The 69,980-nt window shown below is 37.4% G+C and overlaps 7 protein-coding genes, 1 non-coding gene and 1 pseudogene across 13 annotated transcripts in view; 6 read left to right on the forward strand and 3 right to left on the reverse strand.

Annotated features, from left to right (window-relative positions):
• LOC122090603 (probable sesquiterpene synthase) overlaps positions 1-4,050 on the forward strand; it is a 14,240-nt gene extending 10,190 nt beyond the window's left edge. Inside the window, exon 4 of the mRNA XM_042660241.1 lies at positions 3,419-4,050. Coding sequence (XP_042516175.1) covers positions 3,419-3,763 — 345 coding nt within the window. The 3' untranslated portion in view covers positions 3,764-4,050. The remainder of the gene's footprint in view (positions 1-3,418) is intronic.
• Positions 4,051-11,036: 6,986 nt separating this feature from the next.
• On the forward strand, positions 11,037-11,882 carry LOC122091741 (histone H2AX). The gene is made up of 2 exons (XM_042661857.1): positions 11,037-11,335; positions 11,425-11,882. The coding sequence occupies exons 1-2, from the start codon at positions 11,138-11,140 to the stop codon at positions 11,644-11,646; spliced, it is 420 nt and encodes a 139-aa protein (XP_042517791.1). The 5' UTR covers positions 11,037-11,137; the 3' UTR covers positions 11,647-11,882.
• A 133-nt stretch (positions 11,883-12,015) lies between these two features.
• Positions 12,016-19,658, forward strand: LOC122091740. The gene is made up of 9 exons (XM_042661856.1): positions 12,016-12,152; positions 12,271-12,617; positions 12,796-13,014; positions 16,581-16,667; positions 17,003-17,149; positions 17,826-17,852; positions 18,485-18,580; positions 18,976-19,245; positions 19,361-19,658. The coding sequence occupies exons 2-8, from the start codon at positions 12,399-12,401 to the stop codon at positions 19,174-19,176; spliced, it is 996 nt and encodes a 331-aa protein (XP_042517790.1). The 5' UTR covers positions 12,016-12,152; positions 12,271-12,398; the 3' UTR covers positions 19,177-19,245; positions 19,361-19,658.
• A 1,756-nt stretch (positions 19,659-21,414) lies between these two features.
• On the forward strand, positions 21,415-29,145 carry LOC122091932 (serine/arginine-rich SC35-like splicing factor SCL28). 5 transcript variants are annotated; one of them, XR_006144068.1, is made up of 8 exons: positions 21,415-21,775; positions 24,278-24,355; positions 25,439-25,603; positions 25,706-25,770; positions 25,919-25,958; positions 27,238-27,463; positions 27,558-27,838; positions 28,229-28,374. XR_006144068.1 is itself a non-coding variant. In XM_042662186.1 (7 exons), the coding sequence occupies exons 1-7, from the start codon at positions 21,600-21,602 to the stop codon at positions 28,864-28,866; spliced, it is 798 nt and encodes a 265-aa protein (XP_042518120.1). In that variant the 5' UTR covers positions 21,418-21,599; the 3' UTR covers positions 28,867-29,145. The 5 variants fall into 5 exon arrangements, 2 of the variants coding, with proteins under 2 accessions (XP_042518120.1, XP_042518121.1); XR_006144066.1 differs by having other exon boundaries at positions 27,238-27,838; XR_006144067.1 differs by having other exon boundaries at positions 27,238-27,838; positions 28,226-28,369.
• A 1,782-nt stretch (positions 29,146-30,927) lies between these two features.
• On the forward strand, positions 30,928-31,000 carry TRNAA-UGC. The gene has a single exon. It is a non-coding gene; the product is annotated as a tRNA-Ala (tRNA).
• A 1,065-nt stretch (positions 31,001-32,065) lies between these two features.
• LOC122091508 (serine/threonine-protein phosphatase BSL1-like) lies at positions 32,066-47,320 on the forward strand. The gene is made up of 21 exons (XM_042661494.1): positions 32,066-33,175; positions 33,268-33,328; positions 33,443-33,521; positions 33,630-33,709; positions 33,808-33,902; positions 37,092-37,191; positions 37,787-37,856; positions 38,496-38,597; positions 38,839-38,920; positions 39,013-39,183; positions 40,980-41,160; positions 41,253-41,454; positions 41,537-41,707; positions 41,807-42,045; positions 45,130-45,214; positions 45,301-45,399; positions 45,487-45,686; positions 45,764-45,839; positions 46,353-46,488; positions 46,570-46,709; positions 46,794-47,320. The coding sequence occupies exons 1-21, from the start codon at positions 32,971-32,973 to the stop codon at positions 46,875-46,877; spliced, it is 2,658 nt and encodes an 885-aa protein (XP_042517428.1). The 5' UTR covers positions 32,066-32,970; the 3' UTR covers positions 46,878-47,320.
• A 1,664-nt stretch (positions 47,321-48,984) lies between these two features.
• On the reverse strand, positions 48,985-52,994 carry LOC122090915 (lipase-like). The gene is made up of 8 exons (XM_042660680.1): positions 52,443-52,994; positions 52,227-52,321; positions 52,028-52,131; positions 51,799-51,899; positions 51,582-51,685; positions 51,045-51,482; positions 50,806-50,937; positions 48,985-49,368 (listed from the first exon to the last, which is right to left on the reverse strand). Exons 1-8 carry the CDS (start codon positions 52,722-52,724, stop codon positions 49,212-49,214), a joined length of 1,413 nt encoding a protein of 470 aa, XP_042516614.1. The 5' UTR covers positions 52,725-52,994; the 3' UTR covers positions 48,985-49,211.
• A 9,367-nt stretch (positions 52,995-62,361) lies between these two features.
• On the reverse strand, positions 62,362-66,925 carry LOC122090587 (SOSS complex subunit B homolog). Of its 2 annotated transcripts, XM_042660230.1 has the most exons (3): positions 65,952-66,925; positions 64,268-64,430; positions 62,362-62,932 (listed from the first exon to the last, which is right to left on the reverse strand). In XM_042660230.1, exon 3 carries the CDS (start codon positions 62,897-62,899, stop codon positions 62,450-62,452), a length of 450 nt encoding a protein of 149 aa, XP_042516164.1. In that variant the 5' UTR covers positions 62,900-62,932; positions 64,268-64,430; positions 65,952-66,925; the 3' UTR covers positions 62,362-62,449. The 2 variants fall into 2 exon arrangements, with proteins under 2 accessions (XP_042516164.1, XP_042516163.1); XM_042660229.1 differs by lacking the exon at positions 64,268-64,430 and having other exon boundaries at positions 65,952-66,923.
• A 2,673-nt stretch (positions 66,926-69,598) lies between these two features.
• Positions 69,599-69,980, reverse strand: part of LOC122092324 — a 10,864-nt pseudogene continuing 10,482 nt past the window's right edge.

Consider the following 69,980-nt stretch of genomic DNA (forward strand, 5'->3'; position numbering starts at 1 on the left):
GATCACTTCATCACACATGCTCCTAGTCAAGATATGGTAATTGGTTTATTTACTTTTTGTTTATTGGTTGGATACCTAATTCTGCGATATTATAAGATCAAATGTAAATTTTATCATTGAATCATTGAATACCTACTAAATGGTTTAAATATATCATGTATCAAATTCAAATCCCCTTGTATATTCATGCACCCATTTAGTCGTTTTTTATATTCATGTCAAATTTCAAGATTTTCAATGATTTGTAGTTGTCATATGGCCAACTCTGTTTGGAATAAAACTTGACATGAATAGAAGACCCCTTAGGATTGGTTTACGTACCCCCAAAATTTGAGACTAACCCGATTTACCATGTGGTCAAAGTAGGCACGTAACAATGTCTAGGATGATGTCCAACGCCAAAAAAAAAAAAAAACCTTCTCTTACTAATTTATTTCGAAATTGCAATTTTTAGTTGGAGTGAGAGAGAGAGAGATGAAGCCCTTACTTATTTGCTAATGAAAATCTGAGAGCTTCTTAGTGGTGGAGATCAATGGTTGGGGCCACTTGTGGATCTCTATTGTGGTTTCAAGTTTCTAAGGTATGATGGATGCATCCATCTCCTTTCTTTGTGAATCATGCCTTCTACCTGGCTAGGAAATCATACTTTTCCATTATGTAAATAGATCGATTGGTGGAGGCGTTTCTCATTTCTTCCTTTTTTTTGTGCTCTTGCTCGGATAGCTTTCACTATTGGCTGGTTACTGACTGGTCTAGATCATCCTGTTCACTCTTCCTTCTAGGATCAAGGGCTTTCCCCTTACTACACCCATCGTCCTTGGCTATTAGTTATTGAGCTCAATAAAGGAGTGAACCTGGCCTGGTGGTTCCATTCACTTGTTCACCCCCTTCTTAGCGTTGTTTAGTATCAAGTAGGATTGGGAAGCCCTATTTTCGCAAGTCAGTCACCGCACTTCTAAATAACCATCTAAAATAGACCCCTTGCTCCACGCCCAACTATGTCTGACATAGAAGGCGTAGGCGGGCAGCATTCCCTTGTCCATTAAATTCAATCCATTAAACATAAAATATTCTTATAAACGTAAATTCGATTTGGGGCTTTTACAATGAAGGATAGAATGGTAAGTTCACCCTATTTCAACGTTAGTTTGGTCATTTAGTAAACTATAACCCGTTGAACAGAGATCAACTAACGTTGTGGACCTATCAGTTATTCAGTTATGAAAGTGGGGGTAGTACGTGATATTTTTCAAAAAAGTTGGTGTCACGTGGAATTAGATTAGTTACAAGTGTATATTATTCATTCATCTAAAAAAAAAAAAATCCTTCTAATAAATATATATATGTTTGTTAGATAATTTATTGCTTGATGAATAGTGAATATGCTTGTATGTTTGCTCCCAAATTTTTAAGGACTCATATGAGCAACATATAAAGTGCAGGCCCTATTATTGTTGTGTATGTTTTCTTAATCTGAATTTTGAAACAATGCCTTCTAGAAGATGAATGAAGCTTGTTCCCTTGAACAAGTTGAAGAATTGAAAGAAGAAGTGAGGAGGATGTTGGTGGCTGATGCTAATGAGTCTTTAAAGAAACTGAGATTGATTGATTCATTGCAAAGGCTTGGTGTGGCATACCACTTTGAAGGAGAGATGGAGGAGGCACTGAAGCAAATACATGATGCCCCAAATCATGGTTTTGATGATAACAATGACAACCTTTATACCGTGGCTTTGCGGTTTCGTTTACTGAGACAACAAGGGTATTATGTCCCTAGTGGTAAGTCCTTAACTGGCTAGCTAACTCAATCTTGCATGGTCTGCCTTTGTTGGTGTCTGTGTTATGATCCCATATTATTCATATTGGGGATTGATCTCACATCTCTTTCAAAGGTGATTTGAAGTGGGTTGATATATATGGTCTTGGGTTCCCTCATTTTGCAAGCTAGTCTCACATCTCTTTCAAAGGTGATTTGAAGTGGGTTGATATATATGGTCTTGGGTTCCCTCATTTTGCAAGCTAGTTTTTAGAGTTGAGTTCTCCTGAAGTCCGTATCAACATTAACTTTCACCTTATTACATTTGAGGGTACATGGAGAGGATATTCTAGATGAAGCCTTGGAGTTCACAACCACTAGACTTAATTCCATAGTCACCAATGATCATCCTCTTGCAACACAAGTGATATATGCCTTGAAACAACCCATCCACAAGAGGGTACCAAGGATTGAAGCTAGGCACTACATCTCTATTTACCAACAAGACAAGACAAAGAATGAAACTCTTCTTAAACTTGCAAAACTAGATTTCAATCTACTACAGTTCATCCACCACCAAGAGCTAATCCAACTCTCAAAGTAAGCTAATTCTATCTCATCTCATTTATGTATCATATTGTAGCCCTATTAATTAAAGATACTCACACTTTGGAAGATCGTAGTGTGAGTTCGTTGTTACTCATGTATAAATATTGCAGATGGTGGAACGAATTAGGGTTTGTATCAAAGCTACCTTATGCCAGAGACCGACTTGTGGAGTCCTATTTTGTTGCAGTGGGGATGTATTTTGAGCCTCATTATGCTCTTGGCAGAAAGATAGTATCCAAAGTTACTCTTCACTGATGCGATTGAAAGGTTTGATAATACAGGCCCATATCTTCACTTGACTATATATGCTCCTTATCCTTTTTTTTTTTTTTCGAATGTTGTATGTTTAGCCTTCCCTGCACCCACACACATAACGCCATTTTTTGGCGGTGAGGGGTGTATTTTAATTTACTTATTTTTGTGAGATGCGTAATTTTCAGGTGGGACCTTAATGCCATGGATGGACTCCCTGAATACATGAAGGTGATATATTCTACAATTTTAGATTTTTACAATGAGCTTGAGGTGGAGCTGAGAAAGGATGGACAATCTTATCGTGTTAACTATGCAAAAGAAGTGGTGTGTGTCATCAATAACTCTAATACTGGTTCATCCTTTTGTTTATTTATTTCTCTTTTAAATGATGATCATTTTTATTTTTTTTAAAGGTACGAAGATGATCAGATTTTACAAACACATAAAACAAAAGTTTATTTTTGATTAATCTGTTAGACAAATTAAGTTCAAATTAGAATGTTAAAAAAAAGTTAGAACCTACTTTAAAGAGGCCAAATGGTTTAATGATGGATATTTTCCAACATTCGAAGAGTATATGCAAACTGCATCAATCAGCATTCCAAGTTTCAATCTAATAGTCAGTTCCTTGGTTGGCATGAGAGAAGATGTGACAAAGGAAACCTTTGATTGGGCAATGATGGAATCTAATAAGCTTGTTAAGGCTTCAAACTTAATTTCAATTAAATTAAGTTCAAATTAATTTTCTTTCTTTCTTTAGCTTTCCAATTCCTAATCAAAATTTCAATATTTTTGAAGTTTGAGCAAGAGAGAGGTCATATTTGTTCTGCCGTGGAGTGCTACATGAAGCAATATGATAATGTCTCAGAGGAAGACGTATATGATGAATTTAAGAGAAGAATGGTGGAGGCATGGAAAGATATGAATGAAGAATTCATGAAACTACGGATGACCACCGCCGCCAAAGCTGCCGCTGCCGCCGCGGCCAATGCGGTGGCTGTCCCATTGCCAGTTCTGTTACTTCCTGTCAACCTTGTTCGTATAGTTGAGCTGTTCTACTTGTATAAAGATGGTTTCACTCTTCCACATGAAGTGCTGAAGGAAAACATCACCTCGTTGTTTTTCAATCCCATACCCATGTAGTACCGATCAAGTACTTGCATGTATGGGAGTAGTAGTAATTATTAGTATTTAGAGATTTCGCAATGGATAACTGTATTAATAAGTGCAAAGAAAAGTTTATATATACTTTGGAGACACTGCAATGGATAACTGTATTATTAATGAGTGCAAAATAGATTCTACTTGGTAGGTAAGAATGGATTTGATAATATCATTTGCCATTCTACTTTGGTTGTGATTTTTATCTTTAGACCTTAGTCATCTTTGTAGAATCCCATCTCAAATTGAGTTTGAATCAGGTCCTCATACATGAACCATTTTCTTATAGTCTCTGATCCGCACATGGAATCCATAAGATCTAAGCTCTCTCAAATAAAGGTTATTCTGATAATCAAACTTCTATTTCTTTGGTGATGGTGATGGTGATGGCGGGGGGATGCTGCTTGCTAGGGGTGTCAATTCCTGGCCTACACTGGTAGGCCCGACCAAGCCCGACATGTTTATGGCCCAACCTAGACCAGCTCGATTAATAAAATTTATAACCAAGTAGTACACGGTGCAGTCGCCTAGCCCGACAGGCGCTTGACCCTTTTAATTGCTTGTATTTTTTTTTTTTAAACTTGCACTACGGACCAGGGAGAAGGTCGGAAATTTTTCAATAGGTCTCTACAAGATTTGAAGCCAAATACCTTCTTCAAAAGAGCAACCTAATGCACAAGCGTCCCACTACTGTAGGATCTAGAACTCACCATGACCATTATCATGGTGAAGACTCAGTGATATGAATTTTCATAAGGGAGTGAGTGAATTTAACTTAAAAAAAAAAAAGTATATCATATCTAATCTTTATATTTAGATCATATCCAATCTTTCCTCGGTTAATTCATGATCGTCGTTGATTTGTCAACTTCATTGAAATCTCCCGATGTGTCTCCAAATTCATCTGTCATGCTTGATACATTTTATGGATTTGAGTGACCTTTCAAAAAAATTATTATTGGCTGAGAGCATCCGAGCATGCACCCCGAGGTCCTTTTGGTCATTCAATGCTCACTGCATCACTGCATTCACTACAGAATATGTTTTTGCGAGGAAGGTAATAACTAAGAGACTCGAAGGGTAAACTTTTCGAAGTAAAGGCCTTTGTACCTTCATAAATTGTGGGCCAACCAATTATGAAGCCCATCGTTTAGTGACCCATTATCCAATACTCTGTTGCAAGCCTGCAACCAACAAGACCCAACCCGTGGCTGGATTTAGGACCCGACCTAGAAGCTTGACCTGTAGGCCCGATCCAGTTGGAGTAGTTGATCGATTAACATGTTTCTACAAACCAGTTCCTTATCTTTCTGTTGCTTTTATAAAGGAAGAAGAATACAAATGTAATCTATTCAAAAAACTAAAGTTACCAAACGATTTTTTTTATATTTATATTTATTTCGTATGAAAATGAAAACTTAAAATTAAGAAGAAATAAAATTGTTTACATCTCATCTTACTAGTCCCATATGTTGCATATTGTTTTTTAGTGATTCTACGTAAAAAATGTCATATGGTAACCACAAAATAAAATTGATTTTGTTACTTGGAAGAAACAGAAACCTGTATGGTTTGCATTTTTACATAAAATGCCATATTCACTATGGGTGTCAAAGTTGTGAATTTTAAATAAAATTTAAGGAAACCATTATTGCACAAATAGCTAAAATCGAAATAAGACATAAACAAGAATAATGATATGATCTAATATGATGGTCATATCCTTCTTGTGGATAATTCTTTAAATCATTATCATATTTGCGATCATCAATATCTTCATTGGGATGGTGGTTGTTTACCCACATGAAATGTTCTACATGGGTTTTATTTGCGGGACATTTGTAAAACCATAATGAGTCTTTTTTTTTTTGGCATGAGATACCTTCAACACCATCATGTGTCATTCACCTTGCATTTCTCTGTAAGAGAATTATATGCAACAGATCCACAAGTTATCTTAATTCGGAATTTTCTTCAGACTAATAGCATTGGTCAAAAAATTCTAGAAGTCGAGATTTTGTTTAAGATGTCGTACTAGAGACTCCAACAGTCCTCACATTAAATTAGTTGATAAGTTCATACTAGGTTGTTTAGATTTAGTGGCCTCAATTCATGAGACTGTTTTTTGGTGTCATCTTTAATGAAAATTATACCGTACAGAGGTTATTGCCTTCATTGGTTGGCCCTTGTATCCTTTTGTTGTCTAGACATTGATGCTTCTTTTAATATTTAGCTCAACAAATAAAAGGAGAAAAGGCATTCGAAGAGAAAAAATGATTTCCTCATTAGTCACAGGCATAGTTAGCAAATTCGGATTCGGGAATTATTCGGACGGAGAATTATTCGGAATAATTTGGACGATTAATTTAAGGATTCGGTCAAAAAAGCGGTCAAAAAATCTTATTGGGGTTTTTAAAAAAAAAAATTTGTTTTTTTATTTTTTTATTTTTTATTTTTGGTTTTTTTTTTTAAATAATGTTTAAATGGACCGAATAATTCGGTTTAATTCGGATTCGGTCCGAATTATTCGCGATTTATATTCATTTTGGAAAAAGTCGCGAATTTTAAAGAATTTTATTTTTAATTTGGATTCGGTCCGAATTTTTGATAAAATTCTTTAAAATTCGGTTCGGCCGAATAATTCGCGAATTATTCGGCCGAATTGATAACTATGGTCACAGGGGTTCGATCTAATCATATCCCTTTGACCTTGTATGCTCTGTGTTTTTTTGAATAAGTGATTGGGTTCCATATCATTGAATTCCAATATCTTCCTTTTGAATATAGAAATCCCCATGACACTAGACCTTTCCACTAAAAACATGTCTAGTTCTTCTACGAACTCCCCATCCTCTACATGACTAATTCAAATTTCAGTCTCCCCCCCCCCCCCACCCCCCAAAAAAAAGTTTTGATGTAAAAGCAGACCAACAATTCAAATCAAGAAAAAGAGAAAGGAAACAATGACCCTTAAGAGGATGTATTAGGCCTATTGATAATAGAATATGATGATAGATGAATTCAAGAGGAAAATAAGTACAGTGATACACTCAAGAAAATCCTAGGTCAAGGCAGCTTATTCATCCACAAATCCTTACTAGTTTATAAGAACGTCCAATAAAATCCAACAATAATGTTTGAGCATAGGAAAGTGAAAAAAAAAAAAAAAGAGCGATCGCATCCCATCTCGCCGACAGGCGACAGATCGAAGACGGTGACAGCTTCTACTCTTCGTTTCAGTGATCCCCTTCTCTTCTTTTGAGGGTAATTTCCCCATTTACCCCTCTTAGCTTAAGACACCTATATGTTTCAACGCTTTTGATGCCTTTTGCTCATAATCAATTATGAAAATGAAAAACAAGCTTTTTATGCTCCAAAAAAAGGAATCTAAAGCCTCATAAGTGCTCGGTTCATTTAAAAAAAAAAACGACTATTTCCTTGAACAAGACAGGCGTCAGCTTCTTGGCAGCAAATTGAGGGGTCGATCATCAAGGATGAATTTGGAGTTCAGATCATCAAGGATGTATGGCCGTGCTTGAGTATCTTGCAGCTGAGGTTTGTAGCTTTCGATTTTGTTTATTTCAGTGTTCTTGCATTCAATTGCTGCTTTTAAACTGGAAATCTGAGGATTGTTGGGTTTTTTTTTTTTTTCTGAAATATATCAGGTTTTAGAATTGGCTGGAAATGCTGCGAGAGATAACAAGAAGAATCGTATTGTTCCGAGGCACATTCAACTTGCTTGAATTGAATTGCACCGTATAACTTCATATGTCATCTTATATTTCAACTCCCATCTCCACACTTCCTATTTTATACTATGATTATTATAAATTTTTTTTTTTTGGTTGGGTAAATGGCAATTCTTCCATATAGAAGACATGAATTATATAAGGTTTAGTACATAGAATAAGAAACCAAAGAGTGAAATATAGCAAACTTGTATATGTCATTAATGGGACCATTCAAGGTAAGGATGGGTGAAACCAATAACTTACTTAGATATATAGTTGTAAGTACAACTTTCATTAACAAATGCAAATTTCTTTTACACAATAGAGAGGTAGAGTTGTAATGTGCTTAAGAGTGGCACATGCAAGACATAGAGTATTACAATATGCATATGTTCCAAAGCAAGCCATACATGGGGTGTTATAGTATGCATGTGGTCCAATGAATGATCAACTACCAATGAGGGATGAAGTGTTACTAACAAAACCAAATAAAACCCTATACTTTCTAACCATGGTGGCCAACATCATGGTTGGTCCCCATTCACTACGTTCCACATCAACTTTGATGATGATGGTAAAAGAAGAAAATCATTAGCTCCGAAGTTGCCATTGTCAAAATGGCTTGACATCACACCAAGTTGTACATCATCAATGAAAGTCCCAACGGAAAGGCACGTGTGATATGGGGAACATTCAATTGTTTGCCATCTTTTGAAGCTGAGATAGTCAAGAATGGCATCATGATGAAGGGTGGCATCATGATGAAGGGAAGATCGTGCACACCAATGGTCCATTTATTAAACTCAATCAGCATTGCCTTTCTTGTGCTTTGACTATGATCAACATCGGAGAGTATCCTGATGAGTATAAACCCGATGACCAAACCAATGACCATGCCGGCCACTCTACCATTGGGCTCTTGTTGGAGGTAGACAACAAGAATAACATTGGAGAATCGGGGGCACAACTTGTTGGAGAGCCACAGATTTGGTCTGCAGTTCAGTTTAACTCTAAGCGAAGGGGGTGGTCGTAGGAAGGGTGCTTGGGGTTGGGCCTACAGCAGAGGGGGGGAACCAGTCAATCCACAGAGAAGCCAAACTGGGACACTTGAGAAAGGAAGGTTGCCCAACTTTCCCTAAGCAAACCTCCTTTGTGGTTGCTTTATCCAACAAATCACTTGCATGGGTATCCAACGGTTCTGTGGCATTGCACAGGGGAGAGGAGAGCGCGAGGGGGTGAGTCAGCTGTAGAAAATTGAGTATCAATAGGTCGTCGTCTTTGATGTTGTCACCCTTGCCATTGCAAATATGGGCAAGACGGTGGTGGAGGAAGATGCAGAGAACATATCTAAAGATTTGTTCCTCAACCTATACATGTTCACGATCAGCAACATCATCATTGGTGGTTTCGTCACCTTTGCTGACCGGACCACAGGTCATGGCAATGACCAATTTGGAAGGGCAATGATCAATGTAGCAAGAAGAGGGAGGAGAAACCACGCACAAAGGCGGACGTAAAATTGTACAACGATGGAAGAAAAACTAAGCATGGCGACGGGAAGCTAAGAAATAGTGGGAAACCTAACCCATTTCGCTAAAACCTAGGGTTTCTCCAACCAAATGTAATACATTACAAAATGAATTTAACTGTTTTTAAAATTGACACTATAAATTGCATATAAACTGATTGTGTGAATCGAATAATAAAAATCGATAAATTCAAAACCGAATTAAAGTGATTCTGATTTCAATTTATTTTTATTGTGCTCAGTTTTAATTTCACCTTATCAAAATGTAGACTGAACTGAAATCGAATAATCAAAATCGCACCATTTGACACCCCTACTTTCATTATACGCCTTTGGGCGGACCAGGCCCAAGCCAGATTCGCTCCCATGGAATATGAGAATCCAAAGTCAATCTCATTTTTTATATCAAAGTTGTATGCAACGAAGGTTCTTGAAACCATAAACCATTTCTCTCCGACTGGCTCAATTGAAGCCATGATATCTACCAGATCTTTCGTACTAGAACCATCATCCCATAAAAAATTCATGACCACCTTTCAATGGTAAGGTTAGTGTGATGCAGATACTTTAAAATGTGAAGCAACATAATTAGCGAGTGAAAAAGCCACTGGCTTCATCAATGTTTCCTTGTCTACACATGATAACAAACGATGCTTCCACCCACTAAATCATTACCCTACCTTATTTGTGAGATCATGGAACAATTGAGTCATAGAAATTCCAAAATTGTTGGTAATCCGAGATATTTACTTGGTTGGATCGGTTGCTAATACAAATACCCTTCAGTAGATAAGGATGTGAATTTGAAATCGAAACCGTTTACTGAAATCAAATCGAGCTGTTTACATCGAAACTACAAATCCAATTAGTAAATGGTTCGATTTGGTTCGATTCTGGTTCCAAGTTTTAGGCCGATTAGTTAAACGAGTCGGATCAGTTTTAACCGTTGGTTTCAAACCGAATTAAAACCGTGAAAATCGACTTTTGGAGGTAATATTTTATCTTTTAACCTTGTATGAAATTCTTTTGACATTAGTTTCATATTTTAAGTAATTGTTTTCTTCCTTTATATAGCTGAGACGGATGAAGAGGAATTATTTGAAGTCTTGGAATATGCATTTTTAGAGCCTTCTACTCCTACTTTAGCATCATTTACCATTACTATCGGTGTTCATTCGTAGTTTTGTTTGCATTTTACTTTCTCAATGTAATATTTTTTTTTGCTTAGTTGTTTGGTTGTTTTAATAAAACATAATGGTTTGCATTTTACATTCTCAAGATTGAATCATTTATCACTAAGAGCAAATTTTAGTAAACATGCGAATAAACTAGCAAATCGATTGCTAACCGTTTAGAACCATATGAAATAAACCGAAATCGAAACCGTTTAAAACCGTGAAATTGAAACCGTTTAAAAACCGTAGAACCGAAACTGTGGAACCAAAACCGTTTACCAAATGATTACGGTTTCAAAAAGTGCAACCGTTTAGTAAATGGTGTAGTTTTGGTCTCAGCCTAATAAATATAAACTAAATCAAACTGCACCATTTAAATCGATACTAAATCAATTAACACTCTTATGAAGTTACGAGTAGATCAACATCTTCAGATTGTGAAATGGCGCTAATCAGCGTCCGAGAGAAAACTATGAATAATGCTGGAGATAGTGGGTTTCCTTGTCGTATATCCTTTGAAGGAATTACACTCCTTCATATTACACCATAATCATCTGTACATGCAAGTGAACGTACATACAGAATAACTGAACTCTGCCTTTATAGGGCAAATGCATGCAATAACCATATGGTCCAGGCCCCTACCCATGGGCCAGTTCTTTCCCAGCCCGGGCTTTTGCTCCCTATCCCCTATCAATACAAAAAAAGAAAAAGAAAGTATTTTCCATTCTGGCGATCCGTGTGCTCCTTGACGGACCAATAGAAGTAAAGCACCCATTTCCACAACTCTCTTATGCGTTGCCTCTGTATATAAATCATATTCTCTTTCCACTTCCATTGTAATCGTGTAGAGCGATCAAACAAGAACGAGGAAGGGATCTGTGTTGTGGTTTCTGTAATTAATTTTCGATATACAGCTACGATGAGTTCATCAGCGTCAACGAAAGGTGGGAGAGGGAAGCCGAAGGCCACCAAATCGGTATCTAGATCGCATAAGGCAGGTCTGCAATTCCCCGTCGGAAGGATCGCCAGATTCCTTAAAGCTGGAAAGTATGCCGAGCGAGTTGGTGCCGGTGCTCCGGTCTATCTATCTGCAGTTCTTGAATACCTTGCAGCTGAGGTATGTGAGCAATTAGGTTTTATTTGTAATTTATTTTCTTTTTGAAATGATCGATCTGATGATAGATTGTTTTGTTTTAATTTTATCAGGTTCTTGAACTCGCTGGAAATGCAGCTAGAGATAACAAGAAGAATCGCATTGTTCCGAGGCATATACAGCTTGCAGTGAGAAATGATGAGGAGTTGAGCAAGCTTCTCGGTACCGTAACTATTGCTAACGGAGGTGTTTTGCCTAATATTCATCAGACTTTGTTGCCGAAGAAGGTTGGAAAAGGGAAAGGCGAGATTGGATCTGCATCCCAAGAATTCTAATTAATTTTTTTTTCTGGTGTTTCGCCTTCTTTTTCCTTTTCTTCGAAGGAGAAGTTTTGTTCTGTTACACAGTTGAGGATGGGATCTCTTCTGTACTGCTGTTGCATTTGAAATAGCTTCAATCCCATGGAAAATTCTGTCTTTTTACGAGAAAAAATAACAAATTTTACAATCTGTTGTGTATAATTGCTTCAACTGCAATATCAATATAAATGTTCCAATTTCGATTGTGCCAAGCTCTGGTTTTTATACGCCATAGAAAAGAAACCCTAGTTTTTACGATCTTGTGTATAGAGTGTTCGATGGGTCTAAATTTTGTAAACAGAACACTTGTAGGTCGCTATCAGTTCAGGGAGTTTGGAAAATGACAAAAAATGGGGAACACTTTATCTTTATGGGCAAAATTTTGTGGATTGTTAAATGATGCTTATCTTCATGGAGCTGGGTGAAGTGGAATTCTCCCCTCCCCACGCTCTTATGCTCAAGAAATGGTTGCAGTGAACTCGGTTGAAACGTTGCCCTCTGATGGAATTCTACTTTTCTATTTCATTTCCATCTTCTAAATCGTTAGCAATGAATCAATGGCTGAGATTACACTTTTTTTTTTTTTTTTTTCATTTCCAGTTTCTTGACAGTCGATACTAATTTGTGCGGTGGAGACTGTAGATTGGCGAAGAACTCCAGGAAGATCTTCATACGAAACCGTGAGAGATTTCCGATATTGTTGTCTGACCGCTTGGTTGGTTGTGGGTATGGGTTTAGCGGTTCACGGTGGTGGGTTGTTGGTCTACCCTCGAGTAAGAGTTCGTGTGCGTAGGACTGTAGGTTCTTCTCAATCTGTTTCGCCATTGCAAGTTTTGGAACAAGTTGATAAGCATCTAGAAAAGGGGGACGACAGGCTTGCGCTATCTCTCGTCAAAGATTTGCAGGGAAAGCCTGGTGGTCTCCTTGGCTTTGGTGCAGCGAGGCAGGTCGTTTGGTTTTCTGAAATCTGCCTCTGATTGATCAATTATTTTTTATTCTTGTTATTTTGTGAGAATTTTTTTTTTTAAATCATAATTATGGCGTGGTGATCTACACTCTGCAGTGTTGAATTAAAAGACCCTTCCCTGTCTAGCAAGAAATTTAGGAATATATGTTGTGCTGCAGATTCCCCAAAGACTTTATAGTTTGGATGAACTAAAATTGAATGGCATAGATACTCAGTCTCTTCTATCACCTGCGGATGCAACACTGGGTTCAATAGAAAGAGCTCTTCAGCTTGCTGCTGTTTCAGGAGCATTTTCTGCGTGGGCTGCTTTTGGGTTTACCCAACAACAAATTCTATTTTTGTCTCTGGGATTCTTGTTTCTATGGTCAGTTGATGCTGTAAGTTCCTTTTTTAATGTGTCAGTCACTTTTGCCATGTCTATTAATAAATCATTTCCTATTTGTCAATATTTTTTTTCATGGTCTTGGTTCTTGACATTGATCCTATGCTGAGGAAATCTTGATTCAATAATGTTGTCTTTCCCTCTAAATTTGTTCTTCCCCCCACCCCCCACAACCTCAAAAGGGGCATACTTGGTGCACTAGTCTCCCACAACTGCGGGGTTTGGGAGGGTCACTCATGATGCATGCAACCTTACCCCCTCTTTGCAGAGAGGCTGTTTCCTAACTCTAACCCACGACCATTAGGTCGCAGTGGAGCAACCTTACCATTGCGCCGAGGTCTGCAACGGTAGGTTGATCAACCCCACCCACACACCCCCTCCCCCACCCCACCCCCCCCCCCCACCCACGCCAAAAAAATAAAGAAATAAAAAAATACACCACCCTTATTATCCCCCTCTGGTCATATTCTGGGTAGAAATATGAGTCCCCTTCACTTCCGTTGTGAAGGGCTTTCTTGGTGTAAGTTTTTGTGTAGCCTATCATGAAGCAAATCAGAGAATAGATGCTAACTGGCCTTATCAGACATGCTTGGTGAATGCTTTATGCTCCTGACTTCTGAATTTGAGGCTAGGGTTGAGCATTTTGTTTCTCCAATGTGGTTACTTTTCCAATGTTCCTTCTAAATCTTTGGGGATGAGAATTGTATATCTCTATGAGATCAATAGCCTAATGTAATCGTGAAAGTTTTTCAAGTTGGATAGCTTCACTGTAGGATTCTTGAGAATGAATGCTGCTACAGCATGCAAGAGTGGTTGTCATTGGTGGGCAATGTTGTGCAAGATTGTCTGTGTGAAGCTGCAAGTTGTTAACATTCATCCATCTCAAAATCTAATTGTAAATCTATTCTTCCTTTATGTGGGCGCTGTTTCTTGATTGACCGACATTTTGATCCATTTATACCCTGGCCCCCACCCCTACCATAAATATAAAAATGGAACGAAAAAGCTACATAAGAGCATGGTTTGACTCAGAACTATCTTATATAACTTCCTTCCGATACCTACCTTCTCCATAACAAATCCTTCCAAAATTTAATGATTTTTGCTGGTATTGCAGCATTCTCAAATCTCTTCTATATCCTTATGGTTGACCAGAACCTTGACAAAGAAAATGGAGCTTCTTGGGTATCTCTTGGCTATGAATCTTAATTGCTCTCTAGTGTTTCACTCCAGAGTATTTACTAAAATAAACTCCATATGAGGATTAATCACAGTGCCAGAATTTTTTTTTTTTCGCCTAACTGAGGACTGGTGATTGTGCTTCTTTAATTGTATGAAAATTTTTCTGTACACAGGCAGAACTCAAGTGGTTTCTGAACGAAAAGCAATGCATAAACCTCATGGTTCTAACATGCCACAATATTAGAATGTTTGAGATTTACAAGAAGAAAAAGTGAAAATGTAGGATTTGTAAGCACAGAAGAGTTCTCTGCTTGCACTCCTTTTTCAGTAGCTTTTTAGTCCAGGTAATGTATTGGAGTCTGGGACATTCGAGTAGTTTGTTTAATTGTTTTTCCGCAGATGATTAGGATTAAGCATTTGAGACTGCAATGGCCTAGTTTGTATTAAGACCTCTTTTGATGTTAGCTGTGTCATTGGGGAAAATTGGTCTGTGGGTTTTCTTTTGGTTGTTGGACATGATCTTTCTCTCATTGGATGTTTGGTCTGACAATTATATCTTGCAAAACTATACTTAATATGTCTCTTTTCAAAAATTTCCTTGTGCTTCACGTTAGTCTTTGTGAAAATGGTGTCATAAAGGGATTTGTTGGCAAAATGTGAAAATTTAGAGTAATATTTGTGAAGTTGTGCATGGAATGAAGTATTAGAAACCACCTATAGGCTTCTGTAGCTAGATATAATTCATGAAGATCATATACTATATAAGAAATATTGGGGTCACCAAACCTTGCATGGTAAAGATAAACAACATTGGGCTGTGATTTGAAGGACTTATGGCACCTGATCAAGCTCTCACAAATTCTTATTCTTCATTATGGGTGGATCTTTCTACAAATAAAACATAATAAAATCATCTGATTTATAACTATGTACATTATATAATATGTGTATATATATATATATATATTAGAATTGGTGGCTGCCTGATTGAAATTATGATGCAGATGCTGCATTTATGTGCAATAAAGACCAAAGACCACACCAGATGAGTGATAAGATGTGAAGTGGAAGACCTCTAAAAGAAAAAGGGTATGGAAAAAGAGATGTGGTTGCCTGTGAGTATTAAACATGAGGGCTTGTCATTTATATTGCCTCCAGACCTCAAGATGTTGGGTTGAGGTTTTGTTTAGTGGAGTAGAGTTTGTAGAATTTGATTTTGTTATCGACCTCTTGAATTGGAGTTATGAGAAGACATTTATCAATATCTTCTGTGTGGAATCCTTATCATGGTTTGGTAATCTTTATGCTAGAGATACAGAAGGTCAAACCTACTTGGAAAAGCTAGTGAATGCTCGTATTTACTATTGCTACATTATGTTTAGTTATTATCAAGGACATGATGATAACACTCATTAAGTAGAAGAGAAAAATTTGGCCTTGTTGATAACTGTAGTTGCTTATGTTTTGGGAATGATGTGGCCTTGCCTTCTGCCACTCATGGGCGGTTTTGTCCTTCCCTTGGTCATGCCAAAGTAAGGTTGCCGGTTAATGTTGGTGTGGTAGACAAACTTTTTTCTGAAGACCTTATGATCTCCGCTTTGAGATGCATTTTATATGGCAGTAATATCTTAATTTTCTGAGCCTTAAATGAACTAATTGGTCAGGAAAACAACTATTTGTTTCATCATTCCTCTAATCCACTCTATTTAGGCCAATAGCTTCATGTGAAGCATGTTTGGCCAAAATTTCATTCACTAGCTTAATTTATTTCCCTAAGGCAGCTTCATTCATGGCATGTGTGGTCTCAATTTGCTTCCTTAGGGCTTTCCTTGCCCATTTAAGACCTCCAACATATGCCATGCCATTTGTTTTTGATGATCGTATTGCTGGCTTACTCTTACACTTAAACTTGGCTCATATCCAATCAGGCTTTTATGAAATTGCATATAAATAAATCTCGTCTATTTTTGTGTCTTCTCAAAGGGTGTAGCTCTATGTGTGTCTGTGTTTGTGGGTGGATGTGGAGTGGGCACATGGATGTGAACCAACTTGGGCAGAGCTTTTTTTTTTTTTTTTTTTTTTTTTGAAGAATCTATGCAATTTCTTTGGCATTTTGGGATGTAGGTTTGGGTTAGGGTGTGGACATTAATTATTGCGAACCATGCATATAATATTATAGTGGAATCTATGGTTGTTTTGTGGTTATGCTTCCACCATAAACCATTACTGGAGTCTGGACTCTGGATTGCTGCAAGGTTTCCAGATCCTTCTTTAGCATTTGTCCATTGATGATGGCCGCTTACTCAGATATTCCCAACAGGTGGTACAAACTTCGTTCTATTCATCAACGAGAGATGCTTACCAACTTCTTCTTTGTAGGTCTCTTTTAACGGAGGAATTGGAAGCTTGGTTCTTGATACAATTGGTCACACACTCAGTCCAAAGTATCATAATAGGGTCATTCAAGTAAGATATGTACTGTGTGCTTCTTTGTTTACTTATATTCTTATTGAACTAATTTCGAACTTAGCAAATTGTCCTTCCTGCTTCTATAAAATGAGAGAACATTATGTCTGAAATATACTCTATTTTGATTAGCCTGAACCTAAGTGAGAAGCAGCGAACTGATGGTGTAAACTGATTTGTCTTCTCTGTTGGTTTTCTGTAGTTTCCATACTTGAACTTGCTTTTGCATATTGACATATTATTTAAGAATGCGCAAAGCCTTGATCGTTGACATACTTTCATCTGTATTATATACTTTCTTGTGAAGTTACCTTATCATGAAATTTTTATGGAAGCATGAAGCTGGTCACTTCTTGATAGCCTACTTGCTTGGAGTACTTCCAAAGGGATATTCACTGTCAAGTTTAGAAGCTCTGAGGAAAGAAGGCTCCCTTAATGTTCAAGCAGGGACAACATTCGTGGATTTTGAGTTTCTTGACGAAGTAAGCTTATAATCTGCTGATTTTTTATGTTGCTTTTTATCTGGCTCAGGTGTTTGCATTATGTATGATACTTCATGATTCTCTCCCCAACCCTGCACCCCACCAACAACCCCCCCCCCCCCCCAAAAAAAAAAAAAAAGGAGAGCTGTTGTAAGTATTTTGTATTTGATGTAATGGGCATATCCAAGAGCTGCTTTTTGCCATCGCCCCCCCTCCCCCCCTCATGGACAAAGGGACGATAGATAACAACAAAAGCAGGAGAACGAACAAACTACCAGGGTGCATGTCCCTGGTTATCGTCCATGATATATCAGAAAACTCATTTTCCATATTTAATTGGGATAGACATGAACCTTATGAACTTCGCTATCTTGAAAAGTGATCTGCAGCTTGATTCTTTACCTTGGGTGCGAGAAACCTGGACCTCACCTCCTTGATCATCATTTGATGGATATCTGCCACAATATTCAGGATGTTCTGCTGGACTGCTGATATCTTGTCGATGCTATCAACTAAAGTCTTGGAATATCCTATCCAGATATATGTTGGAAAGTAAAAGGCTATTGGCATAACTTCTGTTTTCCATTTTGGATGGTAAATATTAGAACTGTGTTTTCTCAATTGTATCATTGTGATAGCTAACCTCTGCCTTTATGGTTTTTCCTATACCATGTAGGTTAATACGGGTAAAGTGTCTGCAAAGGTGAGATTTCATCCTTCTTAAGTTATCCATGAGTACCCCACATGTACTGCTCTAGATGCACCAGACAAATGACTACTGAATTCCATACTCTAACATAAACTAATACCCAAATGGTTTGCGCCTCAAATTATTTGTGCTGAGACATCGATCTTCTTTTCATATGCCTTGTGGATGTTTCATTCGGAAAATGACCAACATCCTAACAACTTGATAGTCCTTGTGGATTTGAAAATTCACCTTCAAGTTAGAATCTGGATACTGCCACATTTGCATCTTTTATATATTGTGAGAGATTATTTTGAGGACTTCTTTTTTTTTTTTTTTTCAAGAATAAAGGAAAAAAACAACAAACTCTGCCTTATCGCAACTTAATGGAGTCGGCTGTTTCAAGAATGAAGAAAAATAGATGAAAATTTTGTGCTGCCCACCAATTGGTTTCAAATGACATAAAAGACCTGATTTTAGAACCCTGCATACGATGTGCATAGATTGTTGGATGAAATAAAAGACCTGGTTTCGGCATTGCGCATAGACTGCACAGCAAATTGAATCCCATTGTAAAACTCCTTTAGCTGTTTATTTTTGTTGTATTATCTCGACCCAAAATTTTATGAGTAGGATACTTCTTGCAGATGTTGAACAGGTTCTCATGTATTGCTCTAGCAGGCGTGGCGACGGAGTACATCTTATTTGGATACTCTGAAGGAGGTCTTGCTGATATTGTCCAGGTTTGGGATTCTGAGTGAAGGATAATTCAAGTCTGTTTGTCAACAAACATTGTAGGCTTCTTGTTGCCATGCAAGTAGCATACATGCGTGCAGATTGGGGCCAATCTTAGAATAATACTACCTACTGCAATTTGTTTGAGTCACAGTAAACATTGGTTTTTTCTTTTCCTTTTTTTTTTTTTTTGCTGCTTGCTGTTTGGGGGGTGGGGGATGATGTGGGGAGAGGTAATTCTATTAGTTTTATTTCTTTGCAGAGAGATTTACTTGGTTGATATATAGAGGAAATGATGGGTCCCATTCCTCTGCATCTATGGCATTAGTACAAACAGTAGATTGTTTTCTTGGATAATTTCATACCTTAAGTTGCTAATTCCCGACTTCTTCCTTGTGAACAGTTGGATGGGTTACTCAAGAGCTTAGGTTTCACACAAAAGAAGGCTGATTCTCAAGTGAGATGGGCTGTATTAAATACCGTCCTAATTTTGCGCCGTCATAAAAAAGTCAGGTCAAAGCTAGCTGAGGTCATGTCAATGGGAAGTTCAGTAGGTTTTTGTATTCAAGCCATAGAGAAAGCCATAGATGCTGCAGACATTTAGTGGCAAGTGGGTAGCAATTCAATGTTGCTGACAATGCCAAAGATTTAGAGTCCTTGAAGGTTTTGTCAGGTGCTTGATTGGGCTCAACATTTTGTGAATATGTTTTCCATTGAAATCATTTATTTGTTCACTATATTTTACCCTAATACTATTGAGTGGTTGTTTTCATTATTTTATCCATCAGGTTCTTTGATGGCTGTTAAGGAAAGGCTGCTTATGGAAATCAAATTCTTGCCCCACTTCTTGTTCATGCTGTCATTTATTGGTTTTCTAAATTTTAGTCTAATCTCATTTTCCTTGTAGGGATATACAGCTTTAAGAACCTGGTTGTATACAATGTTATTGTGGTTGTAATAACATTTTAAGGGTTTATTTGGTTAGAACTTAGAAGTGGGATGAGTGAAAACTGGGAAAAGTGATGTAATTTTCTCACTTCTAATATCTACAAAAAGGCCTCATAAACATTTCTTCTGTTCATTTTGCATAGATTTTTGCACACCACAGCTCATCAACTGTGTTAGACAATTATCAACTGTGTTAGACAATTGTTGTTTGAATTTCATTTCATTTGTATTAAAAAGTGGTAGTTATAGATAGTTGCCTATGAGAAAAATTTGCATTAGGAAAATTTATGCATTCAAATGGAAACTTTTCAATCCAAAACTAGAATATTTGAGTCTTGTTTAAAAATATCTACTTTCTTATTTTTTAGGAAGATAAACAATGCAAAATTAGCTTTTCATGATGATTTTTCTTTTTTTTTGGGTAAATTAGTTTCAATGCATTTTAACTGGAAACAAAAGGGTTTTAACTATTAAAGAAATTTATTGATATATTTTATAAGGTGAATTATTATTGTCACAAGTGTGTTATTTTTTGAGAAAATTAGATGATTACTCACTTTGGGGTGTCTTTTTACAAAACTACCCACAAAAAGTTTGGTTAACAAATTTGGATTTACAAAATTATCGACCCAAAGTTTCAGTTAACAAAAATACCCAAAATCAGGTTTGGATTTACAAAACTATCCAAAATAGTGATTCTTCATCTTCTACATATAGTCATGCATTTTTTTATTATTAAAACTTTGAGTGGGTAGTTTTGTAAATCCAAACTCAATTTTGGGCATTTTTGTTTACTTAAACTTTAAGTGGGTAATTTTGTAAAGGGAAACCTAATTTTGGGTATTTTTGTTAACTGAAATTTTTGGTGGATAATTTTGTAAAGAGAAACCCAGAAATGGGTAATCATGTATGGCATGTATTTTGCCATGTGGATAGAAAAGACATTGTATCGATTAGTCAAGTATCAAATTTCAAAGTCTAATTCAATCAAATACTATCTCTTGTATTGACATATATTTTGAACATATATGTTTATACTCTAGATAATAACATGCTACCTCTCAACTCTTGATTGGGGAATAGACGGTTTAGATTGAAAATAACGATAATGGTACAAATTTATCTTGTGATTTCTAAAAATATCACATTCCTTTGTTACACATTCTCAAGAGATGTCTCTTACTACTACAAATAAGGGTGTCAAAAGGAAACCGAACTGAAGACAATTTCTAGTCAAACCAAATTAAAAAAAAAAAAAAAAGAATGATTTGATTGCAGTTTTAACCAATATGATACAATTTGGTTTGGTTATGAATAAAGAACCGACAATTTGGAACCATTTATGGAATTGAAAAAAACAGGAACCGAATAAAAACAATTACAACCAAATCCTAAACCTTGATTGGACCAATCACTACTTCAAACTCCAAAACTTTCAACTCTAATTCATTTCATTTTGACCTTTGTATTCCAGTGGGATTTTTGCATTTCACAGGGGCATGTGCTTCACTTTGCCTCTGTGTTTGGCATTGACACCATGCAACTTGACAAGAGTCATTTTCCCTTAATTCTAATATCAATTAATCCATTAATTTCAAAAAATATGAATCCAATTCAATTTGGTTCTATTCTGATTTGTACTATGACCATATTGAACCGAACTGAATCGATTGACACCCTTTTAGCTATAAAAGCTTCACAATTATCTCCTGATTTCATGGATTCCATAAAACGAATAGGTGAATCGGGTTGATCCGGATATGCACGGATCTCTTGATTCTATTTAACGGGCCTCCGGGTCGGGTGATGCAGATTCGTTTTCTGGGGAGACCGGTTGGGGGGGGGGGGTGGTGTTGGGGGTGAGCGTCGATTCCGATTTACTTAAAACGACGCGGGAGAGCGCCATTTATTTTTAGGGTTTATATAAATTCGTCCATAAGACATTGTGGTGTTTATGTCTCAATTTGTTCTCTGAGAAGTCTTTATCAGTTCTCGTTGGGTCTGCTCTGCTCTGGGTATTCAATCATTTACGGCATTTGGTTTAGGGTTTTTGTGACGAGAAGGAAGGAAGGAAGGAGGATGGGAAGGTACAGAAGCCGTAGCAGGAGCTACAGTCCCCGGCGCAGCAGAAGCCCTCCTCGACGGAAGAGATACGAGGATCCTAGGGACAGGTACCGAGGTGGGAGGTCGTCTTATGGGGATAGACGATCTGCTCCTTCTGGATTACTTGTTCGAAATATAGCACTCGACGCAAGGTAGAATCACTTTTCCCGTTTTTTGCATTCGTTTATCTGTTTTGTTTCTATAAATTGTAGGAATAAGGGTTTTCTTTTCCTTGTATATATTTCTTTGCCCTTATCTTTCTCCATTGCTTTTGAGTAGTTTTGAAGGCTTATCTTTGTTTTCTTTAACTCATTTGTTTATGCTCTCTATGCTATCTTATGGAAGCATTATTTACTTTGTTGGAGTTGTTGAGACGTGTTCACGTTAATTAAAGGTTTCTATTTTTTTTGTTGGCGATTGCAGTTTGTGTTGTTTAATTTTTTTGTCTTTCGGCAAAACAGGTACTGTGTGGCCGAGTACATGTTTCCGATCCAAGTCCTGTGTATATACTCTCTCAGATTTTCACTCTTAACAATGGCCTCTGTGAGTGAGTGCAGAGGTGTTAACGTGCCAACTCATGCATCCCATTTATGAAACACATGGTTCCGTAGTATCTCTATTTATTATTTGTTATTGTTATTGTGTTTGTATGGGAAGGGTTTATTGGCATGGTTGAATTCCTAATAGTTATGTAACTTACCATGCGGAGTTATGGAAAGTGGGTAGAAGTTGTAGGAGTTAGAATTACATGGAGTGTGGGGTACTCGGTTATTATTTGTTTAGCCTATTTAATAGGTTCAAGTAGAATGAATGGATATGATTGATGTTGCAGAAATTCCTATTGTCTCTCCCAAGAGAACAGGTTTGGCTACCACGGCTGGCTTCGTCCTTAAAGCCTAGAGGTGGGTTACGTCCAAAACAGCCAAATCTATCTATTTTCTCTTATTTGGTGTCCCTATTTATCACTATCTATTTCCTCTCTTCCCACAAACCCAAGCGCTGGAATGGCCCTACCAGCGGACTTTCATATCACATATCCCTACTCAAGAAGCAGATTGGAAATTGCCATCAAGTTCAAAAATAACTTCCCACTGGACAAGGATATGACGAAAACCTTCACGAAAAGCCACAAGCCATATTGGGCTAGGGGTTCAAAGGCATCGAGTGCAAATATGGGTTCGTGGGAGGACCAAGGCTTAAGATCTTGATCTCGGCCCTAATCTTGCTAAACCCAAAAAAAAGCTCTCGCCGAGATCTTGGTGGCCTTATGGTCTTTATAGCCCCTGAAAGTTGTCATTTACTCTATTTTAGGACTTCTAAACACAGTGTAAACATCAAAAAATTTTTTTTTTATTATTTATTTTTAAATTAAACCTAAAATGGTACTTTGACTTCGTATTCTATGTAATTAGTCTCTAACTCTTCTGACCCTAGGTTAGTATGCTCTATTCCACAATCAACATTCCACACATAACATCTAATACTTTTAGAAATTAGAATAAAATTAATTTAAAAAGTGTAAATAATCATAAGAATTTTAAAGACATCATAGATAATTATTTAATTGCTTAGCATTTAATATTGATGAGTGATGAGTCACAGTCATATACATTGAAATGACATAAGATAAGCCACATAACTACATATGTACAATACATATTACATAACACATGTAGATATATTATATGTAGTGTAGGAATGAAGTTTGGCAAGCAAAAGCACCAAAATCCCATCAACAATGTGTTTTTTTCTCGATGTGTAGCGAGAGAGGCGAGTTTTGGGCTGTTTCTCGACGAGATGGGATTGAGATTTGGTGAGATCTTGTCTTGCCTCGAGATCTCAGTCAAGATATGGTTTGATTTTGTGTATCGCCTGTCATCTCGTCTCCGAAAAATCCAAAAAGAGAGATATTAGTGAGATCTCGCTGAGATCTTAAACCATGGGGAGGACATAGAAAACGATAAAGTCTCAATTCCAAGAAGCTAGTCTTGAGGGCAACTCATGCATCCCATTTATGGAACATCTGGTTCCGTATTATCTCTATGTATTATTTTTTATTACTTGGAGCTACTTGGTTATAATTTATTTGTTTAGCCTATTTAATCGGCACAAGTAGAATGAATGGATATGATTGAAGTTGCAGAAGTTCTTATTTTCTCTCTCAAGAGAAGAGTTTCGGCTACGTCCTAATTAGGCCGAGACGCCTAGCTTTGTCCATAAAGCCAAGAGGTGGGCTACCTCTAAATCAGCCAAATCTATCTATTTCCTATTTTATATCGTATTTTATGTCCCTATTTTATCTCGTCCCACAAATCCGTGCACACATCAAGGGGCAATGTAGTTTCTTTTTTCACTGCCGAATAAAGATTGCTCTTCTTTTCTTTTCGTTGGGAGAAATAGTTTTTCATTGTTCTTGCCTGAGGTTATTGTTCATGCTTTTTTCTACCCTTCTTTGTATAATTCTTTAAAATGGGTGTTCCCTTACCCCCCCCCCCCTTTTAATTGAGCATCCGCTCCTAGTCTATTTACAGTAATTTATATTCTAACCGTTCTGTCTAAAATTTGCTTGTCCTCCTATATTCTGATTTCAAACAGTTCAATAATTTTTAATAGGATGTTTTAAAATCTGATTATTGTAGCTGCTTCTTGTGCAGGCCCGAAGATCTTAGGATCCCTTTTGAACGTTTTGGTCCCGTGAAGGATGTGTATCTTCCAAAGAACTACTATACTGGGTGAGTTTTGAGTCAACATTTGGTTCTTTTCTCTGCCATTTAAAAGATTGATTTTATAGGTACCTAGAAATCAAAGAGAAGAACGATATTGTGTTGGCAGCTTGAGAGGTCATCTACATATGATGCTTCTGTTCATGTGATTACTTCATGCTCAATTTTCATGGATTAAGATCCCATCAGGCTCAGTTGGTGAAGCCTGTAGCCTGTTGTTGCCAAGACCTGGGTTTGACTTCCTCCACCTTGCACATTACGTGCTTCCCTCTTTTTCTACTATAGCCTAGGCTTGCTGCTGTGCTTTGTTTTGTAACCATGGTTTGAGAACTCGGTATAGGGAATGGAATCGGTCAAGGCCAATGCCGATCCGGATCGGTTTGGTTGGACAGAAATACCCGTTTCAATTAAAAAACCATTTTTAGATTATTTGACCCTTCTCCATACCGATTCACCGATACAGTATTGGCCAAGAATTGGGATCTGTCAAGGCCGATATGGCCGATCTGTTTCAGTTCGATTCCTCAGACCATGATTTTAACTGATTACTTTTGACAAAAAAGAGTTGCAAGCAGAAACCTAACAAATCAACTCTGTATTTGTAATGTAGAAACATTGCCTAAGCGTCGACTGGACGGCATCCTATTTTGCAAGATTGCCTTGGTTGCCTAGGCCCCTTGGCTCCAACCCTCCCCCCTCTTTCCTCAACTGCCTTGGTTAGCTTAGTCGCCTTGACAACTGTGGTTGAAATTTCCCCACATGTTCAGGAATTTTTGTAACTTTTTTGTTGATGTAGATTTTAGATCTTTTTTGGGCTTTGCAGTTATCGATGCTGCTACTTTTTTTTTTTTCCTTTTTCTGGAGCTGCTTTGATTTGGTTACAACCATAGTTGTTAAGGCATTGCCTAAGCGTCCAGGAACCTTGACAACTACGTTGCCTTGGTCGCGTTGTTGGTTTCGGATTGTGTCCAGGCCCCCTCTAATGCTTTGGTCGCTTAGACACTGTGACAACTATGGATACATTTGCAGAATGTAGTATAGGTAATTTTAGGATTTTGCATTATCTGATGCTTCTGGATGTAAACCTTACAGAGAGCCACGAGGCTTTGGATTTGTTAAATTCCGCAATGCTGATGATGCTGCTGAAGCTAAGATGCAAATGAACCATCAAGTTATTGGTGGACGTGAGATAACCATTGTTTTTGCTGGAGAGAACAGAAAAACTCCTCAAGAAATGCGCACGAATTTACGCACAAGGTCTCTTCTTAATTTTTCTCTCTCAAGTTTTCCTGTTAAGTAGAAATGTTCTATTACAGCTTTGAGCTTTCTGCTAATGATATTTTTCTTTTGTACCTATAGTGACCGATATGGAGGAGGCTATAGAAGGCGATCGCCAGTAAGGTCCCCGCGACGTCGACATCATTGTCAGTTTCAGAATACTTGATACTGGTTTTTATTTCTAATTTTTCAGTTTGAATTTGTGTTTCCTCAGCCATGGATAGTGTTAGTGATAGTGTCTTAAAATTTTACTTTTTCATCAGTGGACTGCTTATGCTATTTTCTATGTGACAGCTTATTCACGGTCACCTTCTCCACCCAGGCGTGGCTCGAGGTCTGCATTCTATTCTTTTCTTATATATATATATTTTTTGTCTTCCTATTGTTTGTCCCTGGTTGGGTTTCATTATCTCTGTGGCTTGGGAACAACTAGTCATGCAGCAGGTATCATCAATTACGGGTGTGGCTCTGTAAAACTATCTGGTTTCAGTGCAATTCTGCACTGAAATACACATCATGGAAATATTTAATAATGACATAGCCCAAATATTTCAAAAAGCTTGAGATGTGGTCCTTCCAAAATCAATGCACTGGCATCATGGTTGATTGTAGAAAAGTAAGTTTTAATATGGTGAATGTACTTACGAAAGCATTGCCATTAAAAAAATATTTTATATCATTCTTTGAGGTACTTGGGATATTAAATATTGGTTGTATAAAGTAATCGGGGTTTTGTTTACCCAACCCCATTAGTTGGGATGATGCTTAGTTGGGTTGTATAAATTAATGGGGTGCTTATTTTATTTACAAATACAAACTTGAAAGACAAAAGAAACTTCCGAAATGGCAGATGTTGGGCCAGTTTATGCGTGGTTACAGTAATGATAAGCCATTTGATTTGCAATTAAGTTAAAATTGAGTATTTTTTTTTTAGTGGCAGGTTTTCTAATTGTTTTTGGTAGTCCTGGGACAATACTGACTTCGATGAATTTTTCCGCTTTCCTGTGGTTCGTTATATTACACACTCGATATGGTTTTCACATCTGATAGGACAACCATGCTAGGAAAACAATGTGGATTTTTACAGAGCAAAAATATTTCATATCCACAGATGAAGTCATTTTAGAGTCGGTTGAATCATTTAATGTGCTGTGATGTCGTTATCATTGTTTCTTAAACTGTTGATGTTGGTGGGTTGACCCTTGCAGTTCCCATATGGCAAAATGTAATAGCATGTTATTGACAAGGCATTTGTCTCTTACCTAAGTTACTAGGTTTCAATGGATTTTTTTTTTGGGGGGGGGGGGGGGCGTGGTCTAGAGTTTTCTAGTGACTTACTAGAATATTTTTTTTGAATGATATTGGTATGATGTTAGGTTGTCTTTTTTTAAAATGCTCCAAAATAGGATCACTTTCCTCTTTTCACCCTCTGCCTTTTTTCCCTACTTAGTAATGCTTCAACAAAATATTATTCTTTCAACTAGGTTGCCCCCCTTTTTGTTTTCCAATAAATTCTTTAACTAATGCATGCTGCTTGTTCTCTCGGGAGGAATGAATGAAACATGTGTTCCTATAGATTTGAATAACATCTGGTGGTGGTCTTGTTCATGCAGATTATAAAGTGAAATGAGAGACTAAAAGAAATCATCGATTAGTAAAGACTAAAGAGAAAAGGGATAAAGTGACTACTTGCTTACTTATCTTTCAAAGTCATTCGAGAAGTATTCATTACTGATCTCATCTTCATCAACTGTAACCAACGAATGGCTTGGTCTGTCCAAATTTTTGGATTTTGGCTTGTAAGGCTCAGCGCCACTAAATTGAACGGTCAAAACCATGGTTTGTGAGATAGATTACAATCACAAGAAAGCTTTATTTTCCTTTCATTATTCACGTTTTAAAATTTGATATCTTGGTTTTGTATACTATCCAGTTAAGAAAGAATCTAGAGCTTATAAATGCCAAAAGAGAGAAATCTTGATCTCCAGAGAATGGGAGCCCATTGAAGTTCATACTGCTAGAGGTAGAGGGTGACTTCTGGTGGGGGTGTCCATCAAGAAAAATGATAATTTGGGTTTTAGAGACATTGGGGCAAAGAGAGCTGTGAAGTTATCAGTTGCTGATCAACCACCTCACTTTGTGGTAGAGCTTAACTCAAACAGTTTGTGGACTGAAAGTTTCATATTTTTGTCAGATATCTGAAAATGGTGGCAGGTAAAGGTCATGTCTCCAGTACTTGGATTCTGAACCAAAATTTAAGTCAAGGCTTCTCTCTCACTTACAACAAGTGAACTCAAATCGTTTTTTTTTTTCTTTTTTAAACTAAAAACACATTATTCAAAATTGCCTGATGATGATACTCTTTTGTTTTGGAATTTGAGAGTTTTAGAATAGTTTAGGCTTTTGCCAGCGAACTGAATATGGAGGTGTTCTTTATTGTATGTCCTGCCTGGATAAATCCAGTAGGGCCCTTTGACCGGGTTTTTGTGCTTTTATAATTTAGTTACTATTTAATTTATAGTTATTTTTTTTGGTTGATTTTGTTGTTTATATGTTATATTCTTGAATTTTAGCACTGAGTTTCATTTGTGATGGTAAAAGCAGAGACGGAGACCGTGGTGCAAAGGATGATAATTACTCACCACCGCGGTTGAGATCGAGATCGAGATCAAGATCCAGATCCAGAACTAGATCGAGATCCATCTCACGGTCTCCCCCTCCTCTCAATGGGAGGGACTACAGGAGGTCCCTAAGCCCAAAAGAGAATGGTCGGGGTTCTCCCAAGGAGAGAGACTATAGATCCGATCACAGGTCAGCAAGTCCAAACAGGAATGGCCGGAGTCTATCAAGGTCTCGTTCGTTTAGGTATGTGTAAATTATCTATGTTCTTTAATTTTTATATAATCCCCTGCACCGTTCCAACCCATAATTTAATAAACTCTTTTCTCTACTTGGGTTAGGTGGATTTTGAGAGAGATTTTTCTGTGTTGAAATTTGGTTTAGAGTGCACATCTGTGATCCATTGATATGGATTCTAGATCACATTAGGATGTGGTGGCTTGATCAGCGTCACATGGATCTTTTAATTTAGGAGATCGGAGCTGAAAATTGCTGTCGCTGAGGACATCTGAAATTAGCTAACTTTGCAGTGAACATTAAATTATTATTATTATTATTATTTTATCGAAGGACAATGCACTGATTGATACATATGATCTTTTTGTTTATGCAGCCCCCGCTGATTAAACTTCTGTGCATTCGGTGTTGCTTTCAAGGTTGATCTGTCGAACATGGTTAAGCGGCCGGAAGTCTTGTTAGGTAGGTTAATAGTGGGATATTGGGTCTTAATTTGTAATATATTTAGTGGATCACCTGTGTTGACGGACCTACATATGTTTTTGCATTTGATATCCCAACTGAAGTTCCTGGAAACAGATTAATGTTCCTGTTTCCTGCTTTCGCTTTGTTAGTGATTTCTCTGACCTTGAAACATCGGAATTCTATTAGTTGGATTGCTTTTAGCTTGTGTTGTCTTGTTCTATTCCATTCTCTCTTAATTTTTCCTGCTCTCCTTGTCCTATATAAAATTAGGAGGATGACTCGTTGATTCCCCATGTAAAGGAAGACATGGATGGGCTAACTGAATGATTGTTGTGGGATGCAAGAGGAAACTAATCCTCAATGGGCAGCGAATTGAATGGGATTTGGTATCGTATTGGCTGATACGTATCAGTATCATCTGGAGACTGATACCTAGGATTGGTGGTGTGGTATGCTAGACTTTTAGGAGGGAGGTTTACCCGCCAGATGTGATGAGTGTCTTGTGCAATTTTTTGTAGTGAATTTCCAGAATCGATCTTCCAAGGTATACTTGTGATTTTGCAAGGCTGATGAAGAAGAATCTCATATAGAAGATTGCAAATTTTACAGAGGGACAAGAGGAGGTGCTGTTGTTTCGCGGTCTTTTTGTATTGCGAACAACTCAGTTAATTTTGAGCTTTGTTCCTCATGATATGAAGTGCAAGAACATAATCTATTCCCAGCACACCATTTTTTTTTCTATTCCCGGTGAATGCAGGAACAAAAGAACTGTTATCTGGGAGAGTTATCAAAACGCAGTCTAGGATTTAAAGTTGACCTTTGAACTGTGCCTGCTATGAAGCCAGGCATGGCTATGAAAACGAAACACCTGCTCTACTTGGGCGTAACTCAATCCTATTTTCAGCCTCCTAGTGTTTTTTTTCTAGGGTTCACGCGGATTTTGACTGGATTGGAATCAGAATTGACAGAGGTTGACCTTGTTTCCGATTGCTTGAGCCGTGGTAAGGATTCGAATGAAGGAGCATCTGCCTGGGTTTTCCAATCACATGAACCTAGTTTAAGCTTAACAGAATATGGTAAAGGGTTTAAAAACTCTAGACTCTGGATCCTGATTGTTCCCAGCTGATCCTATCCCCATTTTTAAAACAATACGATAGATGGAAACGAGCAACAAGGGCTACTGCAACAGAAGCAGAAGCAGGGGCTCTGCGGGGTTTGGCATAGTTATAATGCAGTCTTGCTCTTGTCTCACAGAAAAGCTGTTTCCCAATTTGAACTCGCAATCACAATGAAACAAATGTACTGTTGCACCGAGGTCTACCCTTGAAGTGAGAAATGATTGCACTGCCAAAAATCCTTTATTTCCCCTTCACAACTAGCTAATCCTATTCCCAGAAAATGCATGTATTTTATTAAATCTACATTTGGGTTTTGGACTGTTTGAATATTTCAACTGGTGGGTTGGCTAAGCCAAATCAACTTTTCACTGGGAATACTCACAAATACTTTAGGGGAAGGTTTTAAGGCACGGCCTCAATTAGGAGGGTTTAGACATTTATGCCCCTATTGTGACTTGTGAGTGAATGGAACCTTTTCCCAGGACTTATTATGCATTCCCATCAGAAAAAAATTCTCTAGTTTTGGTTAATCCTGTGTAACAAACAGTATGGGGGTGGTTGTGGTTCATTTGTCATCAGTGGCTTACAATTGTAAAGTATGAACAACTAAAACAGTGGAAGTAAAATAATCAATAAATAAAACAACAACTGTCCAGTGCAGTTGGTGAGCTGTGATGTGCAAAAAAAATCCATTCTCACTAGGAGGTCTCGAGTTTGAGTTACCTAGCTGTTACCTACTTCCTTCTCTACTTATTAAAAAAAAAAAAAACGATTTATATATCTCTCAAATAAAAAAAATACTCAGGTAGACATGTATTGAAACATCATATGAAATTTAATTAATTGCCTGTCATATTATTAAATGCGGATGTAGCTCAAATGGTAGAGCGCTCGCTTTGCATGCGAGAGGTACAGGGTTCGATCCCCTGCATCTCCATCTTGTTTTTAAATTTTTTGTTATCTTAGGGATATGGGGGTCATTTTGAAAGGGAAAAGAGAGAGAAAGAGTGATACACAGGATAGGCACCCTGTAACATGCCCAATATTTTCCCACCCTACTCTCTCGTGCTCCCATTGATTTATGCATTAACAACATAATGATTTTAGGATGGTGGTTGAATTTTACTCTATGGGTGAAAGAAAACTTTTCCCCTTCTTTCCATTTCCATAAGATGGAATGATTCAGTTATCTTGTACAATGCCCCAATGTTACATCCAAGAGTTTAGGGTGAGCATGCAATTTTTGTAGGGGCCACAATTACTTATAACCCAAAGTTATTCAATGCAAAGCCCCGTCGAAAAGTTCTTACTAGCTAAAAGATTCAGATCATTTAAGTTAAAAAAAAAAAAAAAAAAAAAGGATCGAATTAGTCGGTGCTAATTCCAATTCGAATTGATTCGAAGCCATTTTGGAGTGAAAGTGAGATCAACCTAGCAATTGATCGATCCATGTAAGAAGATGAAGAAAATGAGTTAAATTCGATCAATCAGATTCCGATTGAAGGTATGCTGATTTGGATAATAAGGAATCAAGATTGGAGTTTATCGATTTCGATCTCAAAATGAGAAAAAAATTCCCACAATATCTCTTCCATGACCATGTGGATTTTATATGGAGGAAACTGCCTCAAAAGTATCTTCATCATATCTAGAATTCATGGTTTAGATTTCAAAGTCTTCGGATCATGTGAGGCTGACATTGATCATCCTTTTTCTTATCTTGTAGGATCAATGTTGACCATAGAAGATATCTTCTATCTCCATATGGGTGATAAGATCGTCTCCAACACCAACGAGCATTCAACGATGCATTCAAAGGATGGAATTGTTTGGACACACATCCTAAAATATTGGGATACGTGACCAAGTCATTCCAACCCTTGGATCTTGGAAAGTTGGACGCTCGTTGAAGCGTCAGTCGTTGTAGACGATCCGGGTCCTCCATATGGTCCATGTTGACAAACCATCTCTCATACTCATACCGTGATTTACTGATTTGTATGACTTTGGAGATCCCTCGCACACCTGGGGGCTCGGGGCTGGGGCGTTGGGACTTGGGAGCCCTCTCTCCTCAAATGGTTATTGGGAATTAAGATCATACAATTTTCGAGCTGTTTTCTCATCCAAGAGGACTAGTTGTTGGTGGAGTTCATACTTGTGAATCTTCAGAATCAAAAACTGATAAAGAATGGCGACCAGTTTTTTCCCTTTTCATTTCGATTGAGTTTGCTGGTTATAGTTTTTTCCCCTTTTATTTGTCACGTTTGACAGGATTATTTAACATAAAAACCGAGTTAAAAAGGGAAAGGACGACGCGAGGAAGGAGTAAGGATTGAGCAATTAAATGTATTTTTGCCGAATTGTTTGATTGATTTATTACAAGTAAAGCATTTGGCACTTGGGTTTGATTTCAAAAGAGAAATCGTCAATTTTGAGGGGAGAGAGAATGCTAATTGGAAACTTTCAGAGAGGTCTAAATTGAGAAGATGTCATCTGTATTGACTCTTATGAATCCGAGGTATGTCAATGGAGGAGATGAAGGGCTTCTTCGACTGTAGCAGTTGACTTATTTTACAAAGCTCCGGCCAACCAGCACAGTCCTTGACTCCTTAGTTTCCTCTTTTTTTCTCTCTCTCTCTCTCTCTCTCTCTCTCTCTCTCTCTCACTTTGTGCTTCGAACCCATTTAGAATTTGATTCAGAATCAATCAATCAATCAATCATCGAAGTAGCAAAGAGAAGAAGAAGAAGGGGTTCGGAATCGGTGCTCAGCTCAATCGAGCCGAGCCCGGGCCCCACTTTGCTGATCCACCACCTTAGGGCTCCTCAATTTTCTCTTTTTTCCCCTTTTCCGTTCTTGTCGGATCAACTCTGCATCTCTCTTTCTCTTTTTTGAATATTCTGGCTTGATGGGTTCAAAGCCGTGGCTACACCCGGCTCCGACCTACCATGTACTGGAAACTAGCTGGGACACCGAAGAGGACGCACCAGGCCCACGATGTGCTCACACTCTTACCGCCGTCGCCGCCACCAAATCTCACGGACCTCGACTTATCCTCTTTGGTGGCACTACCGCAATCGAGGGCGGCGCTTCCTCCTCTATTCCCGGAATCAGTTATCTGCCTTTTCTCACTCTCTACTCCTATTATCTTTAGAAATTTGCTTGATTGTTATCAGCTAAATAAGTAGTTTTTTTGGTTTTGCAGGATTGGCGGGTGTGACTAATTCCGTTCATTCTTATGACATCGTCACCAGGAAATGGACTAGGTAGTAAGCTTTCAACCAGTCCAGTTGTTTTTCTTGTCCACCATCGTGATTTTAAGAATTACATGAATGCGGGTTACTGCCCCTTTTTTTTTTTTTTTGAAAATAAATTTGCAGGCTCAAACCTGCCGGAGATCCACCTTCTCCGAGGGCAGCTCATGCCGCTGCTGCTGTTGGCACTATGGTTGTTTTTCAGGTGAAAGAAGATAATATCATGGGCTTGTGCTTAGTTACGTTTGCTATAAAATTATTTTTCATTGAAGTTGGCTTCATTTTGTTTTACTGGGTGATGCTGTCTTGTTAGGGTGGCATAGGTCCTGCTGGGCATTCCACTGACGATCTTTATGTGCTTGACATGACGAATGAAAAATTTAAGTGGCACAGGTTTCACACAAGCTTCCTTCTTTTACCTGTTTCTATTTCCTAGATTGTGTTCTTTTAGTACTATTGTGAAAGTTCTATTTACTTCTGCTTCGATGTAGGGTGGTTGTTCAAGGTGCGGGTCCTGGTCCTCGCTATGGCCACTCTGTAGATTTGGTTGCTCAACGATATCTGGTTACTGTTTGTGGTAATGATGGTGAGGTCTTTATACTCCACTGCTTTGCTTCTCCTCCTGCTTCCTCAATTCTTCTTTTGTTTCCTGCTGTCTTTCATTGTTGAAGATATATAACCATTCACTGTTGGTGGGAGACTGAGATTGTAAGACAAAATTATGAAAATTGTGGGTGGTAATTTTCCTGAGGTTTAATAGGATTGTCCTCACTATGAATCTTTGCATTCTAAGAGCCATCCCCTCTGCAGAGTGGGGGTGTGGGAGAGAGAGAGAGAGAGAGAGATGACACTTATGCTTTAGTTTTGTGAACTTCCCTTTTTGTGTCTAAACATATATAGTCAACACATACAGTGTTTTGTTGGTGCTGGTCCTATTGGATGGCCCTGGGGTGAATATCTCATAACCCCAAGGATAAGAGGAATCCAACGTTCTCCCTGGTAGATATTTGTCCATTTGGAAAATAAACAAAGCTTTGTTCGTTCGTGAGTAATTTCGGTAAAGAATGCATAGATTTAAGTTATGTTCTGATTGATACTTCTTGTAGGAGTTGACCTATCAATGCAAGGTGTATTTTTTTATACTTGTATTACCATTTTATGGGGTATATGGGTAGAAACATAGGTGATATGGTGGACATTTGTTGACAATTATGATGAAGATAATCAATTTGAAAACATATGGACACCTGTTGACAATTATGATGTTGGTAACCAATTTGGTATCCATTTTAAACACATTAAGTAATTCTTATTGATTTTCCCATCCTGTGAAGATGTTTTTTCAGTTCTCTCATGATCTGTGAGCTGAATGTACCACAGATGTGATAGTTGATTGGTCAAAATTCTGGCAGAGAAGGGGGTTCAAATTGTTGATGCCCCTTCAGAGGTTGAATGGGGAAGTTGATCTGGTCATTTCCTTTATTTGGGTTTCCAAATTGAAAGTGGTTTGTGAATGCCAATGCTTGTGTTGGCATCATTTGGTTTGTAAGTTGAGAAGATGTCTGTGGAGGTTATTTCATATGCTTAGCAACCGTCATGCTTTGGCTTCCTGATTGAACATCTATTCTAATGAGGTGAAGGTTCAAGAATATTTTGATGGGCTTTTTGTTGGAAAGCAACAACTAATGCAATATTTCTTGACTGGGACAAATTTAACAAATTTCTTCCTCATGGTCTGGTTCTTGGTTCTGACATCTGATCTCTCTCACCAGTCTGATCTCATCAGTCATGTAATTTTTCTGGAGACAAGTCATATAAAGCACATTTCCCATGGCTTTGGGATTACAGTTGGTAATGGCTGTAGAACCTACTGTTGGAGTGTAAAGTGGTGCTTGGGCAGGTCTCTTCAAGACCAACTCCTAGATCTATGCAGCTCAGCGACTAGGACAAAGGCCTGGGCAGCAGAGTATATGGGGGGAGAAGAAAAAACAGCAATATTTGGACTCACCCTTAGACGAGCTGAGATAACCGGGAAATTCTTTTTTGGTGAACACGTATGCATTGGGACATTGTTGCAAGTGATGTTGGCAAAGAAGACCATAAAAGTTGGTATTTGGACCAATAAATTACCTTCCCAATTAATTCTCGACATGAGGTGCGTTAAGGTGCTTGGCCTTCAAACCCAAAATTTAAATATCTCAGGGAAAGGACCACTGATGAGTTGAGTTCCTATGAGCCACATCACATGATTGTGTCCTCATACAATAGTGTTTCATATCGAGGGCCTCTTAATTACCTATATATGCTTCAGGTGAATGGGTAGCATTGAATCTCTACTCACCTGCCCATCTGCACTGGAGGTCTGTTTTTTCCTTTCTTTCTTGTACTTTGGGGTCAGTCGAGTAATGCTAGATATTGTTAAAGAGTTCATGAAGGCGGGGTTCCTCCAGCTTGGAGTTGGAAAGGAGGAAGAGTCAAATATTAACTGCAGCTGCTATCAACTGGTCCTCAGGGTTGAAAGAAACAGATATAGCTTTGATGGGTCCTTTATTGGCTATCAGTTTGTAGATAATTTGAAAAGAAAATTGCACCGACATTGGATCTTAGTGGCATTCTTTTTCTGGCTAAGCTTTATGTCTGTCAGTTGCTCTGTTCATAGTTGTCAAGGTGACCTAAGGTGGTGGAGGGCCTAGACACTCAAGTGGTATTCTCCGCACCTTTTCTATCCAATGATCCCATGAAATAGAATGCACTGAAGAAGATACATACTAGATCAGTGGTTGGGAATGCCGCTGCCTGCAGGAATTGGACCTAGGATTTCAGCGTGCGGTGAACACTATACAAGTGAGCTACAAGAAGCAAGGGGAAAAGAAAAAGGGGGGAAAAAAAAAGGAGAAGAAGAAGAAGAGGAAGAGGAAGAACCCAAGAAGAAGAAGAAGGAGAAAAAAATAGATACAATATCAGGGGTTGGTTGCCGCCCGCAGGGATTGGACCTGGGGTTTCAGTGTGCTGTGAACTCCGAACTAGTGAACAACAATGGAATGGGTATTGGGTACTCTTGGGTTTCATGTTTCATTCTTGATTCTTCTTTTTTCTTGACTAAATGATTTGTTGCTTCTCACTGTAATTATACTATCTGCACATACAAACATTATGATTAGAAAAAACATCTGTAAATTAAAAAAAAAAAAAAGCAATGTAAAGGCGACTGCCTTGGGGCTAAGGCGTCCCAAGGTGCCCAAGGCGACGCCTAGGTGTCGACCAGGACAAGGTATTCGCCTTTTATGACAATGGTAAGTCGATCAACTGCCCAGCCCCTAGAAACCATCGCCTTGGCAACTATGGCTCTATTGTACGGTTCGATACGGAAGGCTGGGTATGGCTGGGCCTGTTGGGGTTTAGCTCCCCTTTCTGTCGATAATTTTCCCTATATCCAAACAAAAAGGTTCAATAATATCTTCTCTATTTTACCCACGATATCTGAATGGATTGATGGCAGTGTTTTTTAGCGTGGTTTGCTCTTGAACAAATTAGATTGTGGAAGCTTAAAAATTGACTTACTTACAAGAGCAATGCCAATGCCTGGGGAAATATTTCTGTGATTTTAACACGCTTGATGTAGGGGATTCATTCTTTTCCAGTCATCTTCCCTAGGACAATAGATTTTTTTTTAATAGAATAATTCCCATTTGGAGTGAATTTATCCTCATTTCTGTTGTTATATACTTATATGCTATAAACTGTTTAGGGTTTTGAGTTTTGGGTCTTTTTCTAGGCAAGAGGGTATTATCAGATGCTTGGGCTTTGGATACTGCACAGAAACCATACAGATGGCAACAGCTCAACCCTGAAGGCGACAGACCTTCTGCTAGGATGTGAGTTTTTTTACTTATGCTTCACAGTAAAAAAGTTGCTAATTTCCTAATGTTTAAATAGTAGGGGCTGTAATGTATGTGCTTCTTCTTGGAAAGTAAAAGCTAATCTAATTGATGAGCCCATACTGGGTGTTTGGACTTGTTCCTCTGCTGTACCTAATACCACTTTATTTAGAATTCTGACAAGGGAAAAGTTTATTGGACTGATTAGGGGGTGAAATATCCGAAGTTGATAAATATCCTCTTCCCTCCCCCCTCCTAAGCCCCCACCCACCCCAACCCCCCCCCTCCCCAAAAAAAAAAAAAAAAAAAAAATGCAGGAAGCTGTTTCTCAAATTTCAGCGGTTCCAATACTGTACTGATCTAGGATTACCCCCATGACCATGAGGCAGACCATTTAACCTCAATCCAACACTATGATTTAGTGGATGGAACTGAGACGCAATGCGTTTCCCTTCTTTACTTTAGGGCAACGTTGCACTTAGTAGTTAGTTGCACTTAAATTAATAACCAACTATTCGGAATCTGTGTAGAAGATTCATGTCTGCCTACCTGATTTTTGTATCTTTTATTAAAATTCTGCACTATTCGGCAGGTATGCGACAGCTAGTGCCCGCTCAGATGGCATGTTCTTGCTCTGTGGTGGAAGAGACACTTCAGGCATGGTATGATCTTATGCTTGTTTTAGATGGAAATGGTCTGCTGCTGGTAATATATTTCATGCATACTGCAGAAAGACTATATTGATTTAATTGCATGCTTGGCTGCTTAGATGAGATTTTATTTGTGACTTCACAATTGAGTTAGAGAAACTAATATGACCATAGAAGACTGACATGATGTTACCCTCATGTTCTCTAAATATTCACCAAAACCTACTTGGCCAGAAGTGTTCAAGGAATTATATAGGGGGAGGAACCCAGTTGACCCGTGGAAGAGCACTAAAATAGGAAACAAGTCCGGAACCTTGAAAAATTAATCAATTAGAATCCTTTACACTCGCTGAATCACAGTTCTTGACAGTCCCCAGAAAGGACATAGTTCTCCTAGAAACATTTGCATGTCTCCTGAGATTTGTCTTGTCAAAGTGCTAAGATGGTATCATTGGTTTACCTCATGTGTACTTTATTGACAATTTTACTTCTTCCTGGAGAATTATGTCATTACTGGCAGATGAGTTGACATCTTAAAGGTCCACATTTTAATGTACAATTGATAATAGTTCTATGATTTGATTTTCCTATTCGTGCTTGTTTGAGTCAAGTCTTATTCCTGTTAATAATTATCTGTATGTACATGTACAGCCACTGGCAGATGCTTATGGCCTGCTCATGCATAGGAATGGTCAGTGGGAATGGACTCTTGCACCTGGTGTGTCTCCTTCGCCTAGGTACCAACATGCTGCGGTAAGTGATAACTATATGCCAAGACTTTCTGAGCAATATATATTTTTTCCTTGCACCGTATATTGGTCATGTAATTTGAGAAGGGAAATTTGTCCTAGATCTTTGGGGTTTGATACTGTCTGTCACAAAATTGGTGCTTAGGATTGTATATATTGTGTATAATATTATCATCTGCTTTTTAGTGGTTAGGTTCTTTTCTTAGAGTTTCTGTACCAACGAGCTTGGCATCTCTCATCAATAGGTCTTTGTTGGTGCTCGATTGCATGTTACTGGAGGTGCTCTTAGGGGTGGACGGTCAGTAGAAGGTGAAGCAGCTATTGCAGGTATATTATGTGTTTTTGGGGGTTTTAGTTGTTGATCTGATTGTATGAAACTTATATCTCGACAATTTCCATCTCCCTTCTCCCTTTCTCAGTTTTGGATACTGCTGCTGGAGTATGGTTGGATAGAAACGGAATCGTAACGAACTCTCGCACAAGCAAGGGCCAAATTGAACATGATCCTTCGCCTGAGCTTATGCGCCGTTGCCGCCATGCAGCTGCATCAGTAGGAGTCCGGATATATATTTATGGTGGTCTTAAAGGAGGTAATAACTGTACAACTACAGATTTAAGTGCTTTTGTTATGTTTAAGGTACCTGATCTTGGGGATATCTGTAGTTGGAATCGAATGTGCTAATTGCTTATTTGTTATGATTTGAATATATCCTCTGATATACTAGACCAGATGTTGGACCAATCTTTTGCCTTGTGAGTGGTAATCTGGTGATCCAACTGTATGGTCCCATGGTCCAGATGGTCAATCAATTTAACTTGGGTTACTAATTATGGATTGACTCATGAACATAATGCAAGCTAATTGCTTGGTATAGTGATTAGCATGTCGCGAAGCTATGCGTTTGATCTTGAGTTCAAATCCTTATGGATTTCTTGAGAATGTTTTATTTATTTATTTATTTATTTATTTGTAATAGGGGGAACATGTATACTTTTTAAGATTCAATTGTTTTTCTGGTTTAAACAACGGGGAAGATGACCATTTGGTCTAGACAGTCCCTTGGCCAGTGAATGGTTTGTGTGTGGGAGGGGGGTGTATGCATGTGCATGCATCCATGTAAGGACTGCCAAGGTTCTGATTTGGAGGTAAACTGAAATACATTGGATTTGATGTGAGATCTTAAAACCTAGGGTTTACAGGGAATTGGGATTATGCATTTGTATGAGAACAATAGAGAATTAGGAAAAAATTGCTGGAAACATACCAAACAGTAAGAAGAACAAGAAGAAACAGAGGCCATAACTCTTCTCATTTCTAATCATTCACTCTTTCTGTTTCTAAGTAATCATGCTTAGAGGTTAAACATAATTATACTTCGGATTGTCGATAACTATCCCAAGCAATAGCATTATCATAATTAAACTACATGGTGTGTATATATATATATATTATATATATTATATAATATATATATATATTATATATTATATATATATATATATATATATATAGAGAGAGAGAGAGAGAGAGAGAGAGAGAGAGAGAGAGAGACAGACACACGCACACACGCACTGGAGTCCTGGACTATGACTCTAGGAACAAAAATGTGGTCATTGCCTGATAACCTGCCAATATCTTGAGTTGTAACTTATTCAACTTGGACCTGTGGGATTCTTTTTCTCATTGGAATGTTAGTTGAACCGCTTTAAATGGCATCATAATGTGCACAATGAGCAAGTTTTGATTCTTTAATTTAGGTTATAGGATAAGACTGATGATATGCAGAATGGGCAAGTTTTGACTGCTGAAATGAAGGCCTAAACTCACCAGACTATGAATGCATATAGAAACTCCACCCTTTTTTTGTCTTTTGAAAAATTCAAACATGTAATAAAGGTTCAAAAGATTAACTTACAACGCTACTACTTAACAGCCCTTGAACCTGAAAATTAGGAGTGTGAAAATAAATCCAAACACAGTGTATATGACAACGTTAATTTTCATGTTTTTCATCAACAGGATATCATTGCATATATTATCTGAGGGTCTATGTCTGTTAGCAATAAATCCATGTGAGGAAAACGGAGTCCATAAGTTGATGGATCTGTGGCCATGGATTTCATAATACTGCAAATTTTAGTAGTTTTATAGTTACATTTTTGAAAGGTAAATGCTTGAGAATACTTGATCAATTTAAGGTTGCAAATTTTTTCTTTCCCTGCATTGTGTTGACATCAAGATTGAACATTTATCATATAACAATCTTTGGTCATCCATGCAATGAACAAATTTCCTGAAGTCTCTAGCCCTGTTGTATTTTTAATTCTTTTGTACTTTTCATCTACTCCTGTTTCATGGCCTTAAGTATTAGGTTTTATTGTGCAGACATGCTCTTTGATGACCTTCTTATCGCTGAAAATTCACCATTTCAGTCTGACCTTAATTCACCAATGTCAACTTCTGAGAGAACAATGACAAATTCTCAAACAAATCAGTCATGTGCAAGTTCTTATTTGCAGCCAACTTCAGATGGAAGACTGGAGTCCCCTCCACTTGGTGGCTCAAGGTTTATATACTGTAACTCAGTGTATTTAGTTCTCAGCATATCTCAACTCAAATTTCACTCTTACAAAAGGTGTCAGTTCTCATCTGTGGCAGCATGGACAAGAAATCTATGGAGAAGCTAGTGGAGGCTTCAGCAGCTGAAGCTGAGGCAGTTAGTGCTGTCTGGGAAGCTATGAAGGCATCCTCTACAATCCCTGTAGGAGAAGCATCTGTGTCAGATCATAGCTTGCATGTCCCTGAAACCTCCTCTGAGGGTAGTGATAGCGAGGGAGATGTTCGTCTCCACTATAGAGCTGTATGTGTTATTTCTTTCCCTTTATATGAGTGGGTTTTGGTCAACTTAAATTTAAGTGTCCATAATGATTCTGATGTTACAGGTTGTAGTTGCCAAAGAGGCCGTAGGCAACTTGGGGGGACTGATAAGGCAGCTGTCCTTGGATCAGTTTGAAAATGAGAGCAGACGAATGATCCCTTTAAATAGTGATCCATCATATCCTGCAAAAAAGTTCTTCACTAGACAGAAGTCACCCCAAGGCTTGCATAAGAAGGCAAGCATTATTTGATTTCTAACTTCATGTTATTTTTTAATTTTTAAAAGAGTTTCATTCAATATATATTTGTGGTTTTTTCTGCCCCCACCCCCCCAGATTATTTCTACATTGCTCAGGCCAAGGAACTGGAAAGCTCCTGTTAATAGGAACTTTTTTCTGGACTCCTATGAAGTGGGTGAGCTTTGTTATGCAGCTGAGCAAATCTTCATACAGGAGCCAACGGTTTTGCAGTTAAAGGCTCCCATTAAAATATTTGGTGATCTTCATGGACAGTTTGGTGACTTGATGCGCTTATTTGATGAATATGGATTTCCTTCAACTGCAGGAGACATAACGTAAGTTGCAGGTTTGGGTTCATGCTATTTTCATGGTTTTGTGTGTATTTACACAGCCAAGATGGGAAATTGATATACAAATAGTAAAATAATCTTTGTTAACTATGGCTATCCTAAACATAATATGTAGAGAAAATACAAATAATGTATGTGCTTATGCTCGGGGTGGAAAGTAGGCAGGTTGAGTTGAGAGATCATGGGACATGGGTACACCCAGAACACACCCTATTAGCAACATAAACGGGTAGGGTAGGGTCAGGTAACGGCCTTACCTTTACCCTCCTAGGCAGGTAAGGATTCTTTACTCTGTTGGGTACATGTAAAAAATCCCATTACCATGCAGGTAAAGGGGGTAAGGTGGCTAAAACCTTTATCTATGATTTCATAATGGCAGCACATTTAACAACAACAACAACAACAACAACAACAACAACAACAACAACAACAAAGCCTTATCCCAAGTAAATGGGGTTGGCTACATGGATCCTCGCTCTCCAATCAGCTCTATTCATAGTCACACAAGAAATGAGTCCTAACCTATGCATGTCTTTTCTCATCACTTCTCCTAGAGTTAGCTTAGGCATGCCCCTGGCTCTTTTAGTGCCTTCCATCTAATTCTAATCACTTCTCCATACTGGAGCATCCCAAGGTCTCAGTTGAACGTGAGCATGCCACCTCAAACGATATTCTCGAATCTTATCATGTATTGGAGCTACTTCTAACTCGGCTCTAATTTCTTATACTTTACTATATTCTTCCTAGTTTTGCCACACATCCATCTCAACATCCTCATCTTTGCTACACTTAGTTTATCAATATGATGTTTCTTGACTACCCACCATTCCACACCATACATCATAGTTATCATAGAACAGTCCTATGAAATTTTCCTTTAAGCTTTAACAGAATACGCCAATCACGTGGCATTCCAGACGCACTTGTCCACTTCATCCATACTATTATAATTATTTGAGCCACATTATCTTCTATATCACCTTCTTTATTTCTGATTTAGCCTAGATACTTAAAATAATCACTTTGTGGAATCACCTTCTCATCAATACTACCTCATTAGCCATTCCAGTGTGACTAAAGTTACACACCATAAACTCCGTCTTTGTTATACTTATCTTAAGACCTTTTGATTCCAAGTTGGATCTCCAGAACTCCAACTTGGCCTTAATCCCTGCAATTGTCTCATCCACTAAGACAGTATCATCAGCAAAAAGCATGCACCGAGGCACCTCATATTTTATGCTTTTAAGTCATCCATGATAAGTGCAAACAAATGAGGGCTTAAGGCTTATCCTTGATGCAACTCCATTGTAATTGGGAGTTCACTACTTCGACCATCCACCAGTCTTACGCTTGTCACCACACCAACATACATATCTTTAATTAAGTCCACATATTTACTTAAGATCCTTATTTTTCTAGAATATGCCTGATTGACTCTCTTGGGACTTCATAGGTTTTTCTATATCAGTAAAGACCATATTCAAGACCACCAATCTATGTTGGGTGGCAAAGCTCTCCCTAGGTATATAACCTTACAGTCCTTACAGAATAGTCCATTGGACCTTCTTGTTAGGAAGAATATCTATTTGGCTGGAATGCTGCCCACTTTTGTAGGTAATCGTATGTTCCTCCCTTCTCAAAGAAAGTGTTCATAATGGATAAATTATGCACCACAACAAAGTCCAAGAGTGAGATCCCTCCTCATTCCTCTCTCCAAAGCCATATCCTCCATGTACGTCTTCATAGCCTCTACGATCACATCCCACATGATCATTTAGATCACCCTTTATGATAATCTTTTCTCCTTAACCAACACCTTGCACCAAATCACCCATGTTCCAAAATTATAACTCACTACTTTCATCCAAATATCCAATCCTACTTGGGGTGCATATGCGTTAATTATATTGACAACCTACTTCTCCCACACAAGCTTAGCTTAATGGATGTGATTCTGTTTCCAAATCTTTTAACCTCCACCACATCATTCTTAAGATCTTTATCCGTAATGGCAGCACATTGAAGGTAGAAATTTAAAGCTTTACATTGCAAAATGGTAGTGAAAATCTAACGTTCTACAATGAAGTAACCCATTGATGATTGTGGTGAAGTAAGATTTTAGTGAATGATCGAATTCTGTGATCGTTTCAGGACGACTTTGAAATTTAAAGTACTATAAAACAGAAAGCTGTGATCTTTTAAGGCTACAGGCATGGTCGGAACCTAGAAACAAGATACATTCAGATAGAAATGGAAGGAATGAGGAAGTGCAGTTAGTGAAGGGGTAGGTTTCGACGATGACAAATTATGCTGGAGTTCGCACTAGGGAGCAATAGATGACGAATTACACTAGTAAAGTTCAAACCAGAACTGGACCACATTAGGCCTGGTTCTTCCTGGACTATGCTGGTGGGTCTTCAATTATGCATCACTGTGGAACCAGCATTGGCGGCACTGAAGAAGGAAGCAGAGGGAGGGGCTAGTTGGGATCAGATCGTCGCCGTTTTTCTTGTCCAAGTTGGGAATAGAGGGTGAGGGTGAGGGTGAGGATGATGGTGAGGGTGGGGAGATACAGTGTCCGGGGGTGATGCAGACGGCAGCAAGATACATGGGGAATGGTGGGTGAGATGCAAAGGACAGGCGTGACTGAGGGAAGTGGGTGGCAGTGGCTTCAGGAGCAGAGGTCAGGGGAGGGTGGTGGAAGAGAGAGTAGAGGAAGGTGGCAGGTAGATGCAGAGGGAGGTTGGGGTTAGGGGAGAGGGGGAGCTGGAGAGTAGAGGGAGGGGGAGCCATAGAGATTCACTACAGTATTCTCCGGCTGTGATATTTCTGTGTCCTCTACATATTGAACAGCATGAATGAAAGACATCAACAAAAAAGTCATAGTGAAGCAATCTACTGCATTACACATTGTGCTGTGAAAGAGCACCCCTAATCTTAATATTAATCTTATGTTGTTATAACAGATTATTTGGGCCGTCTTCCCCATTTTCATAAAATTTCAAGTCAACCTTAATTTTTTTACCCTCCAGATTGTTTTCTAACCAGTGAACATCAACTTCTCAGCTATATTGACTATCTATTCCTGGGGGATTATGTTGATCGTGGACAGCACAGCCTGGAAACAATAATCTTGCTTCTAGCTCTCAAGGTACATCTCTGCTTAAAATAAACCAACTCAAAATGTTAACCTTGCTCTGTCCATGCTTCCACTGACTCTTTATTTTAATTATGCAGATCGAGTATCCTGAGAATGTACATTTAATCCGAGGAAACCATGAGGCTGCTGACATTAATTCACTCTTTGGTTTTCGTATCGAATGCATCGAGAGGATGGTATTAATGAGATATTCATGCCTTTCTTAGTTCTAATTGAAAGCTAGTATTACTCATAACTATTACTCACAACAGTTGCATTTATAGGGTGAGAAAGATGGGATCTGGGCATGGACTCGGTTCAACCAGATTTTTAACTTTCTCCCACTTGCTGCACTTATCGAGAAGAAAATTATTTGCATGCATGGTGGCATTGGGAGGTCAATACACACTGTTGAACAAATAGAGAAACTTGAAAGGCCCATTACAATGGATGCAGGATCCATCATTCTCATGGATCTTCTATGGTATATCTTAATTCAGTTCATCTTCGTATCAACTTTATGTTTTGTCTTGCTACAACTGCTGCTGGTGTTATTTGCAGGTCTGATCCTACAGAAAATGATAGTATAGAGGGTTTGAGACCAAATGCCAGGGGCCCTGGTCTTGTCACTTTCGGGGTATGAATTATCTCCATTGGGAACTTATCTATACCATGTTTTTGCTTCCTATGCTATTCTTTCCCTAAAGACCGGCTTTGGAGCCTAAACTTTCAGTAAAGTTGTTCACATTTGCTCCTTGTGTGACACATTCAAATTTTCCACTAGTACATATTTAGCATTCATAATTTTGACATGCAATAATATAAATCAAGAAAAATGGCGGAAATTTTGTGTGAATAGTCTTTTTTTTTTTTTTTTTGCTAAATGGGTTTCCAGGCCTTCGGCCTGACTAGTCCCGCGGGCCCATACTGACCCCACAACCGCATGGACCAGGTCATACCGAGGTTGAATGAGAACCATTCAACTTTCATTGAAAGCAATGAAGAGCATTAAACACCCCTGTGTGAGTGGCCCAAGGTGTGCCTAGTGGGAGTCGAACTTGGGACGTCCTAGTTTATGGCTCGTACTGTGTGAATAGTCATTACATTTGCTTTTGAAACCCTATATTAATTATGTTACAATTGATGGCAGCCTGACCGGGTCATGGACTTTTGCAAGAAAAACAAATTACAACTCATTATTAGAGCACATGAATGTGTCATGGATGGTTTTGAGCGGTTTGCCCAGGGACATCTTATCACTCTATTTTCTGCTACTAACTACTGTGGTAAGCTAAAGAAGTTTGAAGCTCTCTCCTGTTTTTCTCTTGCCCTACTACATTTTCATGCTAACTTGACATCTTCATCAGGAACGGCTAATAATGCTGGGGCAATACTGGTAGTTGGTAGGGGATTGGTTGTGGTTCCAAAATTGATTCATCCCTTGCCACCTCCCCTTCAGTCACCTGAGACGTCTCCAGAGCGTGTCATAGATGACACATGGATGCAGGTAAAGATTTTGGTGGGAATAGTTAAGAGAACCAGTCAGAACTCAGTTCATTACTTAATCCTGTTTCATTTTGAATTTCTTCAGGAGCTCAACATTCAAAGACCACCAACTCCAACTCGGGGTCGGCCACAGCCTGATCTTGACCGAAGCTCATTGGCATATATTTGAATGTGCCCGGAATATTTTTTCTATATGGTGCTGTGATTCGGTACCGGAGTTACATTTCCCTGTGATGGTAATGAAACATCTGAAGTCAGGACACATGCATAACTTAAAACATGTCAAAAGATGAGGCTTTCTCAAGCTCTCACAGATTTTGGGGGATAAGAAAGAGTCAGATTTTTGCCAAAAGATGGGATTGTTCTTTTCTCGTCGCTTGTGTAATATTTGTACAACTCAAGCCTATACAAGAGATGGTGTAGCATTTCAGCTAGCCAATGATAGATGAATTTGACAGACAGGTTTATAGTGTACTGGAATGTAAATTATAGCCTTAAATTAGATTCTGTTCAAGTTGGTTTTTATCTGTTCGTTTTGGTTCTTAAGTTTGGCCAGGTGTGGTTACATTTGTATTAGTTTACATAAATTACAGATTGCTTCCCTGCTGTTTCGGTTGTGTGTCTTAACCCAAGGGGGGAGCCGAGTTAGCTAGGGTCCTTCACCTCTGGAAGCGTGTGGTTCTAAGTTTGACTCTTCTTACCTCCTTAGGATCATTCACACATGGATGTTTAGTGTTCTTCATTGCTTTTGATGAAAGTTGAATGGTTTTTATTTAAACTTAGTATGACTTGGTCCATGCAATTGTGTGGTCAGTACGGATCTGCGGGACTAATCTATCCAAAGGCTTGAATACCAGTCGTTAGAAAAAAAAAAAGGCTTTGTTTGTCTTGCCCTGTGCTCCCTACCAGAATAATGAGATGATGTAGTAGTACTCTACTACTTGTAAAATATTGTCGAACCGCAAAAAATAAATACAATGTGAGTCAATTATACTTATGGTAGCTAACATTTAGAGAAATTATGTTTGGGACCTCACATTTAATATGTTAGGTTTGGGGTACGTCTCGTTTAATAAATATTATGCTTTAGGCGTCTCACGCTTCTTAAATGCTATGTTGGTTTTTTTTTTCTTGTCAATATTATTTTTGGCAACACCTTTTTCATCTTCTTTGGCAGATATGCGACAACGTCCACCCACAGTGGAAAAGACGGAAAAAGGAAGAGAGAGTAAACTAAATATATCCTTATTACATCCTTTCTCTAGGTCAAACCATCTCCTCATTGGTGGGAGAAAGTTTCTAAAGATGGTGATATGGGCAAAATTGAAAATATGTATAAAAAAAGTTATCTCAAATATAATATATTAAATGCGATGTATCTTGTGTAGTTTTTTCTAAACATTAGATATCCTAGGTGTAGTTTACTCATACAATATTATTTTATTTTATTTCTTGGGTAAGATCAAGTTTTTTCATTCACCACATGTTAGTAGTAAGATTCTCAACTTTAAGGAATGATGTAATTTGTGAACTTCCCTCTTCCAGCTTCAAACAATGGAGTTCTCTCAGGAAGCCTAAAATTGATTGTTTTTTTGCTTGGTGTTTTGCCTTTGATTTATTGCCTGCTTTGTTGGGGGGTGGATGCTACAAGAATATTTGGTTTTTTCCTAAAATAATGATATGTAATGCTTCATTTTGTTGCAAGGGATATTGAATGGAAGAGAAGTGAAAATTTTGAAATCTAAAAGGAAAACTTTTATAATCATTACCCAAATTGATTGTATGAACTAACTAAATTTCTTACCATATTTGTAATTGATATTTTTAGTTGTAATTTTCGTTTTGCTTTTCAAATCCAAGGGATCTAGATGTCAAGTAAATTGAAATTTAGTTACCAAACATGGAATGTATGGAATTAGTGACATAAAAATGTGGGGTAAAGATTATAGAAATTTCTTTATAGGCTTGAGAGTTTTACTTTCCTTCATTTCTTTGCAACAAGACAGAGCCTAAGTGAAATCATAGGAAACAATGGTTTCAAAAGAATCAGCTCAGATGGATCAGTTAGTTTGAATTGGAATTAGCCTTCCCTAATCCCGAATTTTCTGTAATCTAAAAATGGTGTTCTAGCCAATTCTCTATTACCTCTGTGATGTAAATAGTGTTTCTCTTTATTTATTTATTTATTTTTACCAAAATTTCCCTTCTGGTGCCAAAGGCAGTTTAGTAGCTTTGTGGCAGTCTTTGGAGTCTCAATTTGTAAAGCAGATCTCTCATTGAGAAAATATAACTAAGTATCAAGCTTTTCATATGTTTCAATAAGCATGAACTTACATCTTACAATGATCTTTCATGATTACTGCCAAGGTATTTCAGGTTGGAATCAGGCACTGGATAGAGAGGGAGGGAGGGAGGGAGGAGAAAAGAAAGTGTTGGGACTGATTTGGATGGTTTGTTTCTCATTCCCTTTGCTACATGTATAATAATCAGAATGCATTTTATGCTACTGATGTGTATGATTGGGTATTGTTGGTTTGTTTCTAAAAACATGCTTTCTGCAGCGCTCGAAGATACTGTCGTATATCAAATCAAATAGTACTCCTGCTCTCTCCCGATTCACAACAAACATTATGTGATCTGCTTCAACAATCTTGTAGTACCTGCATCATATGCTTTTGTTATTTCTTACTCATTTAACAAGTACCATTATCAAAAGTATAAACAATAGCAAAAAAATGAAATATGTAAGTCAGTTTTGAACATGGGGAAGCTAGTGCCTTTGCCTTTGGATACAGTGGCAATGAAACAATTTTATAGTATCTCAGGGACAGATAAGAGACATGTTCATGAACTTGTATGTGAATAAAGATATTGCCAGACCACACAATATTTTGCAGCAATTTTCACTTGTTATTAATGTTTTTAAGGGGACAAAGATCAATAGCACCAACAGTGTTAGTTTTAGGTTTGATTAAATAAAGCACTAGGTTCCTGACCTCTACAATATTGAGACCTACCACACTTGCCTATACTAAAATCTTTTTTCGGATGATTAGGACAAAAACTAGCTTATTTAGCCAGAAAATGATATGCAAATATAAAAGATGTCTTTTTCCAAGCACAATACAATCTTTTTGGCTTTTAATTCTTATGTCGTCTAAAATCATGAGTGTGTTTATTAAGGCTTTAATATAATGCTCATTCTACCAGATATATTTTTAATATTTTATATAAACAAATGGAGATAAAGAATCTGTGCAAATTTACAATGATGGTGCTGGTGGTCTGTGATTATGGTAGGAGAGAAAACATAAATGATGAGCCCAGAGAATGATGTGATCGTCAGACATTGGGTTGAAGTTTATGATGGTTAAATATTATGATGTTCAAAAACTTTGTGGACATGGGGATCCTTGATCAACATATGCAAATCTCACTGCCTCCCTCCCCTGGGGGAAGGGTTAGAGCGATAGTGATACGGTGGAAGGTGATAGTGCTAAACCATTCAGTATGTAGTTAAATATGACAAGATCTGTTGAAACAAGATTCATACAACTGAAGAATATGAAAGGGTAAGGCTCTGTTAAGTTGAATTGGTTAATGATCTTATCGTCTTTCCAATTAAATCCATTTATAATTTTCATGAATCTACAGACACTCAGAAAACTAAATATAACAACCAGAAATTATTAAGCAGTATCCATTACTGACTACCCATGTCATTAATTAACAGAGTAGATGGAAGTTGTAGAGAGGAATGACTTGGCAATGCTGTATTAAAACTAAGCTGATAGTCAAATGATGATTACTGTAACAGCAACAATATGACAGTGACAAATGACGATGCTCAACTTTGCTGATAGACATTCTCAAAGGCAGCAGAGTGATTGAATGATTTTATCCATGACAGTTAATTTAACAGCCAAAGTTAAAGTGACAGGTTGAATCTAGCCCCAGGATGAATTATATATTTTGTTTAGCATCTAAACAGAGCTGATGAGATTTTATCTGTACACATACAATGTAAAATGCAATAGCAAAGGAGTGGAGAGGGGGTTAATTAACATTGTGTAGATCATGACAGGAGAGATACAAACCAGATGCCTGGTTTCAGATGGTGGTAATCAGAGTCATCCACGATGAAACAGCTTGGGTGTTCAACTGGGATGCGAGGGTGAGTCATAGATAGGGTATTGATTGCTCCATCATTGTCTTGCCAATCCTCATCCCTTCACATATTTTAACATGGAAGCATGAAACTAATTAGCAATACAGTGAAGAAGATTGATTCACTTAGCTGGATTTTAGACACCAAGAAAGTCAACAGATTACCCACCGGTATCCTTTATAAGGAGGTGGTACATCTGATGGATGTCGCCATTGGCTCATCTGCAGAATTCTAATAATGAACAGGGGGTGTACACCTAGTATGTTGGTAGGTACTGTGATCCCCATGTTCTTCCTAGTCCTCTTTGTAGCATAGCTGAAGTAGAATGTGTTAGGGAACGTGTTGACGTTAGAGTTGAGCCGCATGGTTCCTTGTATTGAAAGGTCTGGAAGCATCCAGTCACCTGAAGCAAAAGGACCAGTGTTCCCCAAGAGGCAATCCACAAGACCAGAAATACCCATTTTCTTCCTGGACATGTTGAAGTGGCTGAACCCAAAATCATAGTAGTTCTTCAGCCATGGAATGTCTAGCCATTCATAAATTATGACACCCACGCGGCAAAACTGAAGCAGACATAAAGGCTTCATAGATCTTCCATCTTCTGGTCTGGGAAAGCAAGCAACAGAAGATTGCAGAGATATCAAAGATAGAAAAACCAAGATTAGTATAAAAAGTAGAAATAAAAAGGATAAAAATTCAACTCACTGAATTCCATCAAAGTAGGCTCTTGTCGTCCCATTCAACGCCCCAGATAAAGAAGTTATACTTAATATCCAGTTCTCTGTAGTGTCCTCATATCCCTTGAAAGCCTAAAATTAGAGTGAAATTGAGATTGTTAGTAACAAATTACCCAACACCAACATTACTTCTTCTTCTTCTTCCTTTCTAAAAGGGGAAAATTGAGATTCAGAAATTGGCTAACCTTGTCTGCTAGCATTTGCTGCATAAGGCGAACCACTGGGGCTCCAGCAGAATGTCCAACAAAGTGAATAGGATGGTCTTCATCCCATTCAGGATAATGCCCTGCATTCCAGCCAACCCAAACGAAAATCAAGGAGAGTTAACCAACAAGTTTTCTGATGGTTGTGAACCATGCAAGAGAGAGAGAGAGAGAGAGAGGAAACAAAAGGGGAAGTGTTTCATCAAAGAACCTTGCTCATAAATCCTTCCAAACTGGGAATGCCCACAAGCTTTGCTGTGTTCTTCTCCATAATCCACTTGCCCGCCTTTCAAATAATAAAACAATTCGCGAGCCCTGAATGTTTGGAACAAATTAAGTACGGTGACAAAAAGTAAAAGAGGGAGAAGGGAAAGGCCAAGGATGGTTCCTCAGTAGTTTCAAACACCTACCTATCATACATGCTTGTTAAGGAACCCAGGTCGGGAACAAGAACCCGGTCATCCTTCTTCTCTGCTCCAGCAAAATAAGACAAACCACCTAACCTCTACAATGGCAGAAGCAAAATCAAAACTTAGAATCACAATCAAAGGAATAAGAAGGAGAAAATGATGAAGAACCCATTAAAAAAAAAAAACAAAAACAAAAAGGAGCTCCATATCACATACCCCTTTGCCAAAGCCAAAGATGCCATGAACTAAGACAATAGGAGGTAAATCATCAAGGTTTGTTGATGCTTTAGAGTCCACCCTTCTCAACCCAGTTGCAGAGTTGAGGTTCATATCTGTATCTGTATTAATATTCACATTGGGCTTGAAACATTCATTCAATGCCTGTGACAAATCCATTGCCAGAGCTGTGCTGAGAATGTAAAACCCATATACAAAATGGACTACAGAGCTCACCAGAAGCTCCCCTAGATGAAGCGCTGCAATCCATAACCGGATCATCACAACACCCTCCTTTCCCCTCTCAAAGCTCAAAAAGCTCAGTGGACGAGAATTTTGAATTAATAGACAAGAACAGTAGAGCCCTCCTCCCCAAAAAAAAGGGCTCTTCTGCTACAGCACCACAACACCCTGCCCTCTCTCTCTCTCTCTGTCCCTCTTTCACAGGACAGAACCATAGTATCTCTTTCTTTTGTAGATATCTTCTGCTTCTCTCCCCTGGTCCCCCACAACACGAATTAACGAAGAGAGAAAGAGAGAGAGAGAAGCGGCAGTTACTGTTCATTCTTGTAGCACCTTCCACCTTTCCCTTTCCCTGTTCTCACTTCTCATGCTTTTGTCTTATCGATTACCGTTGCCCGTTCAGTCATCTGGGGCCCACAATTTTCTCCTGCGGCTACACCAATCAAAGTTCTCCATTAAATCGGTCTGGACTTGGGTTACATTTGATAACATTTCTATTTTCAGAAACAACGTTCAATGACGGAAATGAAAATTTCAATTTCTATATTAAAATATTATTTTTTATTTTTTCAAATGAAATTAGAACGGCGAAACTACCTTTTGTTGTTCCGTCAATTCTTGTTTTTATGATTTTATCTTTTATTTTAAAGAAAAATCAAAACACATCATAAATGCACCAAATACTTTATTCAACTTACTACGTCATACTTACGTTTTTATGACATCATACCTAGGTGAGTCATTGGTGCACGTATCTGTTTTTTTTGGTGTAATTTATTTTTATATTATATTGGGGGTGGGTTCTCTCAAGTAAACACTTTGTTTTTTTCTTTTCATTTACCCTTTTTTTTCTTGTTTTAAAAAATTTAATGAAATAATGTATGTGAAGCGGTGCAGTGTATATCTCAAGCTGGAAGAACCTTTCTTCCATTATATTATAGGGGAGTGTTCTATGTGGGGTACATGACCCTTGTGTCTAGGCAATGAGTGTAAATTAACAAGGGGTGTGGAATTATTGCAGGAGGTTGTGGTCCAAGAGAGGACTCAAGCTTCAAATTAACTAGGATTTGACTCCTCTCCACTTATTACCCAATTCTCTACGATACTTGTACTTTTTCAAAATCGAAAAGTTGTGGCAGTTTTCTCGGAAAAAAATCGTCTGTAATTCCGATCTCGTACAATTCCGTGAAATACCACCTTCAGGGGGTGACACGTGTATTGATACCAATGCAATGGTCCAGATCTGATTTAAATGCCTCTTCACTGATTTAATGTTTTATTAATTGTACCAGATCTGAACCATTGTATTGGTATCAATACACGTGTCACCCCTTGAAGGTGGTATTGCACGGAATTGTATGAGATCGGAATTGCAGACGATTTCAACCCAGTTTTCTCCCCAACGTGTCAAAAGTCAAACCTTCAATTTTATTAATTAAATAAATTATAGATTAATATAGATAATTGAGAATTATTTGAAATATAAAAAAAAAAATGCTCAATAATGGCCGATCTTGATTCCAAAGGAGATATCCTTGATAATATCACAATGACTTAAACTAGAACAACCATGGATGCCCTTCTATTTATATTAGGGGTTATGCCTTTCTTGTAGAGACATCCACAATGTTTCGAGGTCTTAGCCATGTAGTTCTCACTATTATATACAAACAATTTTTACATTCAATGTAGGGTCAAACAATTCCTATTATTTATATGTAAAAACAAAATGACCTTTACATCATATGTGAGTCGTTTGATGTGAAGATTATAATGATTTTTGTATAATTTTTATTAATGACTAGTTTTTAAAAATGAGTTTTACCTGAATCCTAATACATCAATATTAGAGTTGTGAAATAGCAAATTTGTTGTACTTTCAATGATTGAGAAATCATTTAAAAAATAAAATTATCCCACATCAAACATGAATAACTAGATATAAAGAGATATGAGCACCCTCTCCTTAAGGATTAGGAAAATCTCAAAACAAAAATAGGTTAAGTTATATTTCGAATCTCTTTATTTTTAGTTTATTAAAAAAAAATTAATAAATACAACAATGTTTGACTTTTCTTTTTTCGTAGGTACAACAAATTTTGATACCACATTCAATAGCCACACTCACATGTTCTTCCCTCTATATAATGATGTTGTTTTTGTAGTTGGTAACTTTCATATTATACGTTTATCCAAAAAAAAATCCCATATTTTATTTTATCTCACATTCTAACTATTTTATTTTGTATTCTCTCTTTATGATCCATATGTGCGTTTTATAAGCTTCTAATTTGTTTGACGTGTTTCACCAAAGAAAAATGTCTGATGGTATGTAACATTTTCGAATTTATTTTTGAAAAAATTGAATTGCAAGTATGGTTACAATAAGAGTGTTACTTAAAATTTTTTCTTGTGTAATATATATATATATATATATTCTAATGAGAATAAATCCTATCATTTCACATCAAAATTATGGGAGAAGATTCTCTAAAAGGGAATGTGGCCCCTATGTCAATATAGGAGCCAATAGGCGTTTGCATGAAAACATCAACATAGGCGAGATTTTCTTCTTTCACGAGGGGGCGAGGTGGTTATTTTGCCCCCTCTGTGTTTGGTGCCACGGCTATACACTGGTTGCATGGGGAAATCTTCCATGCCATACCAATTATAATACAAGAAAATATTTTACCTGTATGATTTGACGAGAGAGAATACCGACATAGAACCCATATAGTCAAAATGTAAGAAGATATGGTGTCATGCAACAAATCCCACGTGGTCAAGAATTAAAAAGCAAATGGCTATGGCTGATACCAATACATAATCGATACCATATTGATGGTATTAGTATCTTAAGGGGTAAAAGCCTTCAATACGAATCTTATCATCGACGCCGGTCAGATAGGGTGAGCTAAAACCCAATGTAAGAAGACTTGTGAAAGCACTCTCACAATGGTTGCGTGAGGATCTTCTTCCCTTAATTTGTAACGAAACATTTTTATTATTTTTTAGTAAAATCCAAATTTTTTATCTAAACTTTCTATCTTAATGATTTTTTTATCCAAACTTGTGATTTTGGTTTTGGTGAGTCAAAATCTTATAAAAGAGTCTAAACTTGTGATTTTTATCCACCTTCATCACTCATTGTACTCGTTTTTCTTTTATTAATTTTTTTAATTTATTTTATTATTTATATGAGAAAGTTTCCTCCAAGATTGCAGTGCGGATCATTTTTACTCACTTAATTTTTTTTTTAAATAAATAAATAAGTGACATGTGAGAGGACATAACCTACACTGAGTTAATATTTTTTTTTTTAAGAAAAATAAAATTTTGGATCACATTATATTAAACTTATCATATGATTCACTATTTTTCACCATGTGGAAAAATGGTATGATGTCTTCGTTGGATAGATAGGAATAGATTTGGGTTAACACATGTCAAATTTAAATATTTAATTCAATCGAATATTCTCTCATGTATTATCATATTTTTATAATTTTTCACTCGTTTATGTATGCTTTTGCACATTCTCTTGTAAACCTTATAAATATGACGGGAGAAGAAACTTGTCAGTCTTGTATTGACTACACTCATACATAGGTAGGCATGAAAAGACCACGCTGCCCCCTGTGCCATGGTTTGAAAACTCAATATCGAGAATGGGATCGGTCAGGATTGGATAGAAACCCTTGCTTTCAATTAAAAAACTGTCTTTTAGACTATACCCTTACCCGTACGGACCAACCGATATAGTATCGACCGAGAATCAAGATCAATCAAGGTTGATTCCAATTTAATCTGATTCCTCAAAGCATGCCTTGTGCTGAAAATGCTCCCCCACCCCCTCCCATTAGCTCCTCATGCTGGTATTGTCTACACCAAACTTGCAGGTTCTTTCGAAATCGGATCTAATGTAGGAGCCCACAACCAATGAATGGTGTAAGATTATTGCAGAAGGTCATGGTCCAAAAGAGGATCTGACCTCGATTCTTTCCACCAAATATCCTCCCACTTAACAAACCTTTTTTTTTTTTTCTTTAATGTTAAGGGTCTTAACTTTTTTAATCCATACAATTAATTTGGATTATCAGATCTACCATATACCATTAAAAATAAAAAGTCTTAACTGACCCGGACACCTTGGTTAACTTAAAAAAACAGTCTTCACTTTTCTAATCCATAAAATTTGGATGATCAGATCTACCATGTGGCGAATATTTGAACATCTTTGTTTTTTTTTTTGGGTGAAAATATAAACTACTTATCAAAACAATAGAAAATTGAACTCAAAATGAGTTGTGAAATATGAGTATTTTAAGTGACATTTTAGCATTTCAAGGTTTTCTTTAGACCTTTCCAGACCTATTCTATATGTTTCTGGGAGTGGCAGAGTTGAAGTATTAGCACGTCTACAACTAAGGTCTACAACTAAGTGTAAAGAAAATTGAAGAGGAATTAAGCAACCTTCCTCAATTGGTTTCTTCCATAAGTTATTCTTTATGTTTCCAGATGAATTGAATTGTTGTGCACCTCTACAACTAAGTGTAAAGAAAATTTGAAGAACAAGCTTCCTCAATAGACACCTTAATTTCATTAATTTATTACTCTCAAATCTAGGACTGGATGTCTAATTGGCCCAATTGTGCTATGCTTTCAAAAGTCGAATCCGAATCCAAACCCGAATAGACCAGAATCAAAGTTTCGATTCGGATTCTAAAATCGAAGTGGGACAACAAAGGATTGAAAATGCCGTGACCCATAAAGGGTGCACTAGAAAAAACATTGCAACCATGGCTTCAAGTATAGGTCTTGTATGATCGTATCGGATTGGTATCAGTTGAGACCGATCTGAATCGATTATCTGTATCGTTTCAGGGGTAAAATAATAAAAAAAATAATACTTTGTAAAAAAGAAGGAACAAAATCGATCGATACCCACTGATCCGATCTGATCTAGATCGTTATTGAATTGATACTGATACCCATATCAATATCAATACCAATACCATCCCCTAAATCCTTGTTCACAACTCACAAATATATATATATATATATATATGGGGAGGAATTTGATTGAATTTGAGTCTTAAGTTGACATATGATTAATCTAGATCAATCAACATGTAATAAACATTCAAATTATCAGATCACATTTCATGTGGCAGAAAGAAATAGGAGGAGCATCCGGAATTCCATATAGCTTTTCTAGTCGAGCCCACTAAGTTTATATATATATATATATATGCAATAGTACCTCACTGGGGGCATGTACACACCAGCTCGTTAGCCAATGAGAGGGCATGGGAGAGCATCTTCAACGATGCATCATAGGCTTTTCATACCCGTTGTGTTTAGGAGTAGACACACATTAGTAAGTAGCGTCATTTCTTCCTTTTTATTATTTTTCTTTTATTTATCTCAAACTCTATTTGTTTCTATGTCGAAGGGCATAAAAGGAAAATTTTATCTTGAAAAAGACAAGCATGTCCATCTTTTTTTCCTTCATTTGAACAACGATTTGTGAGGAGAGATCAAGCAATGAAAATTTGGATGTCAATGCTTTTTGTTGGGTTTTGGCCTACAATAATACACTTGCTCCATATAGGCTCATAGTGGTTTGGCCTACTTTGTTTCGGGATAGGCTCAGTCCAACCATTGTCAGAGTGGTTAGGATTAGGTGTACTATTATAAGTAGTCACTTTTAGGTCCCTGCAGTCACATTCGTGAATCACAGTTACTCACAAAGCTATGGGAGAGATCTGTGAAAGAGATTGCGTAAAACCTGAGAGGCTTGTTCGTGAATCAGAGTTCTTATATTTATCTCTCTCTCTTTTCTAGCTTCATGCATTCATCTTAATTCTTAATCAAGTAGCTATAATTCCTTGAGTTTTTTTTTTTTTTTCACAAGTCCTATATAATGTAATTTCTAAAAATTTGGAATTTTTTTTTTCTTGTGGTTTAAGGAAAAATAAGTAGATGTTGCGAGTGTTTACTTCCTCTCATAATCTCTCTCCTTGTTAAATATGTGGTCCCCTTCTCTCTCTTATTTGGTCCCGTTCTCTCTCCTTATTATATCATTTTGTTTTTTATATTGATTTATTGTTTGTTGGCTTAACATGTAAAATGTCAAATATAAGCAGACAATGTATAATGCTTTTCCCATACATTTTTTTATTTGAAGAAGCAAGCAAACCATATTGGGCTCATACAATTGAAATAAACAGTATCAATGATAGATTCAAAGCAACTTTGGCTTTAGATAATTGCAGTAATTATTTCAATGGATGCAGAGAAAGCAACAAAATGGAAATAAATAAAAAAGACTCATTAAAATAAAACTAAAAAAGAGGCTAGTCATTAAGATGATCAACTACCCAACAAGAAATACCCACTAAATAAATAAACATGAGGATGTCAATTAAACCATGGGCATACCTTAGATTAAGACACTACCTAGAGTAAGACAAAATGTTATTTTCATGCCAACTAAAAGTCTTTTTGGTAGAATCCACAAAAATCTCTGCCTTCTATCTTGGCTGCTAGCTCAAATTTGAAAGCTAAATATTAGTTTCAAGCTTATGAATGAAACACCAAATCTTTAGGCCAGGGACAAGGAAGCCTTCTTTTGGTGGCACAACTAGTTGCCCCATTTGGAAATTTTATTAGTCTGAATCACCTACCCTTACATGAATGCTTTACATGCGATTTCATGTTGATACATGTATTTTTATTTGAGAATTGAGACTACCAAGAATGTAAACATGTTTAGATGATAAGATGTGGTCTCTTGAAACCATTCCTTAAATAATCGAAGGTCATATTTGCTTCATAATTCTTCCACATGGTAAAATGAAGCATACACATTAAGAAAATTCTTTCCTAAATGGTTAGTGTGCCTCAAAACACTTTCCACATTTCACCCTTTTTTTTTTTTTCAGCACGAGAAGTGTAATGACTCTTCATTTAGGTTTCATGACAACACTTGTCATTTTCTTCCTCAAATACCCCTCGAAAAGCTCTTAGGGGAGTTGATTTGGGATCTTTTTGAAATTTGACTTTCTAAGAGATTCTCAAAGCTTTTTATTTCACCACTCCATCAATAATAGAATTTGAGCAATAATTGTTTAGGCCATTTTTTAAATTTCATACTCAATTCAATTATAAATCCTCCTAACCTCCTTGTTATTAACGAATTACTCATATATATATAATGTTTTTTTTTTGTTGTACATCTTATTATAATATATACATGCAATGTAACATAGGTTATAATAATATATATGTAGAATATATATATATATATATATATTTCTTCGTTGTACATATATTTATAATATATACGTGCATTATAACATAGATTATAAATATAATGTATTATAATGTTACACGCACATGCCGCTCACATTTCTAATTTAAGAAACCTATTTATAACATATTATAAAATATAAATCTATCACCCACTTTTGAATTAAAAATTCCGTTGAAATGATGTCTCATTTGGCATATATGTATGTTAAAATATATATATAGATATATATATTGGATAGATGTAACAACCTGACCCAACCTGGCCCACCCTAAGGGCGAGTTAAGATTGATTTTTTTCAAGCCCTGGCAAGGTTAAGCCTAGCTCGGGTCCAATTCAAGAGATGCAGCGTTGAGCTTGGGTTTTGGAGTAGAAGTATGCCTTAGGCTTAGTGAACATTTTCCTATTAAAAAAAAAATAAAAATTAAAAGGGTAAAAAAGTAAAAGTGAAAATTTTTCACCAATGTTGATTACAATAAGATTTTCCACTATATATTATGTTACATGACCAATTAAATGACGTGTTCGCACCACCAATTGAAAATGGAATCGGAGCCATCAAAAAAAAAAAAAAAAAAAAACCACCTAATGCATAAAGCTCCTGCTAATGCGGGGTTTGGGTGGGGCCTTCACTTTGGCAAAACCATAATACTGGTTTTGTGTGGAGTCAAACGCAGGATTTAAAGACTTTAGAACCAAACAATTCTTTTTTGCATATCGTGTGTTCTTCTAAGGCTGTCCGAGGATTGAACACATTTATATTCTTATCGGTCTTACTAGAAGATATGATTATTTTAAAGTAACGTGATTATTAAAATATCTATTAAAATAATTAATATAAAAATTTAAATATTAGAAGGTCAATAAACCATAGGCATTAACTAACACTTGAGATAAAATGTTGTTTTCATGATGTCCAATTACTTTGTAGTAGAATCCCACCAACTCTACCTTTTGTCTTAGCTGCTAGCTCAAGTTTTAAATGCCAAATATCGGTTTCATGATGATTCATAAGAGCCCAATGACACTTTGGACTTGGGACAAGGAAGCCTTTCTTTGGAGGTATATTTGGTTTTCAACCCATATGTAAGTTGATTAGGCAATCTAACCAATTGATAGACGAAATATTATTTTGAATTGACACTTGTTAGATTTGTAACTCCTTACTAATGTATTTATACATTTCACAACATCTTCGATCATATTTACAAAATCTCTTTAATAGAACCTAGATTTGCCACATGGCAGGTTAAATGGTACTAAAATTTTATAGACATATAGACCTCAAGATTCCTCGCTCATATGCTAAATTTCATATTAATTTAAGTTTGCCAAAGTAACTAAACAAAGGAAATGAAAAGCCCAAGACTACCACGAGGGTACATTGGACTATACAAGGGGGTGCATTAACATTCGTGGGAGGGTACCACATAGATTGGAATGTGAAGATTGAATTCAAGCTTGAAATTTGAATGCAGTCTACTGAAGTCATTTCTCTGATAACTTTGGATCATATTTGCCAATTCACTCTTCCACATGGAAAAATTAGGTGTGCCCGTTGAGAATATTATTTCCTTTGTCATCGTGGGAGTTGAAATTAAGGACTCTTTTCACTTTAACCATTTTTCAAAATTTTACTTCCTACTAGTTCCACCCCTAGACATTATTGTGGCTGTGGCAGTAATTGTTTGTACTTTGTAGACCAAAGATAACCCTCTAGGTGGGTAAACAAAATTACCCTCCGCTTCTTTAATAATTGAACTTTTAGACTTTTGGCAAGAACACTAGTTAGTCGCATTGCCCCACAAGGACATCAACAAGGAATGAGTATTTTATATTTTACAGGGATGGAGCCCTCTCCATGTCTTGATGCAGGACCAACGACCAAGTAGCGTTACTTTCCTAGATCCGGATCTTCTCCAACGATTTTTCCTCTAACCTCCCTCCAACTAAACACATGCATACAACCCAATACCTTGGAGGCATACAAGCATGTGTCTAGTTGGAGGAGGAGGATCTCAATCCTATTTTCCCTTTTATGATGGATTTTTAATGCTTTAATTTTCGCAGAACAATCATCTTCAGTGACGTAATGAGCGATAGTGAGATCCAACGGCTAGGCCTCACTGCCACTCACCATAGAGGATTTAAACCCTTAATTCCCCATGTGGGTTGATAAGTTCAGTTTGCAAAAACCCAATCTGAAATCGATAGCAGAAGTCTAAGGGTATCAATCGATCAGTTTGATCTGATTTTTGGTCTGGCTGAACCAATTTCGGTCTATTACTAGGCCAACTCAAAGCAAAGCGTTGACACTGCAGAACCCTACAAATGGTTCAGCTAACCCAGGACTCGTTTGGATACACAAAATTATAACAGAAAAACCTTAGAAATCATCAAAGATATAACCAGGTACAAAATGCAAGATGCAACAAATTGGACTGGGTGATTAGTGTGGCGGGAAAATACGTGAGTAGGGAGAGATCACAGTCTCCTGCACTAAACGCTTAGGATTATTGGGATCGGGACACCAACGTATCTCACTCATGTTGGGGGTCTCCACGAATGCCAAAGTGAACTCTCCAACCTTCTCCGCCTTTCCCCTCTTCCCAGCTCTCAGCACCACTTGCTTACTCCGATCGTATGAGAAGATGCCGTTGCTCAAGCGGATGATGTCTCCTGCTTCAAAGGCGTCGCACTCTTCTCCCCATAGCTGGAAGTGAACCGCTGCTGTCTCGTCAGCCACTAGCGCCAAGCATGGTCTGTTTTGCTTTCCTTGAGTTTCCATGCTTCTTGTTGATGGGTTGCGTTTCTCCAGCAATATAAATCTTGTGTTTATGTTATTCTCTGCTGCAGGGACCATGTCTTTCAGAGCAATCGAGGACGGAGACGATGTCATTGTTGTTGGTGTTTGTTGGAGTCACTGATTAAGCTAGCAACAAGCAAGAGGGTTGGGTCAGAATGTTAGATCACAAGATTACTAGCTATTCATGATTCAAAGCCCATACAAGCATTTCTACGAACACATAGCAAGCAATATCCTCTTCGAATTACAAAACCATCTGAGACCCAAAAAATATTATTTAATTAATTTTAATAAATTCCACAAAAGCAAAATTTAATTTCTAGATTCTAAACTATATCAACTCAATACTCTTTTTTTTCCTTTTCGAAAACCATATAGAGCCCATATTTTATATATAATGCTAATATCAATTGAAATTTGGAACCACACTTTACAATATACATAACCTGAGGGATATATTAATAAAACTAAGTACACCAACCATCAACCCTACCATTATATTGCATGATTCTTAAAATAAATATAAATTTAAAACAAAGGAAAAAAAAAAGGTTGTACCCGGTGCACGAGGCTCCTACATGTGCTAGGTCCAGGTGGGTTTATCTAACTTGGTCAAAAGGTTTAAACTACAATTTAGTTCGAAAAGTAAAGTTTGACACTATACCACCAACCATATCTATGAGAAATATTTACATTACATATTTTAGTAAAGTCAAACCAACCAACATTGTTTACCAAAAATAAAAAAATCAACCGATATTATAACAACTATTAAGCATACACTATAATATGTTAGAAAACGTCTTAAGTAACCAATAGAATATGTTAGTAAGCATCCATGAATCTGAGAGACCCTACTAATTCATCGTGGTCTTGTGATTGCCAGTGCCTCCATAGATGGAAATTCATGGAAGGGGAGAAGCAACCTACTAGGGTGGAGAATAGAAGGCATGCACGATATATAAAGATAATACTAAAAAACTAAAGGGTGCAACTTGTTGTCAACAAAGTGGTGAATTGAGAAGTCGTAACTCGTAACCTATTTTTGATTGCCTCTTCTCTTATTTCAAAATTATTTTTATTTTTCATTTTTTGAGTTTAAATACAAATTGAAAGTGACTTAATCATTATAAGCCGTCAATGTCTAATGTGAAGTGACTGGATTTACCCTCATCAAGAGAAAAACAAAAATGTGTTATCCAAACAAAGGCAAAAAAGTAAGGTTACAATTTCTTTTTCACCAAATTTGATTACAACAACAACATTTTCCCAAAACTAAAACAACACAAAAAATGGAACAAGGGTTATTGGTTCAAAGGATGGAAAAGACAAGTGATACCGCAGCTAATGGTTTTAATGGTTCTAATGGTTTAAAGCCAGGAGGTCTCGAGGTGAGCGTGGGTTTTTTGCGCACCACAGCCCACCAAGCATAGGCAGTTGTTTATTGTAAACAATCCTTACCTCTCTCTTTCTTATTCAATTCTCTACAATGCCGCAGCCATCGATTGGCTCAAGCTATAGCCCTTTATCAAAGCCCAGGCCCAGCTCCAGATCCAGGCCACAAGAGCTTATCTTTCAAGCCCAAGCAAGCAGTCATTTGAGAGGTCCTATTTTGCCGGAGGACCTGTGATTGAAAATAAAATCATTTTTTAGGAGAGAATCTAGAGCCCGCATTGATATAGCCACACATGCACAAGCTCTTGACCAATTGATGGCCAAGGCCCAAGGCTAAGTGGCATGGTAAGAAATCATTTCATTTAAAAGATAGAATCTGACACAATTTTTTAGAATAAAGAAAAGAATAATTTTTTTTTAAACACATGAACTTGGGAGAGCAAGATGTCCTGCCGATGGGCTGGACATATGGGTCAGCCCATTTCATTTGATAGGCCTAAAGATAAAAGGTTCAAAAGAGAAATGGGCTGTCAACGGATTTGATATATAGGGCGGCCCATCTCAATTAACAGGCCCAACTTGAATGGTCTAAAAAAATTCACTAATCCCCATCGTACAATGCAAGTGACAGCCCATAGACCCATCCTATTTTATGGGCTCTCAGCTGGGTATGACTTCAGCCAAAGTTCTTTTTTTCCTTTTTTTTCTAGCATTTTTAAAAAAGAGAAATGAAAAGCATTAGCAAGGGTATAGCAAGTTTTGATTTTTAAAAGCATTCTACCTTGATTCCATATTCAATCCTAGTGACCAAGTCTTGTGGTAACCTTATTAGGAACTTCATATCAAAATGCCTAATGTGGATGATTGGTTTTTAGAAGCCTAAGGAAATAGGTTCAGAAGCTCATTTGAAAACCAAAATCATAGTATATAGAGAAAAACAGATTTATGAGTTTTAAGAGTTCAGAAGAAACAGGTTCAGCAGCTCATTTGACAACCAGAATCATAATGTGTAGAAAGCCAGATTTATGGGCTTCAAGAGGTCGGAAAAAACAGATTCAGCAGCTCATTTGAAAACCAGAATCATGGTGGAAAAAAAAAAAACAGATTTATGAGTGATGGTGTTACAGATATCAGGTTTCACATAAATCCTAGAGTTCATGCTGCATTCACAAAGAACCATGTCCAAAGCAACCTGCAGAGTTTAAAGCTGGAGGGAATGGAAAAGTTAACCCCTGCATTCCTCTGTACTCTCAGTATCATGTGATTTAGAAAACCAGAACCCTTAACTTGGATAATGAAGGATCAAAAGAAAGATCCCAAATGCATCAACTATCTTCCTAACTTCCCTCTAAAGCCAAGAATGTAACGATGGATGGTTCTTATAATCTCTCCAAATTTCTTTATTTCTATTTCTATTTCTATTTATCAGTTTCTGCAGATGTTTCATTCACACACAGAACTAAAAACTAGAGGAGTAAAAATTGAGAAACAACCTTAACTGTGAAGACCAGCCATGCTATGATCATTAGGATTGAATGTGCTACAAATATCATTTTTAGAGAAAATGCCATGAACCATATTGGAATCCAGCCTCAGTAAAAAGAAAACACTAAATCATGAAGCAAAATATAAAGGGATGGGGTTGTACCACATATCAATCAACAAAGAGATTCCTAATAAGACCTATTACCAATGTTAAATCTGGAATTCAAACTAATGTTAATAGGAATAGAAGGGAAGGGGATATTACCAGCAGCAGCCAAGAACCTCTGCGACAGTGAAATCCAGATGAATTAAAAGAAAGAGGTCAATCAATCCTTGTATGGTTTTCGATCTGCTCCCAAGCAGAAATCACTCAATCCCAGCTTGGACAACCTCTCTTGCGCCTGTAACTGTGGAATTTCAGCCTTGTAACTCCCACCCAAGAAATGAAACTCGCTCAGACCTCACTTCCCTTTCTTTCCCAAAATCTCTCTGCCATTCCTCATCTCACTCTCTCACTTCTCTGCAACTCATAATAAGGGAAGAAAGAAAAGCTAAAAAATAAAAAATCAGAACCAGCAACCAGTAGACCTTTCTTTTCCCAAAATCGTTCTCTTCTTCTTCATTTCCTTCCTGCTGAAACCCTTGATCCTTCTTTTTTCTTTTTCCTTTCCTTCTTCTTGCTCCAAACCCGCAACCCTTCTCCAGCGTTTTTTTTCTTCTTTTTCTTTTTCTTTCTCTTTCCTTTTCTCCCTGCGATTTCCCCTTCTGAAAACCTTCTCTCCCTCTCTTGCGTTTTCTTTCTTCTAGTTGAGACCGGGGAATGCCCCTCCTTCCTCTCTCTTTTCTTCCTATTTTCTTGCTCCGAAATCCTCTCTAGGTTTCTCTTCCCAGCCAGCAAAAATCAGGTCTCCTCCCCCCTTGCGTTTCTTCTTTTTTCTTGCTTTATTTTCTCCTCACCTGGCGAGAGATCCCTCCCCCTAAACTTTGTTCTCACCGGCAACCTCCTTCTTGTTTTCTTCCTTTTCTCTGAAACCAGAAAATCCCCTTTCTGTTTCTTTCTTTCCTTGCTCCTCCCAACGAAAAGAATCCCCCCTTTCTTACTGAGAACCTCACTCTCTTTTATAGGCTTAAACCTTTGTCGGAAGTTTCGAGATTCGTCTCCTTGGGCAGTTACCGCATGTTGAAGCCATTAGAACCACTTGCCTTTCGCCAGGATCCTCTCCCTTTTTTTTAAACCAGAAATCGTCTGTAATTCCGATCTCGCATAATTATGTGAAATATCACTTTCAGAGGTGACATGTATTTTGATACCAATACAATGATTCAGATCTGGTACAACTAATAAAATATTAAATCATTTAAATCGGATCTGTACCATTGCATTAATATCAATACACGTGTCACCCCCTGAAGGGGTATTTTACGAAATTATACGAGATCGGAATTATAGACGATTTTTTAGGGTTAAACTTGTGCAGTGGCCGCAAGAAGTTAGGTGCAACGGCGAATGTTTGATCACGAGACCTCACTTCTTAAGGCAAAGTACTATGTTCTCTCCAAGCCAACTGTGCTAACCCCTTGGGATTATGTGTCATCCTCTATAGGTAGAACAACATAAAATTTGCAAGATGAGGAATAAAGAGGATTTCGATCCGAGTTCCAAAGGGTGAAGATGGGATGGGGTGGAGAAAATCATTGAATTTCCCACTTCACATTCCATAGACCCAAACAGCTTCACTTCTTACCCTTGTGCAAAAATTAGTGAATCTCGCCTGAACGATCCTCGGCCCCCTTTTCACGGATGGTCAAACATACCTCTATTGTTGCCTAATACCCTCTTCGATCATCTGAAAGCCATAGTCAAGGATTTCCTTCACCGTGGCTCAAGGAAAACTCGATCCTATAAATTATGTTTTTTTATTTTTACAAATCAATTACAATCCATTGGGTGTATTACAAAGTATAGGAGATCTGAAACATAAAAATACTTAAATCATATGCTCCAAGTCGGACTAGCTGATCCAACCAGCTGAACCGATTTACAATGTATACTCCCACAGCCTAGGTTGAGGAACTTTACATTTTGACAATTGATGATGTTTGGGGGATTCTTTTTTTTTTGGACAGAAATGAAATGTTATTAAAAAAGTGGGACAAGAAGGAACTCCTACCGTAATATGAGTTATTTACAAGGAAAGGTGGGGGTTGAATCCACCAAGTATGAGAAAAACAAAATTTAAGAGCACCACTTGCAAGGAATTGGGCTTCCCTATTAGAACTACGTCGAATGAAACAAGAAAGAACTAAAACAAAGTATATAGAAAGTACAAAAGTATCATCAATTATTTCTGAGGTTGCCCAATCAAGAGAGATAGAGATTCTGTTAAGGACCTATATAAGAGGCTGGCAATCAGAAAAGATCGACAAAACAAAGAATCTGGAGCATTCTTTGGGACCCTTGGAATCAGTTTCCCAGTATTTTGGAGTCTATGGACACTCCAGCTGTAATCAGACTCATAAATGTGATCTTGGCTATGCACCTAGATCCTCTCCAGCACGACATAGGGTGCACAGAGCATCCCACGGCTAGAAATTCCTTGGGATGTGTATTCCGATGATCCCAATTGTGGCATTCTCATCACACCCCATCCCATGCTGAAGAGAATCAAGATCCACTATAGCTACAAAATCATCTTGAAAATTAAAATACTTGTCTAATATCTTCTCTAGGTCAAATTGTCCAGTACTCCAGTCTCAACTTAGGATTAAATCTCGAGAATCAAATTAGTATTTTTCTTCGTCCATATTGATACGATATTAATTCTAAGGGTGTTAATCGATTCGGCTTCGGTGTATACAGTATGGTTCGGTTTGGTTCACATTTATTAGGTTAAAATCAAAACTGTACCATTTATTAAACGGTTGCACTTTCTGAAACCACAACCGTTTAGTAAATGGTTTCGGTTCCATGATTTTAAACAATTTTGATCGCATTTTATTTCATACAATTTCTAAACGGTTAGCAATCGATTTGCTAGTTTATTCGCATGCTTACTAAAATTTGCTTTTATTGATAAATGCTTCAATCTTGTTTCAAATTAAATGAGGCATTGAACAAGCAAGGATTTAACTACATAATAGGAGTAAATTATTGAATAAACTGTTGGACAACCTCTATGCATGGTCCTTAATTCTTCTCCACATTAAACAATTATGTTTTGTTAAAATAACTAAATATTTTTGTTATACGGGTTAATCGGATTAATTTTGACAGTTTAAATGGTTCAATTTTCATGGTGTCAATTCGGTTTGAAACTAATGAGTTAAATGGTTAAAATCGACCAGACCCATTTAATTAATTAGTCTTAAACTTGAAACCATAACCGAATTATTTACTAAATGATTTTATAGTTTCAATGTAAATAGTTCGGTTCGGTTTCAAATTCACATCTTTAATTACTTCAGATCAATATAAATCAGACAATTTTACCTCTACCTTTCATTTTTTTTTTTTTTTTTAACCTTATTCCATTGCCTATACACTCTTTAAGATCAGCTAAGCCGATATCAATCCAATCCATCTGATCCGATATCGATACTTAGAACCCTGGTCTCAACCCTACTGCTGACTTGTTACTACCCTCCCAACACACCAAAAGAGAGAGAGAGAGAGAGAGAGAGAGAGAGAGAGAGAGAGAGAGAGAGAAACCATATAACAACTTGGACTCTACCTAATCAAACATGTGGCAGATAACTACACCTACCAACACATCATCCAAAAGACTTCTTCCACATATTACTTCTTTATTATCCCAAACATAAGAACATAAAAGAAAATACTCACTCACACGTAACATGCATCCACACTAGAACCTACGTACTACCACTCCCATGCATGCAAGGTGATCAGAACTACATGGGTATAGGATCAACAAACAATGAGGTGATAGGGTCCTTCAACACTTCATGGGCAAGAGTGAATCCATCTTTATACAAATACATGAAATTACCTACACGATTAGGGTTCACACACCTTAATACAACTTCCCTTGGGACACCAGTAGGTTTCAAGCACCCTTCATTTATATCTTTCCATGCTCCCACCACTTTTTTGTTAAATTCTTCATAAACCTCTTCCTCTGAGACTCCATATTGTTTCATGTAGCACTCCACAGCTGAACACAGGTGCCCTCTCTCTTGCTCAAACTTCAAAAAATACATCAAATTTGCTTAATAATGTTAGTTAAGTTTCATTAGTTTGTCCTAATTAAGTATATATATATATATATATTTT

Source organism: Macadamia integrifolia, chromosome 10 (assembly GCF_013358625.1).
Source record: "Macadamia integrifolia cultivar HAES 741 chromosome 10, SCU_Mint_v3, whole genome shotgun sequence".
In the NCBI taxonomy this organism is placed as follows: Eukaryota; Viridiplantae; Streptophyta; class Magnoliopsida; order Proteales; family Proteaceae; genus Macadamia; species Macadamia integrifolia.

Excerpts from the sequence above, each read along its gene's own strand:
- LOC122091741 (XM_042661857.1), top strand. The coding sequence starts at position 11,138 with ATGAGTTCATCAGCGTCAACGAAAGGTGGGAGAGGGAAGCCGAAGGCC. Across the intron at positions 11,336-11,424 it reads TTGAATACCTTGCAGCTGAG|GTTCTTGAACTCGCTGGAAA; the intron begins GTATGTGAGCAA and ends TAATTTTATCAG.
- LOC122091740 (XM_042661856.1), top strand. The coding sequence starts at position 12,399 with ATGGGTTTAGCGGTTCACGGTGGTGGGTTGTTGGTCTACCCTCGAGTA. Across the intron at positions 16,668-17,002 it reads ATCATAATAGGGTCATTCAA|CATGAAGCTGGTCACTTCTT; the intron begins GTAAGATATGTA and ends TTTTTATGGAAG. Across the intron at positions 17,150-17,825 it reads ATTTTGAGTTTCTTGACGAA|GTTAATACGGGTAAAGTGTC; the intron begins GTAAGCTTATAA and ends TATACCATGTAG.
- LOC122091932 (XM_042662186.1), top strand. The coding sequence starts at position 21,600 with ATGGGAAGGTACAGAAGCCGTAGCAGGAGCTACAGTCCCCGGCGCAGC. Across the intron at positions 21,776-24,277 it reads AATATAGCACTCGACGCAAG|GCCCGAAGATCTTAGGATCC; the intron begins GTAGAATCACTT and ends CTTCTTGTGCAG. Across the intron at positions 25,604-25,705 it reads CGCACGAATTTACGCACAAG|TGACCGATATGGAGGAGGCT; the intron begins GTCTCTTCTTAA and ends TTGTACCTATAG.
- LOC122091508 (XM_042661494.1), top strand. The coding sequence starts at position 32,971 with ATGGGTTCAAAGCCGTGGCTACACCCGGCTCCGACCTACCATGTACTG. Across the intron at positions 41,161-41,252 it reads CCTCCACTTGGTGGCTCAAG|CATGGACAAGAAATCTATGG; the intron begins GTTTATATACTG and ends CATCTGTGGCAG. Across the intron at positions 41,708-41,806 it reads CCCAAGGCTTGCATAAGAAG|ATTATTTCTACATTGCTCAG; the intron begins GCAAGCATTATT and ends CCACCCCCCCAG.
- LOC122090915 (XM_042660680.1), bottom strand. The coding sequence starts at position 52,724 with ATGATCCGGTTATGGATTGCAGCGCTTCATCTAGGGGAGCTTCTGGTG. Across the intron at positions 51,483-51,581 it reads GCCTACTTTGATGGAATTCA|ACCAGAAGATGGAAGATCTA; the intron begins GTGAGTTGAATT and ends TTGCTTTCCCAG. Across the intron at positions 50,938-51,044 it reads CCTCCTTATAAAGGATACCG|GGATGAGGATTGGCAAGACA; the intron begins GTGGGTAATCTG and ends AAATATGTGAAG.
- LOC122090587 (XM_042660230.1), bottom strand. The coding sequence starts at position 62,899 with ATGACATCGTCTCCGTCCTCGATTGCTCTGAAAGACATGGTCCCTGCA.